Source organism: Helicoverpa zea, chromosome 5 (assembly GCF_022581195.2).
Source record: "Helicoverpa zea isolate HzStark_Cry1AcR chromosome 5, ilHelZeax1.1, whole genome shotgun sequence".
In the NCBI taxonomy this organism is placed as follows: Eukaryota; Metazoa; Arthropoda; class Insecta; order Lepidoptera; family Noctuidae; genus Helicoverpa; species Helicoverpa zea.
In genome coordinates, this window is record NC_061456.1 from 20,662 (window position 1) to 92,750 (window position 72,089).

Sequence of the window (72,089 nt, forward strand, 5' to 3'; positions counted from 1 at the left end):
CCGAAACCTCAGCGTGGCCTTGACCCGTGGCAAAGCTGTGACCTTGTTCTGGATCAAGGCCCACGCCGGCATCGATGGCAACGAGCGCGCCGACGAGCTTGCAAAAGAAGCAGCACTTTCGAGTCGGAGGAAGCCTGATTATGACCGGTGCCCGATCTCATTCGTCAAGGGGGATCTTCGAAGCGACTCTCTTGACGAATGGAACAGGAGGTATAAAACGGGCGTGACGGCCTCCGTCACGAAAGTGTTCTTCCCGGATGCGAGGGAGGCATATCGCTTGGTGCGCAAAATACAGCCGCAGGGCATCGTTACTAGCATCTTTACGGGCCATGGGGGGTTCTCCCAATACTTGCACCGCTTCAAGTGTCGGGAGAGCCCGTCATGCGTCTGCGACCCTGCGGTTGAAGAGTCTGTCCAGCACATTTTATTTGAGTGTCCAGTGTTTGGGGCTAAACGCTACAACCTCGCCCAAAAAATAGGAAACAATGTGACGATCGGCGAAGCCTACGGGCTCGTCGCAAGCAAAAGAACAAGAGCCGAATTTATGGAATATGCGGAAGCCATATGTAGGACTGTAGTGGAAAGGAACGCATCGGACTAAATCCGAGCGTTTCCCTCCCCAAAACTATAAAAGAGACACAAATCGATAAGACATAAAATGTCTCTGATCATGTCAGAGGTACACCTGACGGCAGGAGTGGGTTTTAGCCGGTAAGAGTCCGGCACTACCCCTCGGGGTGTCCATGAGGATTTCCCACTCCTGCCACACAAAAAAAAAAAAAAAAAAAAAAAAAAAACCTAACCTAACCTAACCTAACCTAACCTAACCTAACCTAACCTAACCTAACCTAACCTAACCTAACCTAACCTAACCTAACCTAACCTAACCTAACCTAACCTAACCTAACCTAACCTAACCTAACCTAACCTAACCTAACCTAACCTAACCTAACCGGAGTCTGCTGGCAGCCACCACCGCGAGCGCCACGTTTTTTCCACGCTCCGTTGCTAAAAATCGGGAAAATAGGTTTTTTCGCGTAAATATACAAGTGTTGTATATCCACGTACGCGTCTCAGTGAGGAGAACACAATAGTGAAAACCGCCCGGAAATCGGAGAAAGTGCGTGAAAGTTGTGCTCGAAAAACCGTGATTTTTGGTGTTTTTGTGAAACGCTGCGGAAACCAGATCGACGACCCCCCACTTTTTTGGGGTCAAAACAACCGGCTTGACGAGCCCCGTCCACTGGACACCATCCGGGATTTTTCCGGTGAAAAATCGCCGACGTAATCCCGGAAAAACATCTACCACGTGCCACATGGTTTTACTTCCAGCACAGCTGGAAAGGCGTGTCTTATATCAAAAGACGCGTCTTTGAAAGGCGAGTCTCCTGGCACCCGGATCAAGACCATCGGACCACCCTGGACGGAGCTACAGCCCCTCAAAGGTCGAAAAATTTAGTACCATTTTCAGTGCCATTTTCCCGCAAAATAAGATCGACGACCCCCCAATTTTACACTACTATTATATTAGAGACTACCTTAACTTTAATTTCCCAAATTTTCAGATTTTTCGGCCCGGTAGTTAAGTCAAAATTGAAATTTTAAATTACAGTATATTTTCCAAAATCTTTACTTTCGAAATTAAAACCCCCCCCCTATTAATCAAATTCAAAAAACTTATTTCAAAATTGTAGTTCAGTTAGCCCTTTATCGGACTATAACACCAAAATTTACTTTAACTTATTTTTTAAATAAAAACAAACCACTTTGCGGTTGTTGCGGGAGGGTGGCACGGAGAACACCCCTCAGAAGAGGGTGAAGACGTGGTTGCGCGCAGACGCAAATTAGATTTTAAGATAGTTAAGACTCTAAGCTATAAGCTAGTTTTTAGTTTGAAATTTTTGGAGTGTTTTTCGAGTCGCTAGACTTTTTGATAATTTTGTTTACAAGCGGCATCAACCGCAAAACAAGGTTATCTACGAGATCGCGAATCGAAAATCGACTTCCAAAATAACAAAAAATTCTCATTTTCAAATATACCATTGTAAAGGGCTTGGCGAAAAACCAACCCCCACGTCGAAAAAATTGACAAAAACACCCAGGAACAGGGTAGAAATCAGCCCTAAAGTTACAAGTCTTAACTTAACCATAGGGGTTAAATTTTTAAATATTATTCGGATGTTCTTACCCAAAAACCCTCGTTATAAACACTGCAACCCTAATAAATAGACTTCTTCAATAATTAAATTTAAATAACACGCCCCGGCTTAAAATTCGATTTTTTTTTATGTTTATGTTAGGGTAGTTTTAAAGGGAAAAATAAATTAATAAAAATTTAAAGCGGCATAGAAAGACACCGACGAGAGCTTTCTAACAAGCCTACACACGTCGAAATCGGTTCAGTAGAAACGTAGTTAAATAAATTTACAAATTTTACAATTTTATCCGACACAACGGAGGGAGGTTCTGTGTTTAAGCTAGTTATATCTCGGAAACTAGGAGAGATAGACGATTTTCGACCTCAAATCCGGCCTTTGTGGTGTCGAAGACACCACGGTTAAAGTCGGATATAAAACGTCCATCCCCCCTGGTTTGGACCCCCTCCCCCGCACACCCTCTAAATAAAACCTACAAATCCCGATATCTCCGAAACTAAGGGAGATAGCTCATTTTGGACTTCAAATCCTGCCTTTGTGGTGTCAAAGACACCACGGCAAAAGTCATATAAGAGGAACCCCCCCCCCTCAGTTTGGACCTCCCCCCTCCCCCCTAAAATTAAAATTTATTTTCTTATAATTTGGTTTTATACATAATTGATGACAAACCGGTGGCGTTTAAGAGCTAAAACATAGTCCACAAACCGACTTCAGGTACAACTGATACCTAAACTAACTGTACAGTTTTTACACTATTATCGACTCTGACCCCCCTATACAGGGTCAGACTGACAACGTTCCCCGTTCTTCTCGCCAAACATACAGCACATACACACAACACACACACATCACACACATAAGCCGCACACAACATATACACGTTACACAAAAATAAACAAAATGTATCGCACACCGACAACCTCCGGCTTACACCCCAAGCCGGGCACCTCCTCCAGTACCCCTTCATCTCCATCCGCTCCAGCGCAGGACGCTGCGTTAACCTTTATCCGCAGACCAGACAGAAACAGGAGGTCGCTGGACAACATGGCAATATACAAAAAACAGGATTACGGGGCAAAAACAAACGACGAGCTCCTTCAGGAAGTGATGAAGACCTTTGAGGACATTCCCTCAAAGGTCAAAGAGTACCCTCAAATGAGGAAGGACATCAAGACCTTCCTGGAGGAGAGATCAGATAAATGTCTGCGTATCCTGTTCGAGCTTAGCAAGCGAGTGACCGGCCTGGAAACTAAAGAACGAACACCAGCTTTAGCACTAGCCAGGCCTCCCGGAAATGAGGGTCACATGCTCGAAAAACTGGAGGAAGTGGAGTCCCAACTGCAAACGCGGCTTAATCAACTGGAAGAGAAAATGGTTTGGTGCTTCGACCAGCAAACAGCACTGCGCGACGATGGCGGGTCCGACATCATCGACAAGATCGTCGACAAAATCGACGAGGCTAAGGCGGCCATCAGTCAGACGACGCAAAGCGTCCTGGTGGTGGGCCGCACTCAGATTACTCTCGACGAGAAGCTCGACGGTATTGCCGGTGATGTCGTAACAGCCAAAGAAACAATACTTGACGTCGCAAAAGGCAGACAGCCAGGCGAGACCCTTAACAGGTCTTACGCCAGCGTCACAGCAGCCAGACCCGGGCATCGGCCGGCGCTTCACTCGATGGCGATCACACTCGAAGGCAACCAGGAGACTGCCGACGAGGTGCTCGGGCGAGTGAGGAGGGCAGTCGATGCCAGGGAAACTGGGCTCAAAATAAACAAGGTGCGAAAGGCGAAGAACCAAACCATAATCGTTGGATGCGATACCGAAACCGAACTGGACAAAGTGAAACAGAGAATAGAAAGCCGGGGAGAGGGCTTGATAGTCTCCAACATAAAGAACAAAAACCCACTCGTCATCCTAAAAGATGTATTTCTTGATAGTGACGACGAAGAGCTAACACAAGCAATACGTGTTCAGAATAAAGAAATCTTTATGGACCTTTCGGAAGAGGACACGGATATGACAATTAAGTTTAAAAAGAGGACAAGAAATCCAAAAACGGCACACATCATAGTTCAGGTAAAACCCATTATATGGCGGAGGATGGTGGAGGCTGGAGCCCTTTACCTGGACCTGCAAAGGGTCAGAGTGGAGGACCAGTCTCCGCTCATCCAATGCACGAAATGCTTGGCATTCGGGCACGGCCGGAAATTTTGCACGGAAGGTGCGGACAGGTGCAGTCACTGCGGTGGCCCGCATCTGCGCGAGAAATGCGCAGACTTCATCGCAGGGAACGAACCGCAGTGCTGTAACTGCTCGCACTCGAAGTTACAAAGGACCGACCACAATGCCTTTAGCGCTGAGTGCCCCGTCCGCCGAAAATGGGACTACCTGGCCAGACAAACGACAGCCTATGTATGACTTACCACTCACTGGCTGGCACGCAACACACACTATAACACACAAACACATTCACGCGACACACAATAACACAAACCGGGAATGCAACACAAAATCTAACAAACTATCGGTTAAACCAGATACAGCGACACCGGATAAACAAAAAACAAACAAAAAACGATATAACAAATATATAGTGAGTATATATATTGTATATCGCAAACACAAACATTCACACAACACACCTCACAAACCCACAACCACGCCCAAATTAAGAAAAAGTATAAGAAAAGTTAATAAATATATATAAAATAAGTATATATATATTATTACCAAAAGTTATCCAGAAGTGTAAATGAATTAGACTAATAAAAAGTGAGTAATACAACTACTAAAACAATTGCATAAAAGCCAAACCAACTCAACTAAAGTTATTGAATGCTTAAATACAACTAAGAAAATTAGACATGTATTATTTAAATAGAACAAAATTAAGAAATAGTACCTTACTCATAATAGACTGCAAGTAGGAAAAAGCAACATTTATGTAACATTAAAATCAATAACAAGACAAAAATGCTAATAGATTACTTATATAAGCAATTATACAGCTCCACTAAAACACAATAATCGCCAAGGTATGGAATTAAATACAGTGCCCTAATGCACGCAATAGAAAGTAAAACTAGTATTAATAAAAATAAAAGTTCGGTTTATTTACATAGTGTAAGCTTGGACAATGTAAATAGATAAATTAGAAAGCTAAAATGAGAGGTACAAAGTAAATAATAAGCTTCAAACTTTGGGGTAGGTATATGTTAAGGGACATAATAACAATTAAGTTTGAAAGGTGGTACAAACTAGTAAACAATTAGTTAATGATACTAGATAGGTAATAAGTAAGTATTAATAAGTTAATAAGCAATAAGTTTTGTAAGATTTAAAATTTCATAAAGTTCCTAGTTGAGTAAGTTAGAAGTACATAAATAAACAAATTCTTTCCATTATAATAATTGTTATCTACACATAATATGTTGTAAGTACGTTAAATATGGTCAAAACATAAAATGTAATAAAAGTTAACGTTTGCATCTACCTATATTGACGCATCGGTTTGTATAAGACAAAGTAGTACCTAAACGACATATTGTGAAATAGACTTAAGTATTGGAAAGTTTGTGTGATAGGGGCGTGCCTGCTATTAAGTGAAACAAGAACAGGATTAAAACTTCTCAAATAAAAATATATAAGATAGTAGTTTCCTTATTGGAACTAGGTACTTTTTACAAAATATGCTGTTTCATGTCATAAAACTGCAATGTGTTAAAACATAAAAATTGTAACAAAGTGCTAGTGTACAAATTAAACATTTTTTAACAAACAAAATTGTATAAATATTTCAAAAACTTTAAGACATTGTTAAATTAAATACCTATGTAATGGACAGACTAAAAATATTGTTTAAGTTAATGTAATTTAATGTTTTGAAAGAAAAAAGTTACATATCTATTATTAAGTAAAATAAGAAAAGTATCTAAACTTTATAAATTATTTGCATTGTATAAACTACAATTAAATAAAGAAATTGTAAGTCATTATCAATCTTTGTAAACATTGTAATAACTAGCAAATGTAAAATTGTTAGATAAACCTTTAAAATTGTAAACATAAAAATAAATATGCATTGTCATCTAATTATTGTTCGTAACATACATATGTACATAGCTAGTAAGTATTAAACATTTCAAGGTATAAATATAAGATATCAAATTCTAAAATGTAAAATAAACAAAAATGTGTGACCTACCTTATTGAAATAAAAACAAACCTGATAGTAACATCCCTGTAGGAAATTCATAGGCTATTAGCGGGAATCCCACCCGGCCAAGAATAAGAGATGAAGTATGCATGTGTAACGTATGAGGCTTGAAAGTGCGAGAGGCATAACTGCGAGAACTGGCATGAATGAGAAACTTAGAATACCAAGGTCCCGTTGATCTCATGAACGGGGAAAAGCAGAAAAAAAAATAAAAAAAAAAAAAAAAAAAAAAAAAAAACCTAACCTAACCTAACCTAACCCTGACCTAACCTAACCTAACCCTGACCTAACCTAACCTTACCCTGACCTAACCTAACCTAACCCTGACCTAACCTAACCTAACCCTGACCTAACCTAACCTAACCCTGACCTAACCTAAACCTCGCCCCGAGGGTCAGTGACCGGAGATCCCCACGCCGATGACTTGGCATTGAAATCCCCGAGCACCAGAGCGGGACGCAGGTGATAGCGGCCTACGACGGCGCCCAACTCGACAAGGAAACCCTCAAAGTCGGCAAGACTCTTGTTGGGGGAGAAATATGCCCCCACAATGACGATGCCACCCGAGACCGCAGCAACCCAGCTGCGGCCCCGAGACGGGTCGCTCAAAGTCTCACCAATAATGGCCACCAAACCGTCAGCGCATCCCAGCCAGTTATCTCGAGCGGGGATGAAGTATGGCTCGGCGACCACAGCCACGTGAATTGACCACTCTGCCATGCTCTGGAGGAGAAGATCCTGAGCTCTGGCACAGTGGTTGAGGTTGCCCTGGATGAAATGGAATTGAACCATTATTGACATTCCATTCCCTCGGCAACGGTCCTGGGCCGGGAGTCGGCCCTTAACATCGTTTAGGGATCGTAGTTAGGAGGATCCCTAATGGAGCACTGTCTCTTCTGGTCGTGGGGCGCAGGGGGTTGAGAGAAAGAATGGTGTTCGGATACCGGATATATTTCGCGTAAACCCCCAGATAGAACCGTTCACTCGGACCAGTACGCAGTAACTGTCCGTGCCTCGCATACTTCACGCTCACACAAGTTTTTGCTTGCCTTGCACTCTGCCATACATATATACTTACAAAAATAAGCTGGGGACTGCACCCCGACGTCATCCGCACAATTTTTCATGGCAACAGTCGAACCCGTCATCCTTTGCTGCTGCCGCATGGTCGCCCGCCGCTGAAGAAATGTGTGTCCGCAAGCTCCTAAACACCGTCCAGTGGGGCACAGAAAATCTACAAGTCCTACCGCACCGTCTCCCTAAACTCGGCCCTATTACTCGCCGGGTTACTTACTACCTTTGGATCTGCGTATAAAGGAAGTAGCCAGATTATACGAGGCTCGCAAAGGGTCGACCCGGCTAGTGCTGGGAGACCAGGAGGTTGAGCGGGTGGTGGGATTTGTAGAGCTACCACACCCCGCCTTGCGTATGGACCTGGGTCCCGATTCTCCTAATATTACTTAAGCGACATACGATTCACGTTCGACTCGATTCGACTGAGATACAATCCCGACTCGATTACGATTGAAGCATGTGTGGCATTCCGCTATTTTTTCTTTGAAATAAACGTTTTTATCCTTTTCTGTCATTCAATAATGAATCATTTTTTCTGCAAATGATTTACGATTGCAAAATGATTGTACAGCAAACTACCGTATGGACCAAAATCACCAAAATAGCAGACCAATCGCACACCAATCAAATGTCAATCGAATACGATTGGTCTTTTAATGGTAGCAGAGTACCCGATATGGTTAAAACTGCTATTGCTATCATATTGCGATTCGATTTCTATTCGATTTTGACATTATTAACTTAGGAGAATCGGGCCCCTGAACTTCAGGTGTCTAGATGACCGAAGTCTGGTAGACCAACACAACGTGCAGTCGCTCAGAATATTTACAGATGGCAGCAAGCTCCAGGGTAAAGTCGGTGCTGCGCTGTCCATGTGGGACGACCAGACCGAACTGCGGAGCCGAAAACTGAGCTTGTCAGCGTACTGCACAGTCTACCAGGCTGAACTCCTGGCCATATGCAGGGCCACTAGTGAGGCCCTGACCGGCGGAACGGAGAGGTGCGGCATATACAGCGGCTCTTGTGTATTGTGCATCAAATTTTAAATCTTAATGCGTTGGAATAGAGTTCATTTTCGTAAATATTTTGATAGCTAACAGTCCTGTTTGGGTATTAAGTTTATAAGCATCCTTGCACAAAATAAAAGTCACGGAAACTCTACAATACAAGCTATTTATTATAATTATTTTATTTATTTATATATTTATATACACAACGATCCCGGTAACGCCGAACGAACCGGGGCCGAACAGGCCGATACAGTCGGGCGGACCGGGCCAGGCGGGCGCGGCGCCGTCCGGGCTGAGGGCGCGGGCCGCGCGGCGGGCCCCGGCCGGGCCCCGGGCGCCGTGCGGGCCCCGGGCGCCGGGCGGGCCGCGGGCCCCGGCGCCGACCGCGCCGCGCCGCCCGCAGCGCGCGTCAGAGCGCCGCCAGCGCGCGCGCGGGCGCCGCGTGCACGGGCACCGCGTGCAGGGGCCCGGGCGCCGCGTGCACGGGCACCGCGTGCAGGGGCCCGGGCGCCAGGTGCGGCGGCGGCTCGGGCTCGTCCAGGTCGAGCGCGGCGTCGATCATGGTGGTGTCGTGCAGCAGGCGCAGGCGCGAGGCGCTGAGGCCGGCGGGCGCGGGCGCGGGCGGCGCGCTGAGCGCGAAGGGCGCGGGCGAGCGCGGGCGGCGGCGCGGCTCGGGCGTGGCCTGCAGCGGCACGGGGTCCAGGTCCAGCGAGCGGTTCATGTAGCCGCCCTCGAACAGGTTGGTGTAGCTGCCCGCGAGCGGCGCGGGCGGGGCGGCGGGCGCGGGCGGCGCGGCGGCGGGCGCGGACAGCGCGCGCACGAAGCTCGGCGGCAACTCGTCCTTCACGTCGACGGTGAAGACGCCGCGCCTGCAAGCAGAGGACAGTGAGCGGCGAGGCGGGCGGGGCGGGGCGGGGCGGGGCGGGGCGCGGGGCGACACGTACCGGTCGATGAGGCTGGGCGCGAGCGGGCCGCACAGCACGTGCCAGCAGTTGGCGCAGGCGTTGCCGCGCGAGTACGGGTTCGGATTAGACACGCCACGGCGTGTGGAAAAAGAACCCTTGATCTGAAACACACGAATAACATATAGGTACATTTTCATATGCTCCTGCTCCATCTGCGTCTTAACGCGTAAAATTTTGGCGTTACACAGATGTGGCCAACTTTTTAATGGCATTTTATACAAATGTCATTATTAATAGCATTAAGCGTTAAGCGATAACTCGAGTGTCGGTTTAATTGTAGCCAACGCGCGTTTTTAATGCCCTAAGTAACGTGTAGTTGGCCATTGACATTAACGTTAACGCTAACGCAGATGGAGCAGTAGCAATAACCTAAATAAATATACATTATTTTACGCCCGCGGTTTCACCTGCGTCCCGGGAGAACTACCTCCCGCTTATGTATAAAAAGAAGCCTATACATTATTTTGATATAAGTAAAGTATCCGCTAGTATACATATAAGACTATGGTTTGGGATAGGATATTTTTATTATTGAAGTGTTAATGTATATTTTTACAAAGCTAGAGATTATAAATTCATTATTATTTTAATCACATTTTTAAATAAAAATTCCAAGTAAAATCGAATGCCAAATTAAGACATCCAAAAAAAACATCGTGCAAGCACGTCGAACAAAAAGAAAAATAATTAAATTAAAACCTATTTTCTTTACATACATATACCTACCTACCCACTATTGATAAGTTTTAATTGGTAGTTTTGGCTTGAAAGAGTAAAAAGTAGGTAGATAAATACAATAATGTAGGATGTAGTAATGTTTGAAATGACTCACGTCCTCGTTGGTGGTCTGGTCGGTGGAGGCGAGGTAGGTGTGGAAGCCGGCCAGCCCCAGCACCGACCACACGGACAGGAAGCACACGGCCGCCACCACGGCCGAGGCGGGCGTGGCGCGTAGTGCCGCCGCCAGCCCCGCGCCGCGCGCCAGCAGCGCCACGTGCGTCACCGCGCACGCGAACACGAACACCGCCAGGAACGACAGCGACACCACGAACGTGTAGAAGTAGCGGTAGTTGCGCTTGCCCACGCAGTTGCCCACCCACGGGCAGTGGTGGTCGAAGCGGTCCACGCAGTTGTCGCACAGCGAGCAGTGCGAGGCGCGCGGCGGCCGGAACATCTTGCACGTGAAGCAGTACTTGAGCTTGACGGGGCGGCCGCGCACCAGCACCTCGCGCGCGCGCGGCGGCGGCCGGCCCGCCTCCGCCGCCTCCAGCGCCGCCGCCTCGGCCGGCGCGGCGCGCGGGATGATGCCGGGGTCCGACAGCGCCGTGCGCAGCAGCGCCGCCAGCGTCAGCGCGCACAGCGCCGCGCCCGCCGCCGGCACCGCGGCCGACACGCGCGCCGCCAGGAACGGGCAGTCGAAGGCGAAGTGCAGCGCGCACGTGCCGCAGATGAGCGCCAGCGTGAGCGCGAACACGCCGGGGTGCGGCGCCGTCATCAGGCGCCCGTCGCACCAGAACCGGTTGCGGCCCGCGAACACCTCCCACTTGCGCGTCACGCGGCGCGAGGCCATCGCCGCATCACCGCGCCGCCCGCCGCCGCCCGCTCGACGCTCTCTGCTCGCGCACTGCTGCCTGCTGACAGAACTTCATCATCACTATGTAGTTTGAGTAGTACGAAGTCGCTTCCCGCTGTCTGTGCATATCCTAATGCAGATTGCAAGCAATACCTGCTAGACTATCCAGTAACGTACTGCCAATATTTCTCAAACATTTCCGTTATGTATGGCCATATATGGAGCTATACCGAAAATTTGTGTGGGCTGTTCAACAGCCTGCATCAGCATATTTTTGTATTAGCCAGGCAATTATTTCACATACGTATTTTCCATCCATCCTCCGAGCCTTTTCCCAATCATGTTGGGATAGTGCTTTACAAGAAGCGACTGCCTATCTGACCTTCTCATCCCAGTTACCCGGGCACATACGTATTTTTAATAAAATACATACGTATTTTATTGATGTATAATTAATAGTTTTTCTCTTCTTAACTATACATGTATAAACTTCCTCTTGAACCAATCTATACGTAATAAGACCTGCATCAAAATTCGTTGCTTATTTTTAAAGAGTAAAGCAAACATATGGACACAGACAGACAGACAGACAGACAGACAGACAGACAGCAGGAAGCAAGTTTGTTTTATAATAAAACGTCTACGGCTGGTTACAGCCACCGCTGCTGTTCTCATATAAAAAGATCAGCCAGCTGCGCAGGACATCTTTTAGTGCCCAAGCATTTGCGCAGACACAAGTGCACTCACTAATCCTTCACTCTCATAGCCCTTATTAAAGTGCTCTCTGATGCACGGGTGAATCAGTCAACAACTTCCAGACTAGGTACGGGCTGCTTTGTGAAAGTTTATAAAATCCACAAAGCGATTTCGGGAATCGAACCCGAGACCTCAGCCATAGCAGTCACGCTTTCGACCACTAGTGACTAGCTAGACCAACGAGACAATGTACAGTTGTAATTCACTGGGGAGTTTGTTTCACCTTTTTTTTTCATCCCAGCAGAAACACATAGGAAATGGCGAAGGGTAGACGTTTTGTAAAAGGCTGTCTTTTGTAAAGTTGACCTTGAAAAAATGCTGACTTTCAGCCTATTCTGAACAAAGTACTTTTTATCTTTTTCTTATCTTGTTTAGTTATGAGTCATAATATTAAGTTTTGTTTTATAAAATGACAAGCAAACAACTTGATGAAAATCAACCACGGGAACAAGCGGGCTTCAGACGGAAATTTTCTACATTGGATCATATACACACAGTCAAACAAATAATAGAAAAATATAAAGAATACAACAAAACTCTGTATGTGGCCTTTATAGACTATTCCAAAGCATTCGACAGCATAAGCCATACATCTATCTGGGAAAGCCTAAAAAACCAAGGGATATCTTCAAGTTACATTACAACCATCAAAAACATATACTCGGATAACGAAGCAAGGATTCAACTAGACACCTTGGGCAGAAAATTTAAGATCGAGAAGGGAGTTAGACAGGGAGACCCACTCTCACCGAAATTGTTTTCGGCGGTACTAGAGAACATATTCCGCAAACTGGACTGGAAACGATTTGGCCTAAATATAAATGGTGAAAAACTAAACCATCTACGATTTGCGGATGATATAGTCTTGCTCGAGGAAAACGCAGCACACCTAGAAGAAATGATAAAGACACTAAATGAGGAAAGCATGAAAGTAGGTCTATCTATGAACAAAGAAAAAACGAAAGTACTCACTAACAGCAATCCAATAGCCATTACAATTGAAAACCAGGCACTAGAATATGTGGACGAATATTGCTACCTAGGACAGATAATCTCCCACAAAGACCAAAGCGCCAAAGAAATTAACAGAAGAATCTTAAATGGATGGAAAAAGTACTGGTCACTTAAGGAAGTTCTCAAATCTAAAGAGCTAAGTATGTCCACAAAAAGAAAGGTCTTTAACACATGTGTGCTTCCAGTGATAACCTATGGGTGCGAAACCTGGTCACTCACAAAACACCACAGGGAAAAGCTTGAACGCTGTCAAAGAGCCATGGAAAGGAGTATGACCGGCATAAGGAAACAAGACAGAGTAAGAAGCAGCACGATACGACAAAAAACCAAAATAGTGGATATACTAACACGCATCGACCAACAGAAGTGGAGGTGGACTGGCCACATGATGAGAGACCCGCAAAACAAATGGAGTACAGTTGTCTCCGATTGGTACCCCAGAGATGGCAAACGCAACAGAGGACGTCAACAAATGCGATGGGAAGACGACTTGAGACTCACGGCAGGAAATAAGTGGCGAAGAGTGGCAAGGGACAGAACCCAATGGAAGAAGTTAGAGGAGGCCTATGCCAAAAGGCACACTGAACTACGAGACATATTGTAGTGTAAATAATATTTTATGTATGTTTTTGTAACTATGTTTTGGTTCAGAATAAAAGGCTTATTATTATTATATATTATTATATATATAAAAAATGACTTAATTTTCTACAATTCAAACAAAGTCCCCAGGATGCAGGTAAAACCATGGAGAAACAGCTAGTCAATAGGCATGATGACAAATTTTTAAATTCCTTTGTATGATGTAGGTATACGTCTATTTTAGACGGAAAATCATTAATTTTAAAAAAATGCGAAGTTTTTTTGTCAAATAATTGCATTTTTCTCTGTCCACTTTGAATCCGGCGCGAAAACGCTTGTTAGTGTCATGCCGTCACTTGTGACGTCACGCCTTGGGTTGACAAGATGCAAGTAAACAACGCTCGTTCAATAATTAAGTTTTTTTGTATTATTAAATATGAATTCGAAAGTGAATAAGTGGTGTGGGGTCCCCCAGTGTAAGAACACATCCATAACAACTCATTTTAAGTTATTTGTGTACGTTTCTCTGGTTTCTCACATTAAAAAATACGAAAAAAGTGGCTTAAACTTGCAAGGCGAGATTCAAAACCAATATTGCCCAGTATTTTTTACCCACACCATTATTTTTGTGAAGATCACTTTGATGTAAGTTTTTACATAGTTTTCTAGATTCTAGTATAATATAGGTTTTGTACGAGGTCTAAATGGTAAAAAACCGGCCAAGTGCGACTCGGACTTACCCACGAAGGGTTCCGTACCATAAAAAAAAATCACGTTTGTTGTATGGGAGCCACCCAAATTATTTATTTTATTCAAATTTTCAGTATTTGTTGTTATAACGGCAACAGAAATATATCATCTGTGAAAAATCCAACATGGACGGACGGACGGACGGACGGATGGACGGACGGATGGACGGACGGACAGAGGAGCGAAAACAATAGGGTCCCGTTTTACCTTTTGGGTACGGAACCCTAAAAAGGTGCACAACTGTCTGTTACTTTTAGTTTACACATAGACATAATACATCTTTTTTGCATCCTAAAGATATCTTTATTTGATGCCAAAAACTCTCCTAGCATATATCGATTCTAGGCAAATTAGCGTTGTTTGCCTAATCAATCCTTGCTTCATGATTCGTGTTATTTTATATATTGGATTTTAATAACATTTACATTCAAATAGTACTCGTTATAAACAATTAATTAATGAAAACACAGAGATTCGCAGAGGAAGTTTACAATACGAAATGTGACGTTTGTGCGAGTTTTTAATGCGTCGACCAAAAGGTGACGTCACGCGCTCTGATTGGTGTTCAAGATATCATGGCGGATTGCCTTATTTCGTAGTTTTATTTTATAAAAATAAATATTAATCACATTATTAAAAAAGAAAACAATGCGCGTTTTATATTCCAAGCTTCAACTTTAATTTAATAAGTATAATATTTTAATGATTTTTAATTACTGTCATCATGCCTATTATATAAATGTGGATTACTTTTTGAATGATCAAAACTGGCTATTTCATTCAAGAAACATCACAATAACAATTCTGCTGAATATAATATGTACTATCAACCAATGACATGTAAAATAGTACAGAAAAAATAAATTAGCCTGAGCAGAGGCAGATTGTGAGCACCCAACAAATTAAAGATTTAGCAGTTTACAGGGTTTATTTAGTGAAGGCCATAACCAATTTGCATTTATCTGTGTTGTGTTTCAACAAAAGGTTTATCCATTTGAGGTGACTCAACAGAAGATAAACAATGGCTATCAGAAACAGAATTAACAATCAGTAGCTAGTTATCAACATACACTCTATTGTCAAGGTCTATTCATATCAATACTAACATCCTAATGTACAATACAACACTGCAATTACAATTTAAACACGTTCTGAATATGACTTCTAAGCCCACCACATATGCTGACAACCACTCCACTTGACACAACCTCAAGTATTATACACTTGACGTGCCATTTTATTTACTTTGTGCCATGGATAACAAATTGGCTAGCAGAGGTGTCATAGCAGAAACTCTCCTAAGAAAGTAGCACACGTTACTGTCTTCACCCTTGCACTTCTTTGGATGCAATAATTTTTATAACGCCAAAAATTGTTGACAGATGTCACAAAGAACCCGAACGTTCCCTTGTAACAGATTTTTTTGGTCATGCCCACCATATGTATGTGACCTAGAAGATGCCTGACCTACCTGCATTATGGCACCTATACTCATCTTTCCTTACTGCATGGTTTAGTCACATTTACTTACACAAGGCAGTAGTGGATATTGTAACTGGCGGCGTGAACTTCAATATTACTCACACTAGATGTTTCACCCGTGTCCTGTGGAAACTGCTTACAGTGTCCAGGGATTGTTTGACTGCCAACATTTCTGCAGTTTCCAAGCTAAGGGCTTGAATGGCTTAGATTTGAATTAACAAACAACAAAATGATATAGACAATCATTGACACGATTATAATTCACTAAAATCCATCAGCAGTTTCACTCACTTGCTTTGCTGAGAGAACTACAAACTTTCACGACTACAGATAAAGAGTGGCCTATATGTTATTCTGATGTATAAGCTGCATATATCACTATCAAGGTTCATCAACCCAAAATACGAATCAATATTGTGAATGGTGAGCTAATAATTTCTTCAAGTTTGAAAGCAACAAGTTAGACTTGATAACTGAACACAACAAATAGAATAAATTGGATTCTTAAAAATGAATATTTCATCCACAAATGATGCTGCTGCCAGTAGGGGCAGTAGGTGTGTCCTGATTTTGCAACTCCTACAAGCTGTTTAGATAGGTTTTCTTTTTTGTATTTGTTTACTACTTTTAAAAATTCGCAATTGAGTTTTGAAAAGCACATTAGTTGTAATAAGTGAACAGTCACCACACACACTTGCATTCCACGTACCTCAATTACAATTCTAGAAGATATCCAGGAGATGACAGTCTGTCCATAATATGGTCCATAAATGAGTGTTAAGTTTTCAACTTAACTAAAACGTTTGATTACTATCAAAACGGAAATAATATGCGCACAGCTAAAATAAAAATATTATTTGACGTTATGCGAGATTAACCCTTGCTACTTAATGGAAATAAATTGAATAAATTAATAGTTTTTGGGAAAAATAAAAACTTTCTTGTTTTCTACATGACAGATGTAGAGTGCCACAGACAAATTAATTCATCTTGATCTACTCAATCCATTCCACAGACTATGTTTAGATTAGGGTATGGCATTTGCCGACTAACCAAAAAGAGGGGGACGCAGGGGGGGGGACAGTTTCCTTGACTGAGCGTTGTCGAAAAGAAAGTGAACATGCCATATTGCTAACTATTTCACGATAGATGTCCACGGTTTATTACATAAATCATAGTACATCTTCTTCTTCTTCTCTTTATAAATAAAAATCAATTGCCTTTCGTTAGTCTGACTAACACTCGAGAATGGCTGGACAGATTTGGCTTATTTTGGTTTTAAAATGTTTATAGAGGTCTAGGGAAGGTTTAAACGATACGAAGTGTGTTGGGTCAGCTTGTATTAAGGAAGATCGAACTCGTCACGAACTAAAATGAGTTATTATCTTTATACTTTTTTAAAATTCTTTTCCTAGCTCATGACTAGATGGCGCTGACCATAGGTACCTGAATGCAAGGAACGGAACGTCATATCTTATCAACACCGTCATAAAATGTTCACGGAAACGTTTTTGTTATAAACAATTAAAAAGTATAAAATAGGGAATAAAACTAGATCTATTATAATATGATTATCTATATATGTTTTATAAGGCACTGTGGTAAATAAAGAGGTCAGTGTTTATAAGGAGATTACCAAGATACGGTATTATACCCATCGATATACAGGGTTACTGGTAAGTAGACCGCATCCTTTCAGGAGGTGATAGTACTGGTCAATACGGACAAATTTGACCCTGGGATATACTGGGCAAAAGTTAACCCGTTTCAAGATAATCGAATTTTAAGATCGATTCTTTACAAGTCGTCTAGGTACACGTATACATTTTTATTACTAGTTAAAAGTCTCGTTTTTGCGAGTTTTTGTGTATTTTGTGGCTTTTTGGATAGCTAGACAAATGTAGATGTTTTTTAAGTATTCTGCACAAAAAAATGAAGAGTAATATTTTTGAGAAAATATCTACTAAAAAAGTAATTGCTGTTCGCTATAATTTCCTCTGTGATTTGTACAGTTTTATGGTTTGTTATTATGAAATGATTCATCTTCTATCCAAAAACACACAAAAGTCCACAAAAACGAGACTTTTGACTAATAATGAAAATTTATACGTGTACCTAGACGACCGATCTTGAAATTCGATTATCTTGAAACGGGTTAACTTTTGCCCAGTGTATCCCAGGGTCAAATTTGTCCGTATTGACCTATACTATCACCTCCTGAAAGGATGCGGTCTACTTACCAGTAACCCTGTATATGTACTACGTACTAGATAGAACGTTCCGAACAAAAAGCTTACCACACTGAAATGCACTGCAGACTATGCATTGCCCAAAATGGCAAATCAGAGCGATTTTGACACCTGCGTCAGATGGATGTCTATGAAACGACAATTATAAAATAGAAAATACATATCAAGGTATAAACTTACACATATAAACTATTCGAGAGTCAAGTTAGTACAATTACACGCTGTTCATGCTATTACAACGCTTGTATATCATACTTTTCATTTATAATAATTCAATTTTACAAATATGTATTAATTTGTTCCCGCCCGCCATCTTAAATTATGGATTAAGAAAATCGTGCAGAAACAGATGTGTGATAAAACTGGCAGTAGGTAAAATATCAATGAAAACAGACTTCACTTTGTCATGGTATGTTCTTACTTTCAAGAAAAAATAATTAAATTCGCGAAAATTTGTGATAGGTCTATGTGATAGGATCTTAAGAAAAAAAAACATCGTAATTAATATTAAAAAACCCTATAAATAAGTTCCTGGTTTTAATATATTACATGATTTTGCATTCACTTAGATATAAATAAACTTTTTGATATATTACATGATTTTGAATTCACTTAGATATAAACTTTTTGAGTAATGAAAAATGTAGGCAAAATACGAGCGAAAATATTATGTCACTTCTGCAATTAACATCAATGAGGAAGACTACAGGTCACAATACGTCAACAAGATGTCAACAGACGACATAAGCAGGTAAATTATTTGTATGGATCATTGACATAAATTCTAAGCTCGATGGTATGGATGTTCTTGTCTATCGCTAGAATATAATATGTCAATGGTATTACCTGTGGCTTTGTCGGTGACAATCGGTGATGGTAACGATGATGTGTCAAGAAGTTAGTGTCAGACAACTGTCAGTGAGAAGTATCGTCGAGTTGTCAAAATGTATCTGCTGCTGTGCTGGTGATGCGAGTTAAGTGATACTGTTATTACGGTTATGAATAGTTACGAACCGAAATGTTGCTGACTTATCAATAAACCGAATTCTTTAAAGTTCAGGCAAATGTTATTCCATTATTTATAAATAATTATCAGCCTTTCAATGTTATTTAAAAATAATGTTTTGAACACATCGAGATGGTCGAAGAGGATATGTAATCTCTGCGGAGAGCTAGGCAAGGCCGGGCAGCGGTAAGCGGTCGGGCAGATGGGCACGGAGGGGTCGCGGCGCGAGGCGCTGACGGTGGTGCTGCTGTGCGGCGCGTGGTACGCCGCCAGCTCGGCCAGCAACGTGGTGGGCAAGCTGGTGCTGACGGACTTCCCGTTCCCGGTGACGGTGACCATGGTGCAGCTGCTGAGCGTGGTGCTGCTGAGCGCGCCGGCGCTGGCCGCGTGCGGCGTACGGCGCCAGACGGACTTCCCGCGCCGCTACTACTGGCGCACGCTGGTGCCGCTCGCTTTCGCCAAGTTCCTCACCACCATATGCTCACAGGTGTCTATTTGGAAGGTGCCCATCTCCTACGCGCACACAGGTTAGCTCTAATCATTTTATTTATTTATGAGAGGCAGCTTACTGGCACAGCTGACAGTACATTACATGAAATCATCATATCAAATATCATCATCATCATCTCCCGAGCCGTTACCCAACTACGTTGGGGTTGGCTTCCAGTCTAACCGGATGCAGCTGTGTACCAGTGCTTTACAAGGAGCGACTGCTTATCTGACCTCCTTAACCCAGTTACCGGGGCAACGCACTCGCTTCGCTCGCGACTCCATGTTACGTGTGATGCTTTTATGTTCGTTTAATTGCTCAGGTATCCAACACCGAAAAAATTACGCGCTCTTCCGTCGAGGTTTCCTTTGATGTTTATTTTTTATCCCTCTGATTCAGAAAAAGCAGCAGCGCTTTCTTCGCTAGCTGCTTCTTATTCATTTGCATTTGCTTTTTTGTGTGGATATTGTACTTTTTGAGACCTTATTAATTTACAGTGGTTTTGTTTATTTTGTGTAGGTAATTAAACTAAAAAAAATTCGCGCCCGCTTCGCTCGCGGTACTGGCTACCGCTGCATGTCTTTCTATGCTAGCGGGTGCTTGGAACTTCTTTTATTTAAAAAAAATCGTGCTCGCTTGCCTCGCACCTGTACAAACCCAATCTATTTCTTTTTGCGTTTACTTTGTCCGTCTTCAAACTGAAAACTATTCACATAATACACAAAGTCAAGGGCGGCTAAATTGTTTTCTGGCCCATGTGGCAGATAGCCATGCTACGCCTGAGTATACTGAGTATGCCTCTAGCCATATAACCATTTGGTGCGCTACCATACGCTACGAGCCGTACCTAAGTGTATTTACGTCTTTTTACTGCTAAGGTTCTGCCGAAAAATGGTGAAACAAAAAGGGTTCCGAAGCCAAAAGAATTCGGGAACCGCTGGTCTAAGATATACTTAGAAAGTACATACAAACTTAGAAAAGTTGGGTTGGTAGTTGCCTGACCTGGAATCGAAACCCACACCCTCATACTTGAACGGTTGGTTTTTTACCCACTAGGACACAACCAAATCATACCAGACATTACTCCAATTATGAAGTACACTGATATAACAAATTATAAGAATTCGTTGAAAGTGATAGATATCAGTTTACAGCTATAATATCAAAGGAAGAAAAGATTTGTTCTCCTAGTTAAGATCAAAATTAAAAAGTAGTTTTGTAAATAATTTATATCTATATTAATCAATTAAGAGAAAAGATTGGTGAGTCTTAGGGGAGATTTGATTGTTTGTAGATATATCTGTGTGTTTGTTTGTTTGACAGAAGAATCGATTTAACCAATTTGAATAATTCTTTTACTGTTAGGAAGGTATACTTTCCATGCTGAATATGGACTATGTCCTTTCTGGGAACCAGAAGAAGTTTCCCCAGGGCGTGGGTTAGTTAAAAACAATGTGATAAAACCAAAAAGTAAAGTACCAGATCTGCATAAATCAATGCAATGCTGATCTAATCGCTCGCCATTTACCAGGAAAGCACGACATACATGAGCATACCAATCACCTACATTCTCAAAGTTTCAACACTACTGCTCACCATGTACCAGGACAGCATAAATACATGGAGTAAATCCCTTGGTATATGGGTGAAACCGCATAAACAGCTGTCATCATTATCTGCCTAGCCCACTCGAGTATGTAGAGAGTTACGTTTATCTTGGTAAACAAATTTCATTTAGAAAAGACGAATATGGAAGAAATAAACAGAAGAGTAGCTATCTCATGGAAAAAGTACTGGGCTCAAAAAAAGGTTCTGAAATCGAAATTACCCATTAAATTAAAAAGGATAATTTTAGACTCGACAATTTTACCTACGGCTGCCAAACATGGACCTACGACCAGAAAGCAAGACACAAAATCCAGACAACTCAGAGAGCAATGGAAAGAAGCTGCTTAAACTGAAAGCTGAGAGACAGAGTTAAAAATACAGAAATTCGAGAAATTACCAAAGTAAATGATGCTCTAAATTTCGCTAAAAGTTTAAAATGGAGGTGGGCTGGTCATGTTGCGAGATACACGGACAATCGTTGGACAATCAGCATCACAAACTGGAAAGGCCCACTAGGCAAGCGAGTAAGAGGGCGTCCATGTGGCCGGTGGCAGGATGAGATTGTGGCTACCGCAGGAAGAGACTGGATGTCAACGGCCAGAGACAGAAATAAGTCGAATTCTTTGGAGGAGGCTTTTACCCTAAGTGGGTCCACATTAATAATTAATAAATAATTAATATATAAATATCCCTGATTCAGATCATTTGGTCGTGTAAATTAATGTGGAATTAAATAAACCTGAATTATTGTTATTAATTATTACATAGATGAAACACATCCATAGGAAACTGCTTGCGCATACTTCAAACGTACGTCAAAGATTTTTTTAAATTTCAAATAGTAGGCACATACATACGTACATTTAGGTAGCTTGTTATAAAACCGGCCAAGTGCGAGTCGGACTCGCGCGCGAAGGGTTCCGTACCATTATTTATAAAAAACCGGCCAAGTGCGAGTCGGACTCGTGCACGAAGGGTTCCGTAAATTACAGTTAAATCAACCTATCTCAAAAACTATAAGAGATACTTTGATCAAACCAAAAATCGTTGAAAGAGTTAATTAGCATGCATCACCTCTATTTTTTTTAGAATTTTATACCCCGTAGTTATAAAAATAGAGGGGGGGGGACATACTTTTTACGACTTTGAGAGCTGATATCTCAAAAACCGTTCACTTTAAGAAAAATGTTTTTTAGAAAACTTTATATCATTTTAAAAGACCTTTCCATTGATACCCCACACGGGTATGTACATCGAAAAAAAAAATTTCATCCCTCAGTTACATGTATGGGGGGCCCCACCCCCAATTCTTTTTTTTACTATTTAGTGTCATATTTTTGTAGCGGTTCATACAACACATATTCCCATCAAATTTCATCACTGTAGTACTTATAGTTTCCGAGTAAATCGGCTGTGACAGACGGACAGACGGACAGACGGACAGACGGACATGACGAAACTATAAGGGTTCCGTTTTTGCCATTTTGGCTACGGAACCCTAAAAACGGACAAAAAAATCACGTTTGTTGTATGGCAGCCCCTCAAAATGTGTGTTCAATTCTAGTTTTCAGTATTTTCATCAGGATACTTTTCATCACGCTACAATCAATAGGAGCGTAGCAGTGAAGGGAAATGTTGGGAAAACGGGAGAAGTTTCTCCATTTTTAAGCTTCCGTTGCGTGTGCAGCCTTAATGGTTAAAGCTACATAGGAAATATGTATGGTGGAAATGTTTTCCTTAATGTTATGTAAAAAATATCCCATGACGGCATATGTATATCTTTTATGGTTGACTCACAGTAACGTGTAACTCTGGATAGCTTAGCAGTTCGGAGCTTTCTGATTATATTTGTCTACTTTTACCTACGTTTATAGGACTCGTAACTCACACTCATTAAAAAAAGTTAATATTGTTACCTATTCAATAAAAAAATAATCATATAAATCGGTAAAGAAACACCAGTTATGAAATAAGGTAATAAGCCATCGCGCGTGAATACTGAATCACGCTTGGATCATTTTTGAGTAACGGTCGCCGAGCTCATACATACAATATTTGGCTGTTGATGCGATTGATGCGAATAGACGTTCAGAGTGTTCAACCATGGTCGACAATAATTAACAGACCTTGCTTATCAGCGCGACTTTTAGGTTCTAAATAATTTATTTTTAACTATTTTTCGTTGTTATTTTAATATATATGTTAGTGTTAGTTATTTTGGTAGTGTATAAATATTCGCTCAAGTTACAATAATAGATTATTAATAGTTTGGTGAAGTAGTAGCAGGTACGCATAGATTTAGATAATTGGACAGGCTGGTGTTTATGATTTCTTCCTCTCTTTTCACAAATTCCGAATCTAACGTGGACGAAGTCGCTGGCAGAAGCTAGTAGGTAATAAAAGAAGAAACTATGTTGTCAGATTATCATCCGAATGTCTTGAGAGATTTTGACAACAATTTGTCCAAAAATCTGCATTTCTTGGGTCTCGGCTCGAAGGGTTCGGTGCAATGTTTTTTTACTTGGCAAAGGCTCACTAACCAGTAGATACAACACTATCTGTCATTTTCTTGATGAGGATGTGGGTTCGATGAGGGTGTGGGTTCGATTCCAGGGTCAGGCAAGTACCAATGCAACTTTTCTAAGTTTGTATGTACTTTCTAAGTATACTTAGACATCAATGGCTGATAAAAAGGTGAAGGAAAACATCTTGAGGAAACCTGGACTATAAAAAGTCTGAAATCACCAACCCGCATTGAGCAAGCGTGGTGATTAATGCTCAATCCTTCTCCGTGTGAGAGGAGGCCTGTGCCCAGCAGTGGGACGATAAAAAGGCTGTAACAGTAACAGTAACAGTATCTGTCATTTTCTTGGGAACCATTACTTTTTTTCCGTGATTTAATAATGAATCATATTGTCTGCAAATGATTTACGATTGTAATATGCATCAATATGAGTAGCAGACTACCCTATAGACCAAATGGCATACCAATGAAATTTCATTAGAATATGATTGGTCTTATGTTAGCAGCAGAATGACCGCTAAGGTTAAAACTGCTATTGAGATTCAATTGTCACATTATTAAGTTAGCAGAATCAAGCCCCTGTAGTTTCCAAGGTCGCTTCTGTCCCCTTTTATGTGCAATAGAATAATTTTATTGTGGATTTTGACCAATGTTTTGGTGTGTCTTCCGTTTCCAGAATCTTAATGAAGAGTTGTTATATAAATGTGCGGCGTGTGTCCTCAGTGAAAGCAACGACGCCGTTGTGGACGGCGGGGCTGGCGCGGCTGCTGTTCGGCGAGCGAGTGCCGCGCGGCGTGCCGCTGGCGCTGGTGCTGATCGCGCTGGGCGTGGGCGTGGCGTCGGCCACGGAGCTGCAGTTCGACGCGCTGGGGCTGGGCGCGGCGCTGGCGGCGGCGGCGCTGCTCAGCCTGCAGCACCTGTTCTCCAAGCGCGTGATGCGCGACACGGGCGTGCACCACCTGCGCCTGCTGCAGGTGCTGGGCCGCCTGGCGCTGCTGCTGTTCACGCCGCTGTGGGCGTGGGCGGACGGGCCGGCGCTGCTGGCGGGCGCGGCGCCGCGCGCGGGCTGGGCGGCGGGCGGCGCGCTGCTGGCGGCGGACGGGGTGCTGGCGTGGCTGCAGGCGGTGGCGGCGTTCAGCGTGCTGTCGCGCGTGACGCCGCTGGCGTACGCCGTGGCGTCGGCCGCCAAGCGCGCGGCCGTGGTGGGCGCGTCGCTGCTGCTGCTGCGCAACCCCGCGCCGCCGCTGAACCTGCTGGGCATGGCGCTGGCGGCGCTGGGGGTGCTGGCCTACAACCGCGCCAAGCTGCAAGCGCGCCGAGCGCCCACGCTGCCTGTCTGACTTTAGTTTGCTCATTTCAAATGAAAAACAATAAAACAACAAGGATATTTTTGTATTGAAGTGTCATTGATGCATAATGCAGGTTTTTTTTCTAATAATAGTGAAGACTGTTATTTCGTTTGTTCGTATAAAAACCTGGTTTAGTTAATATTTCCAAGAAGTACTTCTGTGGATAAAAGGAAAGGAACCTCACTAGTTTACAAGATAACATCGATCAATCTGAACTGGACCTTATATGTATTACCTACGTGGAAAAAACAGTATTGTTACTAGCATGTGGCTTAGTCGACTTGTTTTATGAGATTTATTAACAAATGTATATATTTTATTAATATGTATACAATATACAAAGACTTTTACTTCCTTTTGTTTTATAAATCCAACCATTTAGTGATAGCGTATCCTCGGGAAACATGAACCGGTGCGGTGTGTGGTCGACTTTTGGCAGTGATCGCGCGATGGCGCGATGCGTTTTTCATCTCACGATCTCACTTGCGAGGTTCCGAGGTCCAAATAGTACACTCTGATGAAATCTGTGTGTTTAAACTAATCACATCGCGATCGCTCCCAATTAGGACGACGCCTTAAGGTCATGGCACACATGAACGGCACGGCGGCGGCATGGCACCATTTCACACGGAGCGACAAACCAGCGATAACTTGTCATATGAATTTGACCCTTAAATCCTTTAGGCCTCTGCCTCGAATTTTGCGGGCAGCGGGGCGGCGGCGGCGGCGGCGCGGGAGCGGCAGGATCTTACGCGTATAATCAAATGGACCGGCCCTCGAATACAGCGGCGCGGCGGCGGGCAACGAGCGGTGCGCTCCAGTCAAGCGGTGACCGCCCGCGTTGGGCGTCTGCATTGTAGGCATAGTGTTATACATTTTTTTTGTGACGTATCAAAATGTCTTCGGACGTGCAAGAGCTAATTATTTTGGCCATCTTTGAGAGGACACCCATATGGAACAGCAAACACAACAGAACACAACACGACACTGCTATATTGCCGCGCGATCTGCCCGCTAGTTTCGAGAACAGGTATGCGTTGCCCGCCCCGCTCCCGCGCCGCCGCCGCCGCCGCCCCGCTGCCCGCAAAATTCGAGGCAGAGGCCTTATTCTGCCTTATATAAAACATTGTATGAAGTCAATGTAAAAAGCCTACGGTGGGAAAACAGTGAGCTTGCACCTACTTAACAAGCGGCGCCGTGCGACTGCGTCCTAAGTGAGTAAGTCTGGGGCTTAATTCTGCTAATTTCATGTGTCAATTGGATATCAATGGAATCTTAAAGCAGTTTTAACTTAAGCAGGCATTCGGCTATTAATATAAGACCAATCGTATTCCAATGCCATTCCATTGGTTTGCCATTGGTCAACCATTGGGCTATAGGCCCAGCAGCCATCGCTGGAAGCGCGGCGGAGTGCATTTGAAGACAACATTTTATATAAACCTTAACTACCTTACCTTGACATACTGCATTCGACTGCGATCCAATCTCGACTCGATTACGATTGAAGCGTATGTGGCATTCCCCTATTTTTTCTTTGAAATAAACGTTTTTATCCTTTATCCGTGTTTTCAAATAGCAGACCAATCGCAAACCAATCGAATGTCGTTGGATTACGATTGGTCTTTTTAACCGTTCAGGGGCCCGATTCTCCTAATTTTACTTAAAGCAACATTCGATTGACGTTCGACTCGATTCGACTGAGATCCGATTCCGACTCGATTACGATTGAAGCGTATGTGGCATTCCGCTATTTTTTCTTTGAACTAAACGTTTTTATCCTTTTCTGTCATTCAATAATGAATTATTTTGTCTGCAAATGATTTACGATTGCAAAATAATTGTACAGCAAACTACCGTATAGACCAAAATTACCAAAATAGCAGACCAATCGCACACCAATCAAATGTCAAGTTAATAATGTCAAAAATGAATATAAATCGAATCGCAATATGATCGCAATAACAGTTTTAACCATATCGGGCATTCTGCTACTAATATAAGACCAATCTTATTCCAACGACATGATTGGTTTGCGATTGGTCTGCTATTTATAGGTGATTTTGGTCTATACGGTAGTTTGCTCTACAATTGTTTGAAATAACATTTTTGTATGTGTATGATACTGTAATATTTATTTTTTATGCATGTCAATGTACATAGTATGTACCAGTGTCTACTCGAAGTTTGCATACCGATTGAGCGGTGAGATATACATGTACGTTATGTAATTTACCAAAACACCTGTACCTAATGCCGTGTCAAATAAAGATTTTTATTCTAATCGTAAATCATTTGCAGACAAAATGATTCATTATTGAATGACAGAAAAGGATGAAAACGTTTATTTCAAAGAAAAAATAGCGGAATGCCACATACGCTTCAATCGTAATCGAGTCGTGATTGGATCGCAGCCGAATGTGAATCGTATGTCGCTTAAGTAAAATTAGGAGAATCGGGCCCTGACCGTCGCGCGTTGTTCAAATACAATACACCACATAATAAATATAATTATAATTTATTTACATTACATTTAAGTTTAAATTCACATTCTCACACGAAGCATACCAAGTATAAAAAGTTACATCATCGTCACACACGTCGACACATCGACAGGCTCACAGCTCGTCGTGGTCGTCGGCCGCCAGCTCGTCGGCGTCGGCGTCGGGCGCGTCGGGCTCGTCGTCGTCCTCGGGCGCGGCGCCGGGCGGCAGGCCCAGCGCGCGCGCCAGCATGGCCTCCACGTCGTCGGCGAAGTCGCCGGCCTGCCCCTCCTGCAGCAGGTAGCCGGAGCGGATGGCGGCGGTGCGGTACAGCGTGTGCGCGGCGCGGAGCGTGTCGGGCTCGTCGGGCGCGTCCTGCACGCGGCGCAGCAGCTCCACGATGAGCGGGTGGCGCGGGTTGATCTCCAGCATCTTCTTCTGCGTCAGGTGGTGCTTGCGCTGCGCGTCGTCCGCCTGCAACCGATCTCCGTCAGCGTACGGTAGCGATACGCGATTCGATCAGCGTTCGAGCTGGGTCGAGTCGGCCGTTCGGTCGGCCGATCTACTAGAAGCCAAAATCTACTTCGCGACCGAACTGCCGTCTCGTCGTGATACTAGGGTACGCCCTATTATGGAATCGGAATAAGTAATAATATATACTGGGAGTAACGAATCGCTGAAAAACAAGCAAAATAACCTTCTGATGTGCGTTGGAGAGCGCGAGCCGCTCCATGTTGCCGGTCCAGCCGAAGGCCGTGGCGGCCAGCGCGGCGGGCGAGCGCTGCAGGCGCCGCGACACCACGCAGCGCGTCACCCACGTGCCCAGCGCGTTGCCCAGCCAGCTGGTGAGCGGCTCGAACTGCGCCTTGTACGCCTCCAGCCGCTCCTTCTGCGCCTCGTCTGCGGACACAACCCGCGTCAGTGCCGTCGTGCCACTCGCCCGTCTCCGATGACGTACCGAACGGAAAGATCACTCACTCTCTTCCAGGTCGAAGATCTCCTTAGCGATGTTCTGGAACTTCTTGCCGTCGTACTCGGGCAGCGAGGACAGGCAGTACTCGTCCACGGCCTCGGTGAGGTAGAGCACCTCGTAGCCGCGCTTCACCAGCCTCTCCGCGAACGGAGACTTCTCCACCTGCACACACACTTACGCTTATTGCGACTATCCTGGGTATCAGTCCAGCTATTCAATATACAAAGAACCTTGTCTTTAAACCATTTTTTTAAAATAAGGAATATAATTAATCCCTAAGCCAAAAATATTAAAGTTAGGGTGTGAAGGAACAACAGACGAGGGTACCTCAGCGCGGCTGGAGCCGGCGATGTAGTAGATGTGGTTCTGGCCGGGCTTCATGCGGGCCACGTAGTCGGCCAGGAACGTCATGCCGTCGCCGCGCGAGGAGTGGAAGCGCAGCAGCTTGGCGAGGCGCGAGCGGTTGCTGGGGTCCTCGATCACGCCCAGCTTCACGCTGCAACACCACCACTACTATCGACTCCAAAACTAATGCAAGGGTTTCTATGCGCTTTTACGAGACCAAGGATTCATGATGAAGAGTTTGGTAGGTATGTTCTATTAATGTATAACCCGCTCACGAGTACGTATTATAGTATGCTAGGTTATGTTAATTTCGTGCTATCTTGCCAGCAGTATTTATCTCTTCGTGAGTCGTTTCTAGACGTTAAAGCTTTTACCGTTCGAAATTTAATTCAATGTTTTAGTTTGAAACGGTAGCAAACAGGCGGTGCATGTAACACAGTTAGCTACTAACTTGGTGGAGTACTCCTTCCAGAAGGCGTCGTACTCGTCGTCAGGGATCTTCTTGAGCATGTCGAGCACCTTCCGCACGAGCTTCTTCTTGATGATCTTGATGAGCTTGTGCTGCTGCAGCGTCTCGCGCGACACGTTGAGCGGCAGGTCGTCGCTGTCCACGATGCCCTGCGGACAGAGGCCGGTGAGCGGGCTGCGGGGGCGGGGCGGGGCGGGGCGGGGGCGGCGCCGCTCGCCACTCACCTGGATGAAGGCGAGGTAGTTGGGCATGAGGTCGTTGAACTCGTCGGTGATGAAGACGCGGCGCACGTAGAGCTTGATGTGGTCGGTCTTGGTGCCGTAGCGGTTGAAGGAGTCGGCGGGCTGCACGCGCGGCACGAACAGCAGCGCGCGGAACGTCACCTCGCCCTCCGCCACGAAGTGCGCCCTGCACACACACGCGTTAGCGGAGCGTCAGCGGACCTAGCGCCGGCTGCCGGCTGCTAGTGCCGCAGACGGAGACACGTACTTGGCGAGCTGCGGCGAGGAGTCCTTGGTGAGGCTCTTGTAGAACGAAGTGTACTCGTCGTCGTTGACCTCGCTGGGCTTGCGCGTCCAGATTGGCTTGTTGTCGTTCATCAGCTCCCAGTCCCACACGGTCTTCTCGGTCTTCTTGGTTTCGGGTTTGTCTTCTGCAGCATCCTCGACCTGCCCTCAGAATATTTCAAAGTGGTGCTCACTGTTTTCAAATGTATCCATCTATTCTGAATCTACATTTATCACGCATATACTATCTACATATATGTATACTTCTTACTTCTATACAAAAGTAATAAAGATAAATATTTTATTTTGTTTGTGTATATAAACCCTTGGCTGAAACTACTGAACCGATTTGAAAAATTCCATTATTGTTGGAAAGCTATACTATCTCCGAGTAACATAAGGTCTCTGCACACAGCGGGCGCGGCGCGGCGGGACGGGACGGCGACGCGACACTGAGCAGTTGTAATGTACTAGATATTACGGAGGCCGCCACACAGAGCCGTCCCGCTCGGCGCGACGTGACGCGACGATCTAGTACATTGTGTCGCGTCGCCGTCCCGTCCCGCCGCGCCGCGCCCGCTGTGTGCAGAGACCAATAGGCTACATTATGTCCTGTTATAGACAAAATGATGTTCCTCATGAACGCTGGTGAAACCGCGGGAAAACGGCTCGTTGCAAACGAGATTTAAAGTATGTGTTAGTGAGAGGACAAGTTACCTGCGCATCGTCATCGGCGTCGGGCTTGTCGTCGGCGTCGGTCTCCTCCACGGTCTCGGTGCGCGACGCCCACAGGTAGATGGGGAAGTTGATGAACTGCGAGTACTTCTTGACGAGGTTGCGGATGGTGTCGGGCTGCAGGTAGTCGGCCGCCTCCTCCTTCACGTGCAGCCTGCGGACAGCGCGGCGTGAGAGCGGGCGGGGCGGAGCGGGTGCAGACAGCGCGAGGGACAGGCGGCCGCTACTCACGTGATGTGCGTGCCGCGCTTGAGGGTGTCGCCGCGCGGGTCCTCGGCCACGCTGAACGAGCTGGCGTCCGACTCCCACACGTGCTGCTTGTCGGCGTTGTTCTTCGACACCACGGTCACCTTGTCGGCCACCAGGAATGCAGAGTAGAAGCCCACGCCGAACTGGCCGATCATGTCGTTCATCTCCTGAGCGCCGCTCTGCAAACAGACGAACGTTAGGTGGGCTCGGGCGCGTGCACGAGGCGGTCGGGGCGCGAGCGTACTGTTACGGAGTGGGTCGGAAAATGGTTTAAAAAAAAAAAACTATTTAATTGACTAAAATAAAAATGTATTGGAAAATAATTAGAATTACACGAAAGTAGAAAGAAAGTTGCCCGACGGAAGTCCAATCCAAAACTAAAGAATAATTGGTATCGCTAATTAAAATAACATCGGTTTCCTATTGCATTGACGTCAATGCAATGGGAAACTCAGCAATTTATTTTATATTTGAAACAGGGGTTATTTCGATATAACAGTACCTTCTCCGCGTCCTGCATCTTGGAGAGGAACTCGGCAGTGCCGGACTTGGCGATGGTGCCGAGGTTGTTGATGAGCTCGTGGCGCGACATGCCGATGCCGGAGTCGATGATGTGCAGCAGGCGCTTCTCGGGCTCGGCCTTGATGCGGATGCTGAGGTCGGAGTTGGCGTCCAGCACGTCGCGGTCCGTCAGCGACAGCAGCCGGATCTTGTCGAGCGCGTCCGACCCGTTGGAGATGAGCTCCCGCAGGAATATCTGCAAGCACACAGCGGTGAGCGGCGCCGGCCAGTGGGAGCCGGTCGGCGCCGCCCGCGATCCGTTACCTCTTTGTTCCTGTACAGGGAGTTGATGATGAGTTTCATCATGCGGTTCACTTCTGTCTGGAAGGTGTAGTTCTGCGCGTGCTCTTTCATCTCTCGCATCTGCGCCACACTTAGTCCGTCCGGAGAAATGGCCTCCTCCTCTCGCAGCACAGCTTCCGCATCTGACAAAATCCATTTCATTCTCTACATTTGGTTGCATGAATCATGTCTGTGGTGAATACACACTAATGCTGTTTTACATGTAACGACTACGAGTGAAAATGACAGATAGAATAATCACGGGTAACGCGTTACCCCTCAGCAAAACTGGCTGTCATCTTTCTGGGTTTTGATTACCCGTAACGAGTGCCGATTACGAAACTCCAAAACCACAAATTTAACGGGCCTGCCGAACCACGGAGGAGCTCGTCACGACACAATGGTCACCAATCCACGGACCGACCGCGTCCAGCAATGCTAACCGATTGATATGTGTAGTTGTTACTAAGTGTTAGCGACGCGCTCAATTAGTATAGTTATGTAAAAGAACATATTACTTCCTGAGATTACTTCTTTAAAATAGTGTCCATAGTAATATAGTAAATAGTTTATGCCGGCTCTTGCCGGCAAGAAACTATATGCACGGAGTCTTCTCCATGATATCTTTTTGGAACCGTGCACTACTAGTGTGTCGTTAGCCTGCAAAGGCTTATTTGAAATAAAAAACATTTGAACCTCTGTTTTTTCGTTGTTATTTGTTATGAACATGGAGATTTATTTAGTAAAACACGTTTTTTAATAAATGAAAAGGAAACCTATTAATGAATATAAGCACTGCGATGTCTGTTTGTCGACATGGTAACGATAAAATAAAATAAGTATCATTGCTAATACCCCTAGCAACTCGACATATCGATATATCTACTCAATCAAAGCAGTTCCGTTAGAGAGCACCACGAGCGAAGGCTACAGAAAACATGGACAGTTCGCGTTCTGCCGAGGGCGCTACAGCCGCGGAGGGCGCGGGCCCCGCGTCGGGCCCCGCGCCGGGCTCCGCGCCGGGCGACACGGCCGCTGAGGGCCGCTCGCTGCACGCGCGTTCTTTCAAGTTGCGCTTTGCGTCGCAGCGCGAGCAGGGGCGCTCCTACGTGTCGCTCGTGAAGCCCCTCGGGCTACGTAAGTCGGTGTATTCCTACCCGTGGAAAAATTATAAATAGGCACCAAATTTTTGACACTAAACTCTAAAATTTAACTCCAACGTGGCGTTGGCGTGCCTTTTTACCGTGGTAAACTAGGAAACCTTATGGTTTTGCCCTGTCTATCTGTCCGTCCAAGTAAGTAGTAAGTGTAAGTAGTATTGGTGTGTGCAGCCGCCACGGTGACGGGCAAGTTCTACGTGCGCGAGCAGGCGGGCGCGGGCGACGCCGAGCGCGAGCGGCGCGCGCTCTCGCGCATTCACGACATGTTCGGGCGCGGGCCACGCGACAAGTACCCCGCTCCGGTGACCAGCTCGCAAGTGTTAGTCTACTTTGTTGCATTTTGTTTATGCATGCAAGCGATGTGACATTCGTGCGGATAAGTGAGCGTGTGGCGCAGGGTGGGCTGGCACGCGGCGGGCGCGGCGCGGCCGGACGCGCGGCTGAGCCACCACATCCGCGACTCGGCGTGGCTGAAGGCGCGCCTGTGCGTGCTGGCCGCGGACGACAAGCTCAAGCAACGCTAGTGTAGGTATATATCAGGGGATGATTACAATAAAGAACAAGAGCACTTTCTAACGGATTTTTCTCTTGGTTCTCTATGTCGCGCGGTTGTCGCCCGTTTTATGTACATTGAATTTAGCAAATCAGCACTGGTAACATAAAGGCTATATTTTATCTCAGTAGGGGCAGTGGTTCTCACGGGACGTGTGTGAAATCGCGGGAAAACGGCTAGTTTATTATATGTATAACGTTATTTAGGATTTATAATTTTTTTTAATGCGAACCTCTTTTTAACCAATGTGATCTCATCTTGTAGTATTGAGAAAACTTTCAAACTTTAGTTCCTATGTCGGTCAACTTCACAAATGATGCGGTAGGTCTTGCCGCGACACTCGATACCGGCAGCACCGAGAGAAGAACACAAGAGCTCGTCGATGCACATGCGTTTGCGAGCGACACTGTTACGAACGTTAGTAGGCAGCTTTACAACCGTTTACAACAGAAAACTCAACTTTTAATAATGAAAAAATATTATAACTGTAATGCTACGGTAACACGCGCGCCGGGCAGCCCGGCGGGCTGCCTGGCGGGCTGCGCGGCATGCAGCCCGTCCCGGGCCGGCGGAAATTCAAGCTGTTCACAAGCACGCCGTCGTGTCAGTCAGTGCAATATGGCGAGCAGCGAGGATCTCGGTGTTGTTGCTGCCATTTCCTTTGGCTTAAATTATTTTTATTGGTAAAGAAGCAAAATGATGAACGACGTTGACCATTCCGCCATGTAGTAATCTCCGATCGTAGCGACTTTCCTAGCAACGTTGAATGAAGATCTACTGGTCGCGAAAGCGCAGGAGAGACTGACTGCCCGAGCGCGTGTAAACAGTCGCCGGGCGCCCGCACATTCATCCTTTGAACTTTGCCAAAAAACCGACACTTGCCCGATTCGCGGCATTCACGTTCACAGGCGCGTTCACGGGCTCGGGCGTACCATTTACACGCTCGTGAACGTGAATGTGCTCGTTAAATGTAGAGTTGAACGCGCGCGTGTGATCTTAGCATAAGGTAATTAGGAATGAATATCGCTCTGGCTGGCTTAAACTGGCTATCAGTGCAAACTACTTATGTATGGTCATGATACAGAAACTGGATGTAGCTCACTAGACTTTTTTCTGTTGTGGGCAAGCACTATATCTTCTAAAAAACAGAAATCAGGAGACAGAAACTTTTATCTATTATATTATAGAAAATGATAATTATCAAATATCTACTTCCTCCTATATGACAGACAATTTTCTCAATCAAATCAACTGTTGTTAAAAATTTTATGATATTAAATTATAATCAACTCGACTGAGCTTATCAGTCAGGTTACAGTATAAAGATTAAGATAAACAAGTATGGAAAAAATAATCCTTCTGATTTATTATCACTAAAATAAAAATTGATCAACAAGACGAACTTGTAGCTCAGTAAAAACCCACATGGATTGATCGATTATAAGACTAAGCAACGCGGTCAGTCCAAGGATAGGTGACAATCTTGTTGTGACGAGTTCTTCAGTGTTTCCGAAGGCACGATAAACTGGAAGGTCATGGCTGTCATTAGTACATCTTTGGTGGTTTTTATGGGTAGTCAGAAGCCAGAGTCTGACAACCAGTAACCTTAGTAATGGGTATTGGTTTGCCTGGGTAACTGGGTTGTGGAGTTGAGGTAGGCAGTTGTTCCATGTAAAACACTGATTCTAAGCAGCATCCAGTTAGACAGTAATCTAATTAAGTTGAGATAATTTGAAGTTGAGTATGGGCATGTAATGAGGCAGAATGACACGCATGCAGCAAAATGTGTGCTAAGATGGATGGATTACCTGAAAGGTGACATGAATAAGAAGGGTGTAAGTGTCAGTATGACGTGACAGGGAAGAATAGAAGCAGAAGACATTTTCTGCAACCCCAAATAAAATTGGGAACAGGGCAGGAAGAAGAAGATGGGTTATTTAATTATGAAATAAAACAATACAGTTTACGCGCAATTAATAAATGTGAAAGTTGGTTTCATTGGATGGATGTTTGATCCTCTTTCATGCAAAAACTAGTGGATGAAACTTGCCAATAATATAGCTTAGGTATATCATATTAACCCACAGGATGAAGCTAGTTCTTTATAACTAAGTCGGATGCAGTGACTTTGCATAAAATGACCTGTTGATTACAGTGACATGTTACTTATAGCAAGATAATTTTTTAAATGATCTGAATTCTAACTCCCTTGGCAGTAGGTATTTGATTGACTCATACAATAACTGTTGACTTATTATTTAAGAAACATAATTATTACATATGTATGCATCCTAATTATTTCTGTTTTTTATGTACTTATCACCATTAAGATAAATGCATACACAAGATTATTTTCTACAGAGTGCTTGTATGATGTCCACTTAGTATGACCATGTTTGTAATTTCCCTTCAAAGTAGAAACAAATGAATTTAACTGTATCTACTAAGTTATCATCAACTTGCTAAATCAATGTTAAGTAGGTATACTAAGTAGGTATGCTGTACAGTATGCAACAATATCTCTGTAACGTAACAATAAATGGCCGGCGAGGCAACAAGCTCGAGCTCACCAGTGCGGGAAGCCTCACGCGACGCGCCCAGGTCTGCGTCCACCGTCACCTCCTCCACCGAGCCCACACCGACGCCCTCCTGTGCCCGCGAACATCCTGAAACATTTATTATAACATAACAACAAACTGACTAACATTCATTAGCAAACCGTCGCACCTACAGAAATTTCTAGTGGCCGCAACTTAAGAAATAAAATGCAGTACCTCCGGAAGTACAAAAACTAACACAACGATAAATATTTTGACATATTTTTAAACAGTAGCAATAACAAATTTCTTTCATAAATCGTGAAAAATATATACTTCAATTAACAAAACGCATATATAAAATAAAAAAGCGCTACGTAGACAACTTACCTGCGAGTAACAGGACGCCGCATCCCAACAAAAGAAAATACTTCATAGTGAGTTTCAGAAAGCTTACAGTACGTTGTTAACTGCTCGTTGGAATATTTTGTTCAAAGACAGAAATACATTTAAACTAAACCAGAACCTTGCGGTCCACGTTCACTTTAAACGCCGCTCGTTCGCTTCGCCAGGCATAAACTAAAATGAGCTATGGATTTGGATTTAGTTTTCGGCCTCGTATTGGTTATTTGATTATTATTGGTAGTTCATACGTTAACCGACTCATGGACAAATAGAAAGTACACACGACATTATACCAGCAAATAGTAGATAACGAAAACCAAATGTCGTTTTTTCATTGGCTAAAACACCGCAGCACAACATCAAGTCAATTTTATTTGAAAGTGACAGATTTCACAGATTCTCAAACAGAGAGATTAAGCTGCTGCTGGAACCATTTTGAGATCGGAATTATTTATAAGTCAATAAAGCTTATAAGTCAATGGCTGGAACCGAGTAGTATCCAATGATGGAGATAGAATCCTTTTAATTTTTATTCCCTATGTTTTAAATGAGGAATTTTATTTTTTATTTTCCTACCTGATACCTAGATGGTGCTGATCTTAATACGTGACTGCAATTTAGTTTTGAGGTCGTGTAACGAAACGTACTTGTAATCAACAATTAAAAAAATTGGAAATATGATAAAAATCGAATATACGGAATATACGGAAAAAGCATCGATATATATTATGTTGACATGGAAAGGGAACGTAGGTCATTGGCGGTTCGAAGTAACATGCTGGCCCGCAGGTTTGTGTGTTGTAGTGAACAAGTTAAAGTCACACTTTTTAAAGCCTACTTAGCCTACCAGACTTTCTACACGTGCAGCCTGTGGTTCAGATATACACAGAGAACGCTCAATGCCCTACGTGTCCAATATAACAACGGATTTAGGATGTTGTTAGGGTTGCCCCGTTTCTGCAGTGCCTCCGGTATGTTTGCGGAAGCCAGGGTAGACGGCTTCCATGCTATAATACGCAAGCGGCTCGCATCATTACTGAGCAGAGCCAGGAGCAGCACCAACAGCATCCTACAGGTTATTGCGGAAAAGCAGGACTCAAACATCCTGGGCCCCGATTCTCCTAAGTTAATAATGTCAAAATCGAATAGAAATCGAATCGCAATATGATCGTAATAGCAGTTTTAACCATATCGGGCATTCTGCTACTAATAAAAGACTAATCGTATTCGATTGACATTTGATTGGTGTGCGATTGGTCTGCTATTTTGATGATTTTGGTCTATACGGTAGTTTGCTGTACAATCATTTTGCAATCGTAAATCATTTGCAGACAAAATGATTCATTATTGAATGACAGAAAAGGATAAAAACGTTTATTTCAAAGAAAAAATAGCGGATGCCACATACGCTTCAATCATAATCGAGTCGGGATTGGATCTCAGTCGAATCGAGTCGAACGTCAATCGAATGGCGCTTAAGTAAAATTAGGAGAATCGGGCCCCTGAAGGCATTTATACGTGCTCAAGTTCTGTAATCTTTTTTGTGCAGGTATGAATCTTAATTATTTTGTAACTATGTATGGATATCGATCTGAAATAAAGACTTTATTATTATTTGTATGTCTCTTTCCGACCACGGGACTACAGAGTCCCGGATTTTTGGGAGGCGAACGTGGGGCCGAAGCCAACACGCTGAAGCCCTTTTGAGACAACTTTAATGAAATGGTGACACAAAACCGACGATTATCCCTGTATACACTATAGAAATGTACCCAAGGACAATCCCCGGTTCTGTGCTAAACTATTGCTAACTATGGATGAAAACTACTCGGGCTATTGTGATGGGATGCTAATGGACTCGGAATGGGGAAACTACGGGAACTATGGCACCTGCCGATAACAATGTAATAAATACACGTAACTGGTGGAGACTCGCCAACTCACTTACTGGGCCCCCGGGTATCAGTCGCTAAATCGCAACAAGGGGGCAACAGGTACATGAGCGGCTGAAGGGTGAGGATACCTCGGCGGACTTATTATATGGGAAAAAGAGAAAAGAAGTCTGTCAGATTATCCGAATGACTCAAAAGATTTTGAAAACAATTTGTCCAGAATTCGGAATTTCTTAGGTCCCGGCTCAAAAGGCTCGGAGCAATGTTTTTTTTTTAACCTGGTAAGTAAAGGCTCACTAACAGAATATTTTACTTTTTTAGTGATTAGGTATTATTAAAAATAAACTGTACATTATTTTAATGTAAACTAATTCTATATTTACATAAAAAAGTAACTTAAAACTGGTAGAGGGCATCGATCCTGTAATGTACCCAAAAGGCTGGCGGCATGGGCGGCATTATGCCACGCGCGCGCGGCGCATTGATTGAATAAGTTAAACTTTAGGCGAAATCATAGAGTATAGTAATCATCGATATACAGGGTTACTGGTAAGTAGACCGCATCCTTTCAGGAGGTGATAGTATAGGTCAATACGGACAAATTTGACCCTGGGATACACTGGGCAAAAGTTGACCCGTTTCGAGATAATCGAATTTCAAGATCTTTTCTTTACAAGTCGTCTAGGTACACGAATACATTTTTATTATTAGTTAAAAGTCTCGTTTCTGCGGATTTTTGTGTGTTTTGTGCCTTTTTGGATAGCCAGATAGATGTAGATGTTTTTTAAGTATTCTGCACAAAAAAATGAAGAGTAACATTTTTGAGAAAATAACTACTAAAAAAGTAATTGCTGTTCGCTATAATTTCCTCTGTGATTTGTACAGTTTTATGGTTTGTTATTATGAAGTGATTCATCTTCTATCCAAAAACACACAAAAATCCACAAAAACGAGACTTTTGACTAATAATGAAAATTTATACATGTACCTAGACGACTGATCTTGAAATTCGATTATCTTGAAATGGGTTAACTTTTGCCCAGTGTATCCCAGGGTCAAATTTGTCCGTATTGACCTATACTATCAGCTCCTGAAAGGATGCGGTCTACTTACCAGTAACCCTGTATATGTACTACGTACTAGATAGAACGTTCCGAACAAAAACCTTACCACACTGAAATGCACTGCAGACTATGCATTGCCCAAAATGGCAAATCAGAGCGATTTTGACATCTGCGTCAGATGGATGTCTATGAACTATTCGAAAGTCAAGTTAGGGCTGATTTTTCAATCATCAGTTAACTTCTATCTGAAGAATAAATATGGCGGTTTGACATATTTTCCCATCGATATATATGTACTACGTACTAGATAGAACGTTCCGAACAAAAAGCTTACCACACTGAACTGCAGTGCAGACTATGCAGTGCCCAAAATGGCAAATCAGAGCGATTTTGACACCTGCTTCAGATGGATGTCTATGAAACGACAATTATAAAATAGAAAATACATATCAAGGTATAAACTTACACATATAAACTAATTCGAGAGTCAAGTTAGTAAAATTACACGCTGTTCATGCTTTTACAACGCTTGTATATCATACTTTTCATTTATAATTCAATTTTACAAATATGCATTAATTTGTTCCCGCCCGCCATCTTAAATTATGGATTAAGAAAATCGTGCAGAAACAGATGTGCCATAAAACTGGCAGTAGGTAAAATATCAATGAAAACAGACTTCACTTTGTCATGGTATGTTCTTACTTTCAAGAAAAAATAATTAAATTCGCGAAAATTTGTGATAGCCCTCTTAAGAAAAAAAAACATCGTAATTAATATTAAAAACCCTAAAAATAAGTTCCTGGTTTTAATATATTACATGATTTTGCATTCAATTAGATATAAATAAACTTTTTGATATATTACATGATTTTGAATTCACTTAGATATAAACTTTTTGAGTAATGAAAAATGTAGGCAAAATACGAGCGACACTTCTGCAATTAACATCAATGAGGATGACTACATGTCACAATACGTCATCGAGATGTCAACAGACGACATAAGCGGGTAAATTATTTGTATGGATGTTCTTGTCTATCGCTAGAATATATGTCAATGTATTTTCCATACAAAAGCTGTCAAAACGTCAAACATATTCCTCAGATAAAAGTTATCTGGCGATTGAAAAATCAGCCCTTAGTAAAATTACACGCTGTTCATGCTATTACAACGCTTGTATATCATACTTTTCATTTATAATTCAATTTTACAAATATGCATTAATTTGTTTCCCGCCATCTTAAATTATGGATTAAGAAAATCGTGCAGAAACAGATGTGCCATAAAACTGGCAGTAGGTAAAATATCAATGAAAACAGACTTCACTTTGTCATGGTATGTTCTTACTTTCAAGAAAAAATAATTAAATTCGCGAAAATTTGTGATAGGTCTATGTGATAGGATCTTAAGAAAAAAAACATCGTAATTAATATTAAAAAACCCTAAAAATAAGTTCCTGGTTTTAATATATTACACGATTTTGCATTCACTTAGATATAAATAAACTTTTTGATATATTACATGATTTTGAATTCACTTAGATATAAACTTTTTGAGTAATGAAAAATGTAAGCAAAATACGAGCGAAAATATTATGTCACTTTTGCAATTAACATCAATGAGGATGACTACATGTCACAATACGTCAACAAGATGTCAACAGACGACATAAGCGGGTAAATTATTTGTATGGATGTTCTTGTCTATCGCTAGAATATGAAACAGATTAACTTTTGCCCTGTGTATCCCATGGTCAAATTTGGCCGTTTTGACCACTGACCTCTATATTTACCACTGGACAGGCTGTTGTCAACGTGCTTTTGTGCCCGTTTGATAATCACCATTTTGGCGCTGTTAGACGTAGCGAGTGTTCGTGGTACTAAAATTATTTTACAGTGAACCAATGAACAAACTGGAACAAACACGTCTCTCACAGCCATTTGAAATTATACGTCAAAATTAGTTCTGTGGACACTCGCTTAGACGAGACCAAAGAGTAAAGTAATATATAGGGAAAAGAGAGCCCACTCACGTGTTATTCTTGCAACCCAATTTGACAATGCGCCATCTTTCTCTAAATTGGCCCCGAACTACCTACATAGCTATAGCTCTTTGATTATATATATGTCTAGATGTAGCGTCGAGTGCGCGCAAGCGTGGAAAAAAATGTCGATGTACTGTTCATCGACAGGAGCTTTCCCGTCAATCAGAACAGATCGTGCCGCTTAACTGTCAAAACGTATTACGCGCGCTAACTAAAATACAAATAACAGAGATAAAATGACGACATGTGCAATTAAAGTCTGCCGGAATTATAAAGGAAGGCCAAAAAGTGCCAATAACATCACCTAGCATCGGTAACTGACCCAGAAAATAAATATTTGTTTTTTGTAATTATGTTTACTAAATCACACCATATTGTATCAGTGTTGCCAGTTCTGTTTTTCATTTTCCCAACTTCACGTGTTTATGTTATGTATAAAGGATATTTTTTTAAGCATTGCGCAAAAAAATAATAGGCATAATTTCTATTTTTATTGCTCGGATAGACATTTTCTGATTCTCCAAAATATTATCTACTATTATTTGATTAGTAAATTGTGGTCATCAACGTAACATCATTTTTTAATAGAATTCCAAGTAATCCTATTGCTAGGAGTCAGTGGATAGACTGCATTAAAAAAAGCCGCGGAGATGCGATGTGGACACCAGCAAAAAATAGCGTAGTGTGTTCCGATCACTTCCGCAGCAAGGACATGAGTACTGTCGACAAGATAGGGCGCCGAAGACTTACAAAAGGAGCAGTGCCAAGCAAGGTTCAATTTTCTATAAAGTTATAGTTAAACCGAATAACACTATGTATACAAACTTATTTAATTAGTCTATTTTTTTTTTCATTATTTATGGGAGAATCGTAGAAGTTGGTATCATTATTTACGTCAACGCGCAGTGTAAAATGACACCTACACGCACACATGCATAACAATTTTGTCTCTGCTTCTTTGTTGGGATTGTATGGTGACACTCCATCTAGACATATATATAATCAAAGCTATAGCTATAAAAATATTATAATTATGCATCATATTCAACATTTTCTATTAGGGTAAGTAGCACCATATAACTATAACATTGGTTATCGTTATAGTTACATGGTGCTACTTACCCTAATAGAAAATGTCATCGTTAATATAGTAAAAGGTCGAAGGAAAACAAATAATTATTATATATTACTTTTTATTTACGCGTGTATGCGGAATGCAAAAAACCGCCATATTGATATTATTATGATCGGTTTTGTTAAGTTACTTGGAATACTGACACCAGGTCTTTTTAGATGAAATTTGATATTTGTGCTTTTTTAAACCGTATTTAATTTATTCGCCTATTATATCTTTTTTTAAAGTGTCTAATATTTTCCTCATACTTTTCTCTAATTAATATTGCATAAATAATTTTATATTAACAAACAAAATCGATTATAGTGTAGTGCCATCTGTTGGTAATTTAAGGTATCTTTTAGATAGTAAATAGTTTCCGGGCCAAATAAAAGGTGGCGACTCTTCGTTTACTTAGCTGTCAAAATGTACGGAGTGTCCTCCCCCTGGACGAGACGTACGGAACAGCCGGTCCAGTGTGTAAACATAGAGGTCAGGGGTTTTGACCTATACTATCACCTCATGAAAGGATGCGGTCTACTCACCAGTAACCCTGTATATCGATGGCGAAATATAAGCCTGCCGTGAAAAATAAATAATGAAGTTTACTATCAAAATGACAATGACAACATTGACAACAAAAATTGACAATGACATATTTTTCTCATTGTAATGACTACACTACTAACAGAAAGAAATGCAGATCACTTTTGTAAATTTGCGATTGTAATTTTAATATTCATTTATTGAATGCTGCAACTGCTGCAAGACACAAGGTACAATCATTTCTGATAAATGGAGATCAGGAAACCTCAAGTTACAAGTTCACGGAAAGACATTACTTATAAACCAAGTGCATGGAGTGTGCATCAGTTTGAAATATGGAGCGGTGAGCTGTTGTGCAAAGCTGTAGCGTTGCGCGTCGATGGAGCCCTGCTGCTCTGGGTCGGCAGCGGCGGCGCACCGGAGCTGAGCGAGGTGGCGCTGGGCATGCCGGGAGCGGGCCGCGCGGCGCTGGCCACCACGCTGGTGGGCGCGGACGGCGCTGCGACGGCGCTGGCTCGCCGCCTGTCCGCCGCGCTCGCTCGACCTGTTTACGTGTGCAGCGGCCTTGTGTTCGACCGCTTTACGATGCCACTCGTCGAAAGTGGACTTATTACAGAAATTAAAAGCAGGCCAGAATGCTTTTAGACTTGTGACTACTCTAAATAAGAAAGAAGCCAGTGTGCCGGCTTATTGCGATATTAAAATTTGATTGTTACCCTAAAAGATAAGTGGAATAAAGTGCAAATGTGCCAAATGGATGTAATCTTGTTACATCAGAGAACACCTTGGGGGGAGGGGAAACTCAGTTTCTTGCATTTTGTGCAGATTTTGTATTTCATTGTTCTTTCCAGGTGACCATAAAAAGTGTACAAGATAATATCTATTACGCCACTTGCTGAAACTCAAATGCTCAATGTTTTTCCTCAAATATGTTGGAACAAGCTGTTCTGACAAAAGTATAACAATGTTCATGAAGACATTTTTATATTTGATATCAGTCTAGTAATAAAACAAAATACGTACATGAATTGACGAAGTTTGATTGAAGATGATTGACGAAGTTTGAGCATTTGTGAATGCTCAAACTTTGTCAAACATCTTTAATGTCAGATTGACAATGCAGAACAGCATAGTAGTGCAGGGTCGGTTCATATTTGACGGAAAATGTGTCGAGCGTATCGTAAATGTATGATTGACGTACTAACGCATCATCGGTTAGGTGTGAATGATTGAATGTTTTATCGTATATTTGTCTGTTTTGGCGTTACGCGACCGAAAATACGCGACGTATGTTCCGTCAGATATGAACCTACCCTAACGGTCATTAAATTATCCTGAGTTGTGAACTGTTTGTTGGTTACATAGAGTAAAAAGTTTGGTAGGAGTTTTATAAAGGAGTCTTCTTGAAAATGAAGACAAACATGATGACTGCATTATAATATTGTGCTTATCATGCCAAGCTGGCAAGCTCCCATGGTCTATGTAAGTGTGCAGGGGACATAACTGTCAATAGGGTTGTTATAAAGAGTTGTTTTCAGTGCCTTCATACAACTGCTATGTGAATGATGACAAAAATATAATGAAATTGGCAAGTCAAATGTTTGCGGTTGGTTCGAGTGTGGGTAAACATAAACATCATGTCATTACAAGTTCCATAAAGTTTCGGAAGGCAAAATATATTGCTGTCATTTGAACATCTCAGCTGTCATTGTCCCGCCCACCCCTATGTTGGCCCCTGCTGCCTATGTTCTGCTCCCTGATAAGAACCATGGAACTATTACTTATGAGCCTGCAAGGCTCTAGTACCTATTCATGCTTCTCAGATATTTGGATGACAGTAACTTCTACATAGGTTCTAGTTAATTTGCTCTACAGTAAGTTTTTTTCATAAGTTTTTATTCTTTTTGTATTCAAACAAGTATATTGGATTATTCATTTTGATGTGTAATTAATAATAGGTATCCCTATTTAAACCATGACACTTGTGACATTGCAAAATTAACATATACGTATGACGTCGGATGTCCGAAGTTACCTACTATACCAAAAAATCGAACTTTCGAAGTTCATGTAACTCACCTAGTGAGAAAAAAATAAAACATATTTGGAACTAATTACTGCGTGCGACACCGTAGGCGTTTATTTTTGACATTATTAGCTTAGCAGAATCGGGCCCCAGGGACTTGATTCTGTTAAGTTAATAATGTAACAATTGAATCGCAATAGCCGTTTTAACCTTAGCGGGCATTCTGCTACAAATATAAGACCAATCTTATTGACATTTCATTGGTTTGCCATTGATTTCTCATTTGGTCTCTCTATCTAAGGAGTAGTCTGCTCTTCGATCATAATGCAATCGTAAATAATTCATCATCGCAGACAATATGATTCATTAATTCATTATTGAATCACAAAGAACGATGAAAACGTTTACCCATATTCCAATATACTTCGAACAAACGAGCAGTATAAAATCTTTAAGGTCTAACATCGGCTTCCCAAGGTGCGTGTTTTCGCGGACGCACGCCGACGGACGCCGACCAGCACGCACGACGCACCGTGGGAATGGCCTCGTGCGTGGTCGTTTGCAACGTCTGCAGCGGTGCGCCGGTATCCGTCGCGAGGCGGTAACTTCAAAGGTGCGGACAGGGATTTTATGTCATTCGTTAATTTTCTACCGTGATCCCACTGTCATGTGTGACAAAACACAAAATAAATAAAATTAGATATATCTAATTCAAATGTTAATGTAAGTGTATTATATAGACATATTAAGTCGTTAAACGACTTTTGCTGTATGCTGATATCCACCAGCGCCGTGGTTTCTTTTTACTTTTACTACTTGTAGATCGCATAATTTGGTACTTGTTAATTAATATCACAGCCGCTGCTGCAGCGACGACACGTTCTCTTTCACTTTGCATTTTGAAATGAAATAAAAGATCTGCACAGACCGACACGCACCGTGGGAAGAGCCCTGTCCGTGTGCGTTGCCGTCCGTGCGCGTCGGCTGTGGTGCGTGAGGATCCGCAGAATCACGCACCGTGGGAACCAGGCTTAACTGCCACACTCAGAGTCGTTTAATGGTTACTTAAGTTGCTCCTTAGTATAGATTTAAAAAAGCTCACTCTCAGAGACAATTAATGATCCGTTACCATCCTTTAATGACAATTAAAGTTAAGTACAGCAAAACCTTTACTTACTGCCACACTCAGAATGGATACTTAAATTAGTCCTAATGAGTCCTTAACTAACTATCATTAAATCTGTTAATGAACGATACATCCCAGAGACGAAATTTAAGGGTTCATTAGTTAATGACAGCTTTAAGTATCCGTAGGGCAGAGTATCGTCAAATTGTCTTTGATAATGCTTATCGATAAACGAAAGGTGTAGCCGCACCTTAAAATGTGAAATTATTAAGTAGCAAAAACTGTTATTTAAATACATGAAAACCTTGTATATCAACAATAGAAATAAGAATTTGTTAATTTCGGGATCGTTTTAACGTAAAAACACCTATTTTCGTGTAAATGATATAAAGTACATGGAAACTTTTTTCTGGTATCACTGTCAATATTGTACTGTCAGTGTCAAGGTTACGTTTAAAATTCTTGTTCCGTTAACCGTCAGGAAGATTCGAATTTTGAGTTGGTGGTGTTCACATGTGGTTTTCTTCTCAACGCAAATTTTGAGCTATATTTGTGCTTTTTTGGTGTTTTCTGTGGTGCCTGCTTAGTTTTGAGTGTGTTTTATATGTAGATTTGTGTTTCATTATTCATCATTTCATCTGTAAGTAGTCTTGTATTTTAATTAATTTTGTGCGACGTCGGCGTATGCCAATAAATAAACATGGCGGACAAACAGGGGCCGCCGGGACGCCCTCCCGACCCCTCATGTACTTCTGCAATTGAAACAGTAATGACCGTCCCATTGTCTAAATTTGAGGCAATGGAAGCGGAAACTTCAACTCATAAGAGAAAGCATCCTAGTCAGGACGAGGATGTTACTGATGTTAATAATGTTAATGCTACAAAACGCGACCGAGTCACCCCTCCATCATTGGTGTCACGTTCTAAATATACCAACTTAGATAGGGAGCCATATCTGGTATATGTTTCCTTCACGGATTCAGACTCCACTTCTGGATCCACCCTTCACCCCATAAGATTTGGTCAATTAATGCAAAAATTAAACATTAAGAATATTAAATTAGGCGGGATCAAGAGAATTGGCAGAAATAAGATCTCAGTGGAGTTTGAAAGCCATGAGGATGCTAATATCTTTATTGAAAGCCCAGCTATTAAGCTCAAAGGTTTTGTTTCTACTATTCCCACCTTCAACATCACAAGGATGGGGGTAGTGAAGGGTGTACCAACTGATTGGTCAGAATTAGAGGTCATCGACAATCTTAAGTCCCCCCATGCTAAAATGTTGAAGGTGAGACGCTTAAATAGGAGGGTTGTCAATGAAGGTAAGTCGGAGTGGGTCCCTACATCAAGCGTGGTCGTCACATTTGATGGTCAGGTCCTCCCGGATCGCGTCTTTTGTTTTTATAATTCGCTCCCTGTGGAGACATATAACTACCCCACTGTTCAATGTTATGCATGCTGCAAATACGGGCACACTAGACCCAATTGCAGGTCTAAGCCACGATGCTTCCGTTGTGGTGGGGATCACCTTGGGGATGGTTGCTCTGTTGAGGATCCCAAATGTTTATATTGCTCTGGCTCTCATCCCGCTAATAGCAGACACTGCCCAGAGTTTATCCGTCAGAAAAATATCAAAGCGTCCATGGCCAAAGACAACATTTCCTACTCTGAAGCTGCCAGAATTCATGCCCCTTCCTTCCGTTCCTTTGCAGATGTTACGGCTTCAACCCCTATCACTCAGACTATTCATCAGATTCTCACACAGGAACCTCGCTCCCCACGTCCCCCTCCCCCTAATTACATTTCTCACTCCCAACCCTCCACTTCATCATCCTACAAAAAAACTATTTTGACCCGCCCTAAACCTCACCCCTCGCTGCAGCCTGGCTATGACCGAAGGGCTCACCAGGATATTATTAATAGCTTCTCGTTCTCCCCTTCGCCTAATGGCTGTGCTCTTATGGATTCTTCTCCTTCTGAAAAAGATCATGTACAGACCATCCAATCTATTATACGTTTACTATCCTCTTTACTTGTTAACTTTCCTTTACCTGACCACGTTGCCACAAATTTAATCAGCTCCATTAAATCTCAGCACATTCCATCTTCTACAGTGGAATACCAGAAGTCTGATCCCAAAAAAAAATGAAATTGCTCATTTAATTAATCAGTACAAACCGGCATTGTTTGCAATTTCTGAAACATGGCTAAAGCCACATCTCGTGTTTAATATGGCTGGGTATAGCGTGCTTCGGGATGACCGTCTTGACGGTTATGGCGGAGCGGCTATACTGGTTAATAATGTTCTCCCATTTTCCCCCTTATCCCTTCCCCCACACGGAGATGAGATTAATGCCGTAGGTGTTAATATTGTCGGTGTTAATGTTATTTCTGTCTATATACCCTCTCCTGATTCCTCTTGTTTCCAGTATATACGTTCTATTTGCTCTTTATTTTATCCTGTAATTTTTCTAGGTGATTTCAACTGCCACCACTCTCTGTGGGGATCTGACCATTGTGATAGTGCGGGTAATGAATTAGTGAATCTGCTGGATGACTTGGGGTTATGTGTTATCAATGATGGATCTTTCACGCGCCTTCCTAGACCTGGACAATCGCTAAGTTGTTTAGATCTAACACTGTGTTCGGCCCGTTTGGCCGCTGATATGGTATGGAAAAGGCTTAACCTAACACATGGTAGTGACCACTATCCTATATGTACTACTCTCACCACTAGGTGCCTTCCGCAAAAGGAAAGCCCCCCTCTTTTAAAGTACAGGCTGTCTGATGCTAGGTGGGACCTGTACTCTCAGATCCTTGAGGACGCAATCCATACCTTGCCCCAGGTGTCTTTTGACAACCTTGACGTCTGTATTTCGCAACTTTCTGGTGCCATTTCATCAGCCGCTGATGAGAGCATACCTCTTAAGAATTCGGCTTCTGGAAAAATATCATCCCCGCCCTGGTGGGACCGCGAATGCACCAGCATCACCAAACTCCGCAATGAAGCTGAACAGAGCTATGCTCTCAACATGGCTATTGAAAACCTGGTGGGATATAACCGGATTGTTGCGAGATCCAGACGCCTATTTAAGAAAAAGAAATATGAAGGTTGGAAAAAATTCTGTTCTTCGCTTTCCCCCTCCACTCCTTCTTCCATGATTTGGCAAAACTTTAGAAGATTTAAACGTGGTTGTTCTGTTCAAAATTCTTCAACTATCCCCATTGACCTAGCAGATTCTTTTCTTTACAAGTTAGCCCCTTCGTCTGTCCCTTTTGTAACAGAATGCCCTTCTGCTCCCAGTAGTGAGGTCATGTCGGTAGACCCGTTGGAAGCCCCCTTTTCCATTAATGAACTCAATGCCGTGCTCCAGCATGTCAAGGACACTGCACCTGGTATCGACGGCCATCCATATTCTTTTTATAAGAAGTTGGGTGCCTGCGGACGCCAATACTTGTTGGACATCATGAATACTTGCTTCACTCTGTCATATATCCCTGATAGCTGGAAAACACAGTTGATCATCCCCATATTGAAACCTGGGAAATCCCCGGATAGTCCAGATCACTTTCGTCCTATTGCCCTTTCTCCAGTCATAGGCAAAATTATGGAGCATCTTATTAAAAACCGATTGGAGTGGTTTGTGGAGAGCCGAGGTGTTTTATCTAAGTCGCAGTTTGGCTTCCGAAAGGGGGCAGGTACCATGGACAGTGTTAGCATCCTGACAACTGATACCCGGATAGCATTCAGTAGAGATGAATCGGTTTTAGCAGTCTTCCTAGACATAACAGCGGCATACGATAATGTCCTTCTTTCGGTTCTCAGGGAAAAACTACGGAAGCTGGGTGTTTCTGAACGGATGCTGCATTGTACATGTAACCTGCTCTCTGGTCGTAGGGTCAAGATTCGTATCCCTGGAGAAGATTCTGATTGTAGAACGGTCTGGCGTGGGCTTCCTCAGGGGTCCGTTCTTAGTCCGCTACTTTATAATATTTACACCTCGGATCTTCATGATTCCCTCAACTTGGATTGTCAGATTCTTCAATATGCGGATGATCTGTGTTTGTACATCCCTACTTCATCTATTGAAAGAGCTAGTGAGTCCATGCAAATATCACTCAATTCCTTAAATCAGTGGTTAATTGACCATGGCCTTGTACTGTCTGCTCCAAAAAGTTCTGCGGTTGTTTTTTCACGTAAGCGTACTGTTCCTAATGTCAACCTTAAAATTGAAGAATCTCCCATTGAAGTTGTTAATAATGTGAAATTTCTTGGGGTTATATTGGACTCTAAATTGTCAGGGGTGTTTCATCTCAACTACATTAGCCTTAAGTGCGAGAAGAAACTTAATATGCTTCGTGCGCTAGCAGGAGTCTGGTGGGGTGCTCACCCCTTCACCCTAAAATTGGTATATAATGCTACAATAAGAAGCTTGCTTGATTACGGCTCCTTCTTATTTGAACCCTGTAATAAAGTTGCTATTGCTAAGCTGGAGGCCATTCAGGCTAAATCTCTTAGAATCGTTTTAGGGTGCATGAGGTCCACCCCTAAAAACACCTTGCAAGTGGAGAGTGGCGACCCCCCTCTTCTCATCCGTAGACAGTATTTAGCCGACAAGTTTCTTTACAAGACTTATTTCCTCAGTGAGCACCTGCTTCTGCCTAGGCTGTCAACTCTTGAAGGCCTATGCAGGCAGAGTGATTACTGGAGACATAAAACCCTCCTCTTTTAGTTAATTCCTTTCGAAAAATCCTTGAAATTAAGTATAATTCCTTAATCTCTCAGCAAGATAAACTTCCCTTGTATTCCTGCTCCTTTGACACGTGTAACTTTGTGCCAAATGTCTCCTATATTGACATTAGGAAAGATACTGCAAACGCAAATGCCCATTTTCTCTGCACTATAAATGACAAGTGGCCTGATTATTATAAATTCTATACGGATGCTTCAAAATTAACCACTGATGGAAAGACTGGTGTTGCCGTATACAACTCTAACTCTCAGATATTTCTCCAATTTCAATGTCCTCCTGAGTCATCGGTGTTCACGGGAGAGTGCATTGGGATCCTCGAGGCATGTTTATTTATCTCCTCTCACCCTGCTATTAAAAAAGCAGTGGTTTTCACTGATTCCAAAAGTGCCCTGGATGCGATTGTTAAAAATTCGTTTAAGGACCATCTCCGTAGCCCAATTATCGTTGAAATTAAATCAGTATTGCTTTTGTGCTCTACAAAGGGCGTGGAGATTGTATTGGTATGGATTCCTAGTCATGTTGGTATTAGAGGTAATGAAATTGCGGATGTATCAGCCAAAGGTGCGATTAGTAGCAGCATGGCTGATAAAAAACACTACTCGGTGCAGATCTATGACCTGGCCCACAAAGCTAAATCAGACCTATTCCAGTCCTGGCAAACTGACTGGTCCGAGTCCAGTAAGATGAAAGGTGGTCTGTTTGCCTCTATTCAACCATCCATTCCTGCGAAGCCTTGGTTCTATAAACATAAAAAAGTATCCAAGACCGTTATTTCCGTTATCTGCAGAATACGTATTGGTCACTGTTGCTCCCCAGTTTTCTTAAACAAAATAAGAGTTCGGGACTCCTCACTCTGTGAATGTGGTCTAGATGAAGGCACGCTTGACCATATCTTTCTTAATTGCCCCCTGAATGATGCTTTCTCTTTTGATCGTGTCATTGCTAAACTAAAAATTCAATACCCGGTAATTGTTCGTCATCTTCTTTCATTTTTTCCTAACCCTGTAATGGTAAATGCCTTTGTTAGATTTATTTCTTCTAATAATGTTAAATTGTAACAGTGTTTATATCTTTCATAATGGTTATATGTAATGTGTATATAATTACTTGTGTACTAAGTTAGTTTTAGCAAATTCATTAATTATAGTGTATGTATTTTGTTGCAGGCTCGATATCCTCCACCGGAAAAGTTGGAATTATTTTCTTACATTAATTTCTATATATTTTTCTGTTTCATATTTTCCCATGTGTCGTCACTAGCTACGCGAGTCTGGCAGAAATTGCCGTCAAATACGGCAGATTGCCATAAAAAAAAAAAAAAAAAAAAAACCGTCAGGAAAGAAAAGTGTGTGGAAAAGTGTGATAAGCTCTGAAATAAATAGCTTTATCTTAATATATTATCATGGTAAGTTTCGTTTCTATGTACATTAGTAGCTGCACATATGTATTTGAAGAATTTAACTTGTGCTTGTTTCATTTTAGGAGTCTTTAGGAACAAGAGCCCCACGCAAACGTGTGGCTAATTTCACGGCGGACGAAAAAGCTTTGTTAGCACAATTAGTTAAAAAGAGACCAATCGTGGAATCTTAAAATAACAGATGGCAAGTCAGTCGCCAAGAAACAAGCAGCATGGGATAGTATAACACAGGAGTTCAATCAGGAATCAATTACCAACTTCCAGACTCATCATCATCATCCTAGCGTTGTCCCGGTTGCCCTTCCGGGCCCGGGGTCCGCTTTCCTGCTACTTCTCCTCCACTTCGCTCGGTCTTCGGCATCCCTGGTGGTTAGTCCATTGGCACGCATGTCATCCCTTACGACGTCAAGCCAGCATTTCCTGGGTCTACCCAGTCTGCCCCGGCCGGGCGGAGGCGCCATGGCTAGACATTTGTTCCCCACGTAAGTGGCCGGTTTCCGTAAAACGTGTCCGTACCAGCGTAAGCGACACTCTTGCCGTTTGTCTGCAATGTCACGGACATGAAGGCTGCCGCGGATGCGCGAGTTCCTAACGCGGTCTTTTCACGTAACTCCACACATCCAGCACAGCATTTTCATCTCCGTGACTCGCAGCTCCTGCTTGTGCCGCTCAAGCACAGGCCACGCTTCACTGCCATACAAAAGGACAGGCCTAATGATGGATTTATAGACCTGTCCCTTCAGCTTAACCGGCATTTAAGGGTCACAAATGACACCAGACACCTCACGCCACTTGGCCCATGCCGCCGAAATTCGTGCCCTGACGTCGCAATCGATGCCACCAGACGCGTGAAGGACAGATCCCAAGTACCTGACCTGGTCCGTCTGCTCAACCATATTACCGTCTATGCAGACGGAGGTGGGATCTGTCGAGTTGCAGGCCACGTACTCGGTCTTCCCCACATGCAGCTTCAAACCGCCGTTCTCGAGTGACTCCTTCCACATGTTAACACGCTGCACCAACCGTCCCTTGTCCGCGTCTGCCAGCGCGATGTCGTCAGCATACATGAGACACTGACACTGACTGAGACACTGAATCGGAATCCCTGTACATGTCTCGGATAATGTCAACATAGACTTCTGGCACCCCTTTGGACCGCAGCGCCCACGGGATCATCATGCGAGGAACACAGTCGAAGGCCTTCTGCATGTCCAGAAAAAGGAAATGCAGAGGTGTGTTCTTCGCCCTGTATTTCTCCATCACGATCCTTAGGGCGAAAACAGGGTCCATGGTTCCATGACCAGGTCGGAAGCCATACTGACAATCCGAAACAATGCACTCCTGCCGGAGCCGAGAGTCGACGATCCGCTCAAAGAGCTTCATGGTGTGGGACATGACCTTTATACCGCGATAGTTTCCACACTCCTGCACAGACCCCTTGCCCTTAAAGACTGGAGTGATGATACTCCGTCTCCATTGGTTCGGGATCCGGCCGGTGTCCCATACGCGGTTAAATAGGTTTGTTAGGATGCCCACCCCACGAGGCCCCATAGCTTTCCATACTTGGATGGGGACTCCATCGGCTCCGACAGCTTTCCGATTTTTCATGCGGCGAAGAGCCAACTGGACTTCGTCAGGCGTTATCGGTGGCACCAGTCCTTGATTCGGAGGGAGGTCCGGTGGCTGCACTTCTCTGTGCTGCTTATTCAGCAGCTCGTGGAAATACGAGCGCCATCTCTCCTTCACCGCGAGGTCCTCGCATAGCAGGTTGCCGTCAGGATCTTTGACACAGCGGCACTTGGAGATGTCCTGTGCCGCTTTAATCCTGGAACGAGCCAACTTATAAATGAGCTTTTGCCCCAACTTCCAGACTACGGGCTGCTTTGTGAAAGTTTAAGAAAACCCAAAAAGTGATTTCGGCCCGACCCGGGAATCGAACCCGAGACCTCGAGCACAGCAGCCGCGCTTGCGACCACTAGATCAACGAGGAAGTCAAATAAACTTTGTACTACATAATTGGCCTCTTGTTCAACAATTAAAAAAGTATTCCTCTTATTTTATGGATTTTTATTTATTAAAAATTATATTATGAGAAAAATCTATCAACTATAGATTGTCGCACCAAAAATCCATTGCTGTTGGTTGTGCTTTCACGCCTTTCACTCAGGACAACATCATCATTCTCAATATGAGGAGATTCCCAGTTCTTTGGAACCAAATCATCAACCTGTAAAGAAATATTATGCAGTGTCGCACAAGCACATATAACAGCCACAACTGTATCCATCTTAATGCCCATGCAAACACTTCTATTCCTGACTGCCACACTCAGAGTCATTTAATGGTTACTTAAGTGGCTCCTTAGTATAGATTTAAAAAAGCTCACTCTCAGAGACACTTAATGATCCGTTACCATCCCTTAATGACAATTAAAGTTAAGTACAGCAAAACCTTTACTTAACTTTCTAATGATTGATTTTGACATTTATGTTTAAGGTTATAAAAGTAAATAAAATATTTTAAAAAGTCTCAGGAATAGAAGTGTTTGAACAATAAAGTAAAGATGAGTGATTTGCTTGACTTTATTGATTTTGTAGACTATAGCAGAAGGTTTGGAGTAGTGGGGCCAAATAAGAAGCCCAGGAGGAGTAACATTAGAAGTCTATGGGAATATAAAAGGGTATTTTTCTTTCAATGTTCAAGCAGTCACTGGGACAAACTTGGAATTTTATGATCTAGTAGCCCGTTGGCCTGGCAGTACCCATGATAGTTTTATTTATAACAGCAGTGCAAGTAAACAAAGACTGAATACTGGTGTGTTAAAAGGGATAATTTTAGGGGACAGCGGGTATGCAGTTAGCAATGTGTTACTGACACCGTTTTTATCACCAAATTCAACTGCACAAGAAAACTACAACAGAAGCCAAATGAAATATAATGTGGAATATTGTGGAAAGATGCTTTGGCATTTGGAAAAGAAGGTTTCCTTGTCTCCAACTTGGCACGGGCATTAAGATGGATACAGTTGTGGCTGTTATATGTGCTTGTGCGACACTGCATAATATTTCTTTACAGGTTGATGATTTGGTTCCAAAGAACTAGGAAACTCCTCATATTGAGAATGATGATGTTGTCCTGAGTGAAAGGCGTGAAAGCACAACCAACAGCAATGGATTTTTGGTGCGACAATCTATAGTTGATAGATTTTTCTCATAATATAATTTTTAATAAATAAAAATCCATAAAATAAGAGGAATACTTTTTTAATTGTTGAACAAGAGGCCAATTATTAGTACAAAGTTTATTTGACTTCCTCGTTGATCTAGTGGTCGCAAGCGCGGCTGCTGTGCTTGAGGTCTCGGGTTCGATTCCCGGGTCGGGCCGAAATCGCTTTTTGGGTTTTCTTAAACTTTCACAAAGCAGCCCGTAGTCTGGAAGATGGTGATTGATTCCTGATTGAACTCCTGTGTTATACTATCCCATGCTGCTTGTTTCTTGGCGACTGACTTGCCATCTGTTATTTAAGATTCCACGATTGGTCTCTTTTTAACTAATTGTGCTAACAAAGCTTTTTCGTCCGCCGTGAAATTAGCCACACGTTTGCGTGGTGCTCTTGTTCCTGAAGACTCCTAAAATGAAACAAGCACAAGTTAAATTCTTCAAATACATATGTGCAGCTACTAATGTACATAGAAACGAAACTTACCATGATAATATGTTAAGATAAAGCTATTTATTTCAGAGCTTATCACACTTTTCCACACACTTTTCTTTCCTGTCGGTTAACGGAACAAGAATTTTAAATGTAACCTTGACACTGACAGTACAATATTGACAGTGATACCAGAAAAAAGTTTTCATGTACTTTATATCATTTACATGAAAATAGGTGTTTTTACGTAAAAACGATCCCGAAATTAACAAATTCTTATTTCTATTATTGATATACAAGGTTTTAATGTATTTAAATAACAGTTTTTGCTACTTAATAATTTCACATTTTAAGGTGCGGCTACACCTTTCGTTTATCGATAAGCATTATCAAAGACAATTTGACGATACTCTGCCCTACGGATACTTAAAGCTGTCATTAACTAATGAACCCTTAAATTTCGTCTCTGGGATGTATCGTTCATTAACAGATTTAATGATAATTAGTTAAGGATTCATTAAGACTAATTTAAGTATCCATTCTGAGTGTGGCAGTTAGACTTTAAAATATTTTATTTACTTTTATAACCTTAAACATAAATGTCAAAATCAATCATTAGAAAGTTAAGTAAAGGTTTTGCTGTACTTAACTTTAATTGTCATTAAGGGATGGTAACGGATCATTAATTGTCTCTGAGAGTGAGCTTTTTTAAATCTATACTAAGGAGCCACTTAAGTAACCATTAAATGACTCTGAGTGTGGCAGTTAACTTTCTAATGATTGATTTTGACATTTATGTTTAGGCTGCATTCAGACATGCGGGAATCGTGCGTTTAAGAAACGCGCGGTTTGAAACCGCAAAATTGTGATGCTATTCAGACACGCGCGGTTAGTATGAGATTTCGTGCGTGTTAGCGTCAGTTTCAAAATGGAGGTCGACGAAGAAGTGTGTTTACTGTGGTTGCTCCTTAAAAAAAGAAAAGAAAAAGGCGGTATTGGGTGCATCCAATATTACGTGACCGACTGGTACATGGTCAGTTCGTAACGTTTTATCCCAAATTAAGAATGTATGATAACAATTTTTTCCAAATATCTCCACCAACTCTTGCCAAGCTCGGTTCTTGATAATTTTATTTAAGTAATCATCACACTGAATGTCCCATACTGCAGGTCTCTTCTCCACCTCATCAATAAATAGTTCAGTGTCGAAACGATCCATGACGAACTCACGAGCGGTGACGTGCTTACCGCGTGGTATCCGCAACGCAACTGAACGCGAAGTAAAGACTCCATAGTAATAGAAACGCGCGGGAGCAGTGCGATTCTATTTTCTGGCGGTTGGGTTGCGGTAACCGCGCGGCTTGATTAACCGCGCGGTTATGTCTGAACGATTACTAACTAACTCATATAAATCCCACCCAAAACAAAAATGTGAAAGACTGCCAAGTTCGATAATATGGGAATGCTTCGCCTATAAAAGAAGTGAGATCTGAATAAGTACCAAGTTCCATACACATACCTCAGTTAAAAATAGTTACTTTTTAATGATGTTACTTGGCAAGTTTTCATACACCGTTATAAACCTACTAAAAGCAATGAATCAAGTATTTAATTTTCTATTAAAACTTACCAAGTAACATCATTAAAAAGCAACTATTTTTAACTGAGGTATGTGTATGGAACTTGGTACTTATTAAAGGAATAGCTTCAGAACCAAGGGATTGTAGAATTTAAAACACAGTTATTCTCCGATTTAGTACACTTTATTCCACAAACACTTCCTATGGCGGTCAACAAGTGACTGACAAACCAAATGACACACGTGATTATTACAACTCGCAAAATCAACTGACCGTCTTATTTATTAATCAACATCAAAATAATTTAAAGTATGACAATACTATTAACTAAACAATTAAATAACGAAATATAAGTAAATGTAATTTATGTATCCTTTAACTTTACATGTACAATATTGGGTATTAAATACAGTTTTTATTAAGTACATCCGTTTGGTCTCAAGTCAAAACAATGTATAATTACATAATATTCAATCAGGTGAGTATTAATTATTCTACAGAGTTTATTTACATAGTATTAATTATTCTTAATTATGTTACTAATATTATTATTAAATATCATTAGGCTTACAGCTCGGCCTTCCTGCAACAAGCGAGTCCCTTCGCGCAATAGTATACACAAAATACGGAATGAACTGTAATTTTACTTCATACACACTAATGTTATACAATACTATTTTTTTATTTATTTACACATTAATTTGAATGACTATAGAATATACAATAATTTATCAAATAGTACCCATGGACGTAACATTGTACTTTAATGTAATTAGTATGATAGTATAATTTTAGCCTAAGAGTGAAAATCGCATGATCTCATATTTATCTATATAACTGTTAATGATTATTCTATGTCTGCTGTCTGATCATTATCAGAGTTATTTTCATCATCACTACTTTCCAGATCTCTATTGAAATGCAGCCATGGTTGCATTTTGTCTACTGCTACAATGGCTTCGTAGCGGCGGTTATTTTTTCGAGACAATGGTGTGTCTTCGATTACATACCTATCATTAGGAAGGGCTTTTAGGACCCGGTACGGTCCTTGGAACTTTACGACTAATTTTTGCGATTGTCCATCATGAGCAAGTTGCCGTTCTACACGCACTAAGTCTCCTTCAGAGTATTGTTTTGCCGGTTTTCTACGGCTATTAAACTGTTCTTGATCTTTGTTTTGTTTTTCTATTATTTTCTCCCTAGCTTCGTCTCTCATATCTATCAGGTCTTCTCCAGACGTTACATTAACAGTATCGTCTAGAACTTCACCTAATATTCCTTCACTACGACACTTAATGTTAAATCCGAAAAGCAATTCGGAGGGTGTCTTGTTAGTTGTTTTATGAGTAGTAGTATTCAAGCCTAGTTGAATATCCGATACGTACTCGTCCCATGATTTTTCGTCTTTTCCGTGGGTTGTGGTAGATAGCGCATCTAAGATGGTTCTGTTAAAGCGCTCTACTTGGCCGTTCGCCCTGGGGGTCGCAACTGCGTTCACTATATGCTTAATGCTATATGAAGTTATAAAGTCTTTAAAAGCTCCGCTTGTAAAGCTAGAACCTTTATCTGTAATTAGGCGCATCGGGGCTCCAAAATAACTAATGAACTCTTTAAGGACTCTGATTGTGGTTGCGGATTTAGTATCTTTTACTGGTTTTATGGCAACGTATTTTGTGAACCCATCCACTATGACGAGTAAATAGCAATTTCCTTTCTTGCTTTTTATAAAAGGTCCTAAATGGTCAGCATGAACTGTGTGGAAAGGCACGCTGGGTTTGTCTATAGGGTGAAGTTCGCCTTCACCTTTCCCACCTGGTGCTTTGTGGTGCGAGCATGCCAAGCAGGAAGAAACGTATTTCTTTACGAACTTCCGCATTTTCGCAAACCAATAATTCTTACGAATGCGCTGGAGAGTCTTGTCGAAACCACAATGACCCACGTCATCATGATTCATTTTCAGGATTTGGAAACGCACTCCTTTGGGTACGACCCATTTAATTTCATCCCCAACAATTCGATACACCCGATCATTCTTTAGTTTATAATTTTTGCAAATGTCCATTATTTGTTCTGAATTTGAGTCAGATAAAGTTTCCTTTATCCTTCTTACTTCATCGTCAGCCGTTTGTACGGTTGCAATCCAATCTTGTTCCGTGTTCTCGATGGTCAGAACATCCAAACATACTGGCGATTCTATTTCACCGTCTCCAACTGGATTGCGACTTAGGGCGTCAACGTGAGACATACGTGACCCCGGTCTGTACTCGATGGTGCAGTCAAATTCTTGCAACTGTATCCACCATCGAGCAATTCGGGGAATGAGATCACGCTTGATCAGAGTTGACCGTAATGCATTGCAATCCGTGAAGATTTTGAACGGAATACCAATCAGATAAATTCTAAATCGGTTAAGTGAGGCCACTACTGCTAGTGTCTCCAGGTCATAGGAGTGGAGTTTGCGTTCTTCTGCGTTAGTTTTACGACTGAAATATGACACAGGTTGGAAAACCCCATCTGAATTGGCCTGAAGTAAGATGCCAGCTAAACCCTCTTTACTGGCATCTGTGTGTAATTGAGTCTCAGCACGGTGATCATAAAGTGCGAGTATGGGTCTTTCAGTTAGCATGGCCTTTATTTTGGTAAAAGCATGGTTTTGAGCTTCGCCCCACGTCCATTTAGTGTCCTTTTTTAGCAAGTCCGTCAGGGGTGCCGCCAGTAAAGCGTAGTTTCTAACGAATCGTCTAAAATAACCTGACAACCCAAGAAACTGCCTAAGTTCATGCTGATTGCTAGGTTTTGGGAATTCACTCACAGCTTCGGTTTTTCGGTGACCAGGTCGTATTCCGTTAGAACTTACCTCGTATCCGAGGAAATCAATAGTGTCGAGGAAGAAATGGCATTTGCTTAATTTTAGCGTAAGACCACCCTTTCTCAACAGCCCTATAACTTCCTCGAGTCGTTGCAGACCCTCAGTTACGTTTTTGGCTGGAATAAGGACATCATCCATATATACAATGGCATACTTAATTTTTGCTTCCAGAAGTATTTTGTTAATTGTGCGTTGGAAAACCGAAGGCGCATTTACCAATCCAAATGGCATTCGGTTATACTCGAATTGTCCATCTGGCGTAACAAAAGCAGTTCGGTGTCGAGACTCTTCAGCAATTGCTATTTGATAGTAGCCAGAGGCCAAATCGAGCGACGTAAATACCGTGTTGCCCGCCAGTTGATCAAGTTGATCTTCGATTCGTGGTAGGGGATAGTGTTCCTTTTTCGTTTTACGGTTAAGCTCCCGATAATCGACGCATAACCGCTTATCCCCCGTTTTCTTTTGCACTAGCACGATTGGGCTGGCGTATGGCGAGGTGGATTCTCTGACAATACCGTGATCTACCATCTCCTGTATCATGTTCCGGACTAACGCTCGATCAGCGAAAGACATCCGGTAGGGTCGATAGACAACAGGTTCTGTGTTATCGAGTTCTATAACCATTTCAGTCAAATCTGTGAATCCCAGATCATGGAGGCCACTCGAGAAGCAGTCACTGTGTTTTTGTAACAATAGTTTTAATTGCATGAGTTCCTCTGGAGTTAGGTTGTCACCGTGATTAAAGTCATCTTCGTTCTGGATTTCACAGAACGAAACATTGCATGATTGCAAAGTATCCTCTGGATTTCCCTTATCAGTACTCTTGGGATAAACACGTGCTTCCGGCCCCCTAATGGAACCATTAACGTAGACTCGTACATCTGTTTTCGAGTCAGCAAGAACTTGAACAGCACGCAACGTATTTGGGGAGATATCGATGTCTTTACTCACGACCAGGTGCACCTTAGTACTCGGAATTTGTTGAAATATTACGGCAGTAGGGGTCTTTGTGATAATGATGTCTGGTTTTTCAGTAAACGAGTGTCCTAATAGAACCGACTGACTGATGACATAATCGTCGACTACATACATGTTTATGGTCTGTGTTATATTTTGAACTTCAACGCAGACGGTTGTCATCCCTACTGGGTTAGTCAGATTATTACCTATACCCCTGAGGGTAGGTAAATCCTCTGGTACTACTATATCCAGATTAAATTCCCTAGCCTTTGACAACGTTATTAGAGAGCATTGACTCCCCAGATCTAAATGGCAATCTACAACATTTCCGTTCACCTTGATGTTAAGCTTGTATTTAGCATTCACCTCCTCTACTATATTCAACTGGGCAACCTGTTTTTCATTATTATCTTTAAGTTGATTTGTGTCTCCTTCGCGGCTTTTATTAGTTTTATTCCTATAACAATGGACAGACAGGTGACCCGATTTATCGCATATAGTACATTTTGCTGGGGGTTTGTCGCATTTAAAACGCGGGTGACCAAATTGATCGCAATTATAGCAAATAATTTTTGTAGTGTCAGGCTTTGAACCACCGGATTTAGCGAAGGATGCTGTATTCCTACGTTCATTCCTGAATTTCGATGATGATTCGTGGTTTTCACGGCTTTGTCCTACTTTGACCGTTCTGAAGTATTTAAGAACTTTTTACGGGTCAGAAAATTGTGCCGCTTGAGCGCCTACCCTGATAGCTCTATCATCAACGCCATGCAGCAGACAATCTACAGCCTGTCGCCCATAAATTTGACATCTATTTAACAAGTTAATTTTTGCATAATAATAATGATCAAGCGATTCTCCATACTTCACTCTTTTAGCGAGCATCTCGGTTAAAAGTTCAGCATAGTCCTCGCGGACTGGAAAAGATTCTATTAATTTGTTCTTCCATTCTGACCAAGTGAATAGCATAGTGGGCAAATTTTGATACCACGATCGTGCTAGCCCAGTCAACTTAGGTAAAGCGTAATGGATTGTCTCTTTATCCTCCCAGCCGTAAATTCCGGCGCACTCCCCTACCTTTGTTAACCAGGTCAAAATCGTTTGTTCCTTTGACATAGGATCAAACTCAGGTACAATGTTAGTATTAAAAGTCATCCTTGGCTTATCTGAACCTTTAACCGATTGCAAAATAGACAAAAATTTATCTAATATAGTATCTGTAGAAGTGTCATGACATTTATATTGCTTAGAACAAGATGGTTGCGACTCACCAAGATCACGCGATGGACTGCGACTCCTCTTCCTGTTGCACCGGGATTCACGCCTTGGGGTAACTTCGTCTTCACTCCTGGGTGTGCACTCGAGTGAACGTCTTCTTCTCTCTTGCCCCGTCCTTGGCGAGCGCTCTCGCTCCCAACGTGCCGGTGTACGCAAGCACCTCTGCGCAGTTCTCCTCGAATGAGTTGTTTCACGCTCTCCATCTAATAACCCATTTCGTTCGACCTCAGCATCGCGCTCCCGCGATGCCCCTGGTCTCTCTGAACCATATTTCCTTAATGACCTGCCTTCACCCACACGTCTGGGTTCTCCAGGCCAACTTGCATGACTAAGCGCTCTCCGCCTTGACTCCAGTGCATCCTGACCCTGACCCTTATACATGGGTACTCCTGGGTCTGCACTAAACCTCTCAAAACTTGTCTCTCGTCTATTACGATCCTCTCGATCCATGTTAATAAACTGAAACTGACAAAAATACAGATTAATAAACTATTGCTATGCCTTTTACTGAACCAAATCACAGCAAATTAGATTTAATGTTAACAATACGTTGACACTAGAATGGTCTTGAATTATTAATTTGTTATGAGCAAATGCCTTTCCAAGTCAGAATGAAGCCTTTTGGTTAATAGTTGGGTCTGATATGATGTTCTCCTAGTCGATTATCGGTGGCCGCTCTCATGTAAGGCAACCAGCCAACTGCGCAAGACATATTATAGCGCACAAACTTTGCGCAGACACAGGCGCACTCACTATTCCTTCACTCTCATAGCCCGATGGGACGGCAATCCGACACGACTGGAGAGAGACCAGGCGCGGGACCGATATCCCATGCACGGGTGTATCAATCACCAACTTCCAGGCTCCGGACTACTTCGTGAAAGTTTCTAAAACCCGCAAAGTGATTTCGGCCCGTCCCGCGAATCGAACCCAAGACCTCTAGCGACAGCTAGACCAACGAGGCAGTTGGTTCCGATATAGTTGCTAGTTAAGTCAAACGAGACAGTCCAGACGGTATTATAACCATAAAATATCTCCAACGACATCCGTCATATGCGGTATGATAGTAATTCACGCGCGTGTATACAGCACGTAAGTACAGGATTTGTAATGGAAAGCAACACTTGTAGAAACTAAAATAAAAATAGGGAGTGCCACGTGGTATTAAATGTATTCAATCGATCGTATCTGAGTCCACTAAACACCATATTACCCGATCTGCTATCTAATAATAATAAAAAAAAAATCGATTGTATTTACGGTATTATTATATTATACGTCCATCTAATGAAATTTAGTTCGTACTACTAACGACAAAAACTCAGGACGGAGGGAAAGGAAAGAAACAGCAAAAAGAGAGAGAGAAAAAAAAAAACAAAAAATATATAGTACACTAATTTTGCTATCGTCCTACTATTTTGTAACAATTACCTCAATTTCTCACGTAACCAATATTCATATAAACAAAGCGTTGTACTTACGGTTTTTCTGTTCTTCCCGTTTGCAGGCGTGGTACGAAAAAAATGTATTTTTTCCGCTGATCCCACTTCTGAAGCTAAAGGAATAGCTTCAGAACCAAGGGATTGTAGAATTTAAAACACAGTTATTCTCCGATTTAGTACACTTTATTCCACAAACACTTCCTATGGCGGTCAACAAGTGACTGACAAACCAAATGACACACGTGATTATTACAACTCGCAAAATCAACTGACCGTCTTATTTATTAATCAACATCAAAATAATTTAAAGTATGACAATACTATTAACTAAACAATTAAATAACGAAATATAAGTAAATGTAATTTATGTATCCTTTAACTTTACATGTACAATATTGGGTATTAAATACAGTTTTTATTAAGTACATCCGTTTGGTCTCAAGTCAAAACAATGTATAATTACATAATATTCAATCAGGTGAGTATTAATTATTCTACAGAGTTTATTTACATAGTATTAATTATTCTTAATTATGTTACTAATATTATTATTAAATATCATTAGGCTTACATTATTCAGATCTCACTTCTTTTATAGGCGAAGCATTCCCATATTATCGAACTTGGCAGTTTTTCACATTTTTTTTTTGGGTGGGATTTCATTTATTTTTGTAAGGTTGTTTATTTTTATTTTTTCTTATGATGAAGTTAGTTAAAGAAATGTCTCATTTATACTATCTTTTGGATATTTTTATATGCACTATGTTTCTTACAAAGAAATGAACTAGATTAAATAAATGGACTAGATTTACCAACTGACTGACATGACATGTTATCATATATTATGTTCGTGGATCAAAGTTACACATTCGTTATTTTCGAAAGTGATTCACACTTGGCCGTTTTCAGATTTTTACTTTACTTTGACTAAATACAAACCTTTGTACCATTCGAAGATATATTACATAAATATAGATAAATTTAGTAGTTTTAGTTCCTTAGGGGTATAAATTTACACCGGGTATAAAACACCTTCATTATTTTGAAACCGACTCACACTTGGCCATTTTCAGATTTTTCCCTTTACCTTGACATAAAGACCTACCTCCATGCCAAATTTCAAGTCAATACGACCATTGGAAGTGGTCTAGGTTTTTGATGAGTGAGTCAGTGAATCAGTCAGTCAGTGAGTGTATAGTAAAAATAGCTATTTTCTGACGTCAATATCTCAAGACCTACAGTAGGTATATTAATGAAATTTTGTATTTTAGATAAGTGAGGGGGTCTCAACAGATACTAGAAATTTGATATGCATAAATAAAATAGATTTTGAGTTACAGGGGGGTCGAATTTGGCCCGAAATGGTTCGTGTAATATAACCCACTGCCGGTGTGTCGCTTTTTTTGCTCGAACTTGGCGGACACACTGCCGTGTGTCTAGATAAGACCCGCGCGATTTCCATGCGATTCTATAATCGCGCCGTGTCTGAACTAGCACTTAAGGTTATAAAAGTAAATAAAATATTTTAAAAAGTCTCAGGAATAGAAGTGTTTTAACAATAAAGTAAAGATGAGTGATTTGCTTGACTTTATTGATTTTGTAGACTATACCAGAAGGTTTAGAGTAGTGGGGCCGAGGAGGTATTTGCGTGATTATTCTGATCCCTTTTCAAAATACTCGATAGAAGAATTTCATGCGCGCTATAGATTTACGCAAGAAAGCGTAAAAAACGTGATATTGCCTTTGCTGGCACCTGACCTAAGTAAACCAACCAAAAGAGGATTACCATTCGCCCCGGAAATAAAGCTACTGTTGCTACTTCGCTACTAGTAGTCTTCAGGTGAGTACTTATTAGCATAGGTACCTATTTATTGAATTAAGTCAGTTTCACGAATTATTGCACAAGTCTCTACATTGATAGCAAACAAAATGAAAGATTTTGTTAAATTCCCATCTACTGTAGAAGAAATAAACACAGTGAAGCAAGTACTATATATAAATTTACATACACCACCTTACCTAGTACCTACATAAAGGTTGAAGGTATTGATGAATGTACTAGGTAATTGGTTTGTTTTCTTGTTCCAGGTAAAAATTTTATGAAATAGCTCATTTTCCTGGAGTAATTGGGTGTATCGATTGCACTCACATTAAAATAAGAAGCCCAGGAGGAGACATCAGAAGTCTATAGGAATAGAAAAGGGTATTTTGCTATCAATGTTCAAGCAGTCACTGGGCCAAACTTGGAATTTTATGATTTAGTAGCCCGGTGGCCTGGCAGTACCCATGATAGTTTTATTTATAACAGCAGTGCAATTAAGCAAAGACTGAATACCGGTGTATTAAAAGGGATAATTTTAGGGGACAGCGGGTATGCAGTTAGCAATGTGCTACTGACACCGTTTTTATCACCAAATTCAACTGCACAAGAAAACTACAACAGAAGCCAAATAAAAACCAGGAATACTGTGGAAAGATGCTTTGGCATTTGGAAAAGAAGGTTTCCTTGTCTCCAACTTGGCATGGGCATTAAGATGGATACAGTTGTGGCTGTTATATGTGCTTGTGCGACACTGCATAATATTTCTTTACAGGTTGATGATTTGGTTCCAATGTACAGGGAATCTCTTCATATTGAGAATGATGATGTTGTCCTGATGAATGAAAGGCGTGAAAGCACAACCAACAGCAACGGATTATTGGTGCGACAATCCATAGTTGATAGGTTTTTATCATAATATATTTTTTAAGAAATAAAAATCCATAAAATAAGAGGAATACTTTTTTAATTGTTGAACAAGAGGCCAATTATGTAGTACAAAGTTTATTTGACTGCCTCGTTGGTCTAGTGGTCGCAAGCGCGGCTGTTGTGCTCGAGATCTCGGGTTCGATTCCCAGGTCGGGCCGAAATCGCTTTTTGGGTTTTCTTAAATTTTCACAAAGCAGCCCGTGGTCTGGAAGTTGGTGATTGATTCCTGATTGAACTCCTGTGTTATACTATCCCATGCTGCTTGTTTCTTGGCGACTGACTTGCCATCTGTTATTTTAGATTCCACGATTGGTCTCTTTAAACTAATTGGGCTAATAAAGCTTTTTCGTCCGCCGTGAAATTAGCCACACGTTTGCTTGGGGCTCTTGGTCTTGAAGACTCCTAATATGAAACAAGCACAAGTTAAATTCTTCAAATACATGTGTGCAGCTACTAATGTACATAGAAAAACTGAAACTTACCATGATATGTTAAGATAAAGCTATTTATTTCAGAGCTTATCACACTTTTCCACACACTTTTCTTTCCTGACGGTTAACGGATCACGAATTTTAAACGCAACCTTGACACTGACAGTACAACATTGACAGTGATACCAGAAAAAAGGTTCCATGTACTTTATATCATTTACATGAAAATAGGTGTTTTTACGTAAAAACGATCCCGAAATTAACAAAATTCTTATTTATATTGTTAATATACAAGGTTTAAATGTATTTAAATACACGTTTTTGCTTCTTAATAATTTCACATTTTAAGGTGCGGCTACACCTTTCGTTTATCGATAAGCATTATCAAAGACAATTTGACGATACTCTGCCCTACGGATACTTAAAGCTGTCATTAACTAATGAACCCTTAAATTTCGACTCTGGGATGTATCGTTCATTAAGAGATTTACTGCCACACTCAGAGTCGTTCAATGGTTACTTAAGTTGCTCCTTAGTATAGATTTAAAAAAGCTCACTCTCAGAGACAATTAATGATCCGTTACCATCCTTTAATGACAATTAAAGTTAAGTACAGCAAAACCTTTACTTAACTTTCTAATGATTGATTTTGACATTTATGTTTAAGGTTATAAAAGTAAATAAAATATTTTTAAAAGTTTCAGGAATAGAAGTGTTTTAACAATAAAGTAAAGATGAGTGATTTGCTTGACTTTATTGATTTTGTAGACTATACCAGAAGGTTTAGAGTAGTGGGGCCAAATAAGAAGCCCAGGAGGAGTAACATTAGAAGTCTATAAGAATATAGAAGGGTATTTTTCTATCAATGTTCAAGCAGTCACTGGGACAAACTTGGAATTTTATGATCTAGTAGCCCGGTGGCCTGGCAGTACGAATGATAGTTTTATTTATAACAGCAGTGCAAGTAAACAAAAGACTGAATACTGGTGTGTTAAATGGGATAATTTTAGGGGACAGCGGGTATGCAGTTAGCAATGTGCTACTGACACCGTTTTTATCACCAAATTCAACTGCACAAGAAAACTACAACAGAAGCCAAATAAAATATAAATGTGGAATACTGTGGAAAGATGCTTTGGCATTTGGAAAAGAAGGTTTCCTTGTCTCCAACTTGGCATGGGCATAGATGGATACAGTTGTGGCTGTTATAATGTGCTTGTGCGACATCTATAATATAAAAATGAATCGCAAAATGTGTTGGTAAGCGCATAACTCAACAACGCCTGGACCAATTTGGCTAATTCTTTTTTTGTTGTGTTTGTTATTGTCAGGAGAAGGTTCTTATAAAAAAAAAATATGGTAAAGTAGAGAAGTCAGTTGACGGGAGCGAAGCCGCGGGCAAAAGCTAGTTGCATAATATTTCTTTACAGGTTGATGATTTGGTTCCAATGAACTGGGAATCTCTTCATATTGAGAATGATGATGTTGTCCTGATGAGTGAAAGGCGTGAAAGCACAACCAACAGCAATGGAGTTTTGGTGCGACAATCTATAGTTGATAGGTTTTTCTCATAATATAATTTTTAATAAATAAAAATCCATAAAATAAGAGGAATACTTTTTTAATTGTTGAACAAGAGGCCAATTATGAAGAACAAAGATTTATTTGACTGCTTCATTGGACTAGTGGTCGCAAGCGCGGCTGTTGTGCTCGAGGTTTCGGGTTCAATTCCCGGGTCGGGACAAAATCGCTTTTGGTTTTCTTAAACTTTCACAAAGCAGCCCGTAGTCTAGAAGTTGGTGATTGATTCCTGATTGAACTCCTGTGTTATACTATTCCATGCTGCTTGTTTCTTGGCGACTGACTTGCCATCTGTTATTTTAGATTCCACGATTGGTCTCTTTTTAACTAATTGTGCTAACAAAGCTTTTTCGTCCGCCGTGAAATTAGCCACGCGTTTGCGTGGGGCTCTTGTTCCTGAAGACTCCTAAAATGAAACAAGCACAAGTTAAATTCTTCAAATACATATGTGCAGCTACTGATGTACTTTTACAAGAAGCGACTGCCTATCTGACCTCCTCAACCCAGTTACCCGGGCAACCCGATACCCCTTGGTTAGACTGGTGTCAGACTTACTGGCTTCTGACTACCCGTATCGACTGCCAAGGATTTTCAATGACAGCCGGGACCTACAGTTTAACGTGCCATCCGAAACACAGTTATTGGTGTCTAAGATATACTTAGAAAGTACATACAAACTTAGAAAAGTTGCATTGGTACTTGCCTGACCTGGAATCGAACCCGCGCTCTCATACTCGAGAGGTTGGTTCTTTGCCCAATAGGCCACCACGACTTCCAAAGATCACAAAAAGTAATGGACCTAAAAGGGAACCCTGAGGGACACCGCTTGGCACTGTTACCCAGCTAGATAGGTAATTTTGTATAACTACTGCCTGAGATCTGTTGGAAATATAAGATGTAAACCAACGTAATAGGTCTCCCCTAATCCCTATTGACTCTAATTTTAGTACAAGGGTGGAATGATCTATTCTGTCAAAACACTTACTGTAATCAGTGTAAACGACATCGACCTGCTTACCATCACCCATACTACTAGTGATAAAATCATCTAGAAGGATAAGATTCGACACTGTCGATTTTTAACCCCCGACGCAAAAACGACGGGGTGTTATAAGTTTGACGTGTCTGTGTGTGTGTGTGTGTGTGTATGTGGCATCGTAGCTCCCAAACGGATGATCCGATTGTAATGCGGTTTTTTTTGTTTGAAAGGAATGTCATTCGGGAGTGTTCTTAGCTATGTTTGGTGGAAATCGGTTCAGGTCTTCAAGGTCATCAGCTCGTTTGATAGGTGTGATAGGAATGTTACACGCTCAGTTACTTGCAAGCATATGTGGGATCTGAAATTTGAAACACTAATGTCTTCTGGAACCACTGAGCTGGTCTGCTGTTAGGGCACGAAGATAGGAGACGTAACCCTGAACTGCCTTTTAGTAAACGCATCGAGTTTGGACTCGTTGAATTTGTCTTGACGAGTCCTCTTCATGTTTCTAATTGACGAGAACCTGATGCTGGAAATGGGATGTGACGGATGAAACCCTGGAATGCCGGAATGAAACGGATAAACCGATTTATATTTTTGCTGAAAATCTAGTATGACCAAAGGTTAATCTTTATTGTTTCTCAATCTGTGCAATTCTCCCAGAGCCAGTTTGTCATGAGGATTGTTAAACAGCTTCCTTTGGCCGAGATCAAATTAAATGAAAGAAGGAAAAATTAAGGAGCTCCTTCAAAAAGCGTGAAATAAAATTAAATTATAAATTTAAAAAAACCCCCGACCCAAAAAACTACGCAATTAAACCCTATAAAAAGCAAAAAATAACTTTAAACACTACGTAAGTACCAACTAAAGCATGTCAGACTAAACTAAATTTTGACGTGTCGGGGGACCGCTTTTTACCTTTAAAAATACTTACATAAATCAAATGATACCTACCTAATTACAACATTCGTATAAAAATACACGTATGTAAACACAATTATATACAAAGTTATAAGTAGTATATATAATGTAGTAGTATATAATTACTTCTAACGTTAGGCTAATAAATTAGAGCGGTCCCCCGACACGACAACATTTAGTTTAGTCTGACATGCTTTAGTTGGTACTTACGTAGTGTTTAAAGTTATTTTTTGCTTTTTATAGGGTTTAATTGCGTAGTTTTTTGGGTCGGAGGTTTTTTTAAATTTATAATTTAATTTTATCCTTTAACAAAACCGTGTTGAGATTCGTTAAGATTATTTTTCAATGCGGCGTGTAATTGCGTATGAATAATCTTTTCAAACAATTTTGCTATTATTCACAACTTGGAAACAGGTCTATGTCCTATGTATAGTTGGTCACCTCGGTTCTAGGTCCTTTTTTATGAATTGGTGTAATAAAGGCGGACTTCCAAATACCTACTAGGCACTACACACTCAGACAGCGACTTCTTAAATAATAATGCAATAGGTATTGAAATAGTTTCGGCCAAGTTATTTGCGTCGAACCAATTTTGGACCTGGATACCTAATGGAATTGTTTACGTCGTCTAGGTTACGTCTACATCGATCAATGTTAAAAATAAGAGGGGTGTCATCGGCAAACAACACCATTCTAGGTTGATTATCAAATATATAGGGCAAATCATTAATGTAAACTAAAAAGAGGAACGGACATAATATGGACTCAATGATGGGATGGTACGCCCATTCCCATCATTGAGTCCAGTGAATTTAATTTACGCCGTTGACTTGAACTTTAAACCTACCCAAAAGGCTGGCAGCATTGCCACGTTGGATGGCAATGCTCAACCTTTGTGCGAAATAAAGGTCAGCCTTTAGGTCCCAGGAAGTGTCAACCAGGCGCTTGGAAATATCACCCATAGATATATAGGTACGTACCTTACAAACTAACATACATATTACATTACACAAAATTGTTAGTAAGTATATAAAAACTTAAATCTATGTTGGTAACACTCCACTATGCACTTTATCACTGTGCGGTCCTGTGGCACTTGTCTGCGGTAGTGATGGAACACCACGTCCTGTGTCCAGAAGTTCTCGTCCAACACGAAGTGCAGGAAACACGTCGGCACTCGCACCACGAACGCCTTAACGCCGTATTTCAGCTTTTGGCGCACGTACTCCACGATGTCTGTGTGTGTGTGTGTGTGTGTATGTGGCATCGTAGCTCCCAAACGGATGATCCGATTGTAATGCGGTTTTTTTTGTTTGAAAGGAATGTCATTCGGGAGTGTTCTTAGCTATGTTTGGTGGAAATCGGTTCAGGTCTTCAAGGTCATCAGCTCGTTTGATAGGTGTGATAGGAATGTTACACGCTCAGTTACTTGCAAGCATATGTGGGATCTGAAATTTGAAACACTAATGTCTTCTGGAACCACTGAGCTGGTCTGCTGTTAGGGCACGAAGATAGGAGACGTAACCCTGAACTGCCTTTTAGTAAACGCATCGAGTTTGGACTCGTTGAATTTGTCTTGACGAGTCCTCTTCATGTTTC

At 41.9% G+C, this 72,089-nt stretch overlaps 4 protein-coding genes and 1 pseudogene across 6 annotated transcripts; 3 read left to right on the top strand and 2 right to left on the bottom strand.

Moving 5' to 3' along the window:
• Positions 1-8,603: 8,603 nt before the first annotated feature.
• On the bottom strand, positions 8,604-18,766 carry LOC124630281 (palmitoyltransferase ZDHHC18-like). 3 transcript variants are annotated; one of them, XM_047164098.1, is made up of 4 exons: positions 18,677-18,766; positions 10,257-11,058; positions 9,404-9,525; positions 8,604-9,328 (listed from the first exon to the last, which is right to left on the bottom strand). In XM_047164098.1, the coding sequence occupies exons 2-4, from the start codon at positions 10,992-10,994 to the stop codon at positions 8,869-8,871; spliced, it is 1,320 nt and encodes a 439-aa protein (XP_047020054.1). In that variant the 5' UTR covers positions 10,995-11,058; positions 18,677-18,766; the 3' UTR covers positions 8,604-8,868. The 3 variants fall into 3 exon arrangements, with proteins under 3 accessions (XP_047020054.1, XP_047020051.1, XP_047020052.1); XM_047164095.1 differs by lacking the exon at positions 18,677-18,766 and adding an exon at positions 16,291-16,609 and having other exon boundaries at positions 10,257-11,055; XM_047164096.1 differs by lacking the exon at positions 18,677-18,766 and adding an exon at positions 16,291-16,608.
• A 269-nt stretch (positions 18,767-19,035) lies between these two features.
• LOC124630282 (solute carrier family 35 member E1 homolog) lies at positions 19,036-25,157 on the top strand. The gene is made up of 2 exons (XM_047164099.1): positions 19,036-19,363; positions 24,182-25,157. The coding sequence occupies exons 1-2, from the start codon at positions 19,039-19,041 to the stop codon at positions 24,796-24,798; spliced, it is 942 nt and encodes a 313-aa protein (XP_047020055.1). The 5' UTR covers positions 19,036-19,038; the 3' UTR covers positions 24,799-25,157.
• A 2,146-nt stretch (positions 25,158-27,303) lies between these two features.
• LOC124630280 (endoplasmin) lies at positions 27,304-36,258 on the bottom strand. The gene is made up of 13 exons (XM_047164094.1): positions 36,048-36,258; positions 35,691-35,786; positions 31,390-31,550; positions 31,067-31,321; positions 30,547-30,743; positions 30,298-30,469; positions 29,564-29,742; positions 29,299-29,482; positions 29,057-29,223; positions 28,588-28,756; positions 28,266-28,422; positions 27,985-28,187; positions 27,304-27,761 (listed from the first exon to the last, which is right to left on the bottom strand). The coding sequence occupies exons 1-13, from the start codon at positions 36,091-36,093 to the stop codon at positions 27,423-27,425; spliced, it is 2,325 nt and encodes a 774-aa protein (XP_047020050.1). The 5' UTR covers positions 36,094-36,258; the 3' UTR covers positions 27,304-27,422.
• A 6,568-nt stretch (positions 36,259-42,826) lies between these two features.
• LOC124630700 lies at positions 42,827-43,632 on the top strand. Its single transcript, XM_047164663.1, has one exon. The coding sequence runs from the start codon at positions 42,975-42,977 to the stop codon at positions 43,368-43,370; it is 396 nt and encodes a 131-aa protein (XP_047020619.1). The 5' UTR covers positions 42,827-42,974; the 3' UTR covers positions 43,371-43,632.
• Positions 43,633-65,398: 21,766 nt separating this feature from the next.
• On the top strand, positions 65,399-66,567 carry LOC124630605 (annotated as a pseudogene).
• The last annotated feature ends 5,522 nt before the right edge of the window (positions 66,568-72,089 follow it).

What these genes read in the sequence shown, in the direction of transcription:
- LOC124630282 (XM_047164099.1), top strand. Translation starts at nt 19,039, where the DNA reads ATGGGCACGGAGGGGTCGCGGCGCGAGGCGCTGACGGTGGTGCTGCTG. An exon ending in CATCTCCTACGCGCACACAG is followed by an intron (nt 19,364 to 24,181) that starts GTTAGCTCTAAT and finishes GTGTGTCCTCAG; the next exon opens with TGAAAGCAACGACGCCGTTG.
- LOC124630700 (XM_047164663.1), top strand. Translation starts at nt 42,975, where the DNA reads ATGGAGATCAGGAAACCTCAAGTTACAAGTTCACGGAAAGACATTACT.
- LOC124630281 (XM_047164098.1), bottom strand. Translation starts at nt 10,994, where the DNA reads ATGGCCTCGCGCCGCGTGACGCGCAAGTGGGAGGTGTTCGCGGGCCGC. An exon ending in ACCAGACCACCAACGAGGAC is followed by an intron (nt 9,526 to 10,256) that starts GTGAGTCATTTC and finishes CGTGTGTTTCAG; the next exon opens with ATCAAGGGTTCTTTTTCCAC. An exon ending in GCGCCCAGCCTCATCGACCG is followed by an intron (nt 9,329 to 9,403) that starts GTACGTGTCGCC and finishes CTCTGCTTGCAG; the next exon opens with GCGCGGCGTCTTCACCGTCG.
- LOC124630280 (XM_047164094.1), bottom strand. Translation starts at nt 36,093, where the DNA reads ATGAAGTATTTTCTTTTGTTGGGATGCGGCGTCCTGTTACTCGCAG. An exon ending in CGGCGTCCTGTTACTCGCAG is followed by an intron (nt 35,787 to 36,047) that starts GTAAGTTGTCTA and finishes TAAATGTTTCAG; the next exon opens with GATGTTCGCGGGCACAGGAG. An exon ending in AGATGCAGGACGCGGAGAAG is followed by an intron (nt 30,744 to 31,066) that starts GTACTGTTATAT and finishes GTCTGTTTGCAG; the next exon opens with AGCGGCGCTCAGGAGATGAA.